The sequence below is a fragment of the Felis catus genome, chromosome C1 (genome assembly GCF_018350175.1).
Source record: "Felis catus isolate Fca126 chromosome C1, F.catus_Fca126_mat1.0, whole genome shotgun sequence".
NCBI classification, from domain to species: Eukaryota; Metazoa; Chordata; class Mammalia; order Carnivora; family Felidae; genus Felis; species Felis catus.
Window position 1 is genome coordinate 66,377,847 of NC_058375.1, and position 72,089 is coordinate 66,449,935.

Consider the following 72,089-nt stretch of genomic DNA (forward strand, 5'->3'; position numbering starts at 1 on the left):
GTTCTCTGTATTTAAGAGTCTTTTATGATAAAGAAGATGTGGTTTATATATACAAGGGAGCACTACTTGGCAATGAGAAAGAATGAAATCATGCCATTTGCAACAACATGTATAGAATTGGAGGGTATTACACTAAGTGAAATAAGTCAGTCAGAGAAAGACAGATGTTTTCACTCATATGTGGATCTTGAGAATCTTAACAGAAGACCATGGGGTAGGGAAGGGGAAAAAATAGTTACAAACAGAGAGGGAGGAGGGCAAATGGTTTCTAAGTCGGTAATCTTCTTGGCCAATGACTCTGCATTAGAGGTAGCTGATTCTATCTGGCCTTTGAAATCTGGGCGTAGTCACATTACTACATATTCCTCCCATTGTTTGTTTACTTTCACCTCTTGTAGATGTGATGGGATGCAGTTGACTACAGGAGCATCGTATCCGAAATTAAAATTTCCACGGACATGAATATTCAGTGGATATATTGTGGTCAAGGCTTAGGAAATGAATAAACTACAGAGTAATTTGTAATTAATATTTATTTAAATTGAAATTTAATGACTAGATATTCTAAAAGGATAAAATAATACGTAAAGATAAAACTGGATTATTGAGGATTTCCTACATCATGAGTTTCTTGAAAGATTGTCTCATTTATCTTCGTTTATCCCTGTAGTAGAACACATTGTCTAGAATTCAGAATACTGAAACCAACAACTTGAGTTTGCAAGCTAGTTCTGTTACTTATTATATGTGTTTGGTTAAGTTACTGAAGTCCTGCCATGTGCACACTGGGAATAATAATAGTGCTTATCTCCTAGGGCCTGTAAGCATTGAATGACATAATAAATGTAACACTTGACATTCTTCTTCACATATTCTAAACTTCAATATTAATTATGCTACTTATCAGTACAGAATGAAAAGGGTTAATATTCAAATCAAGGAGGTTTTTTTAATGTTTATTTAGTTTTGAAAGAGAGAGAGAGAGCAGGACACTCGTGGGGATGGAGCAGAGATAGAGGGAACAGTGGATCCAAAGCGGGCTCTGTGCTGGCCGCAGAGAGCCTGACATGGGGCCTGAACTCACAAACTATGAGATTGTGACCTAAACTGAAGTTGGATGCTCAACCACCTGAGCTGCCCAGGTGCCCCTAAAACAAGATTTTAAGACTGTCAGATATACTCTAATCTGTCTTGGCTCTGGATTTTCCTCAACTGTTCGCTGATTCCATATTCTTTTGCTCACCTTGATCTTTCTGATTGAAATGCCTTTTATAACTACTAGTGTCCCTCATACAGGCAAATTCTTATTATCGAAACATGGAGAATAAAGACTAGAAAAAATAGAAAAAAACACATTGTTCTCACAAGCTTGAACTTGGAAATCAACACAATGCATGATGATAAAGCCTACAGGGTTACCTTAAAGGTAGAGACTAGTTCTTATGTCACCAACAGTTGACTCCAACTTAGTGATTCCCCCCGCCCCCACCCCTTCGAAAAAAAGTAACTTTGCTCCCAAAAGATTATTTGGCAACATCTAGAGCCATTTTTTTTTTTCTCACATCTTGGGAGACAGTTAACTCTACTAGAAGACAGAGATGCCGGTAAACATCCTACAATGCACTTCGCAGCTCCCATAACAAGTAAATATTCAGCTTAAAATGTCAGTAGTGCTGAGATTGAGTAGCCTTCCAACCCAATAATGCATATGTATCTAAATAATGAATATAATTTCCAGAAGAGATATTTATAAACCATGGAAGTTTACAAAAAGAGAATCACAGAGGCAAATGTTTTGAGTGCGTGGGGCGCCTGGGTGGCTAAGTCAGTTAAGCGTCCGACTTCCGCTCAGGTCACGATCTCCCGGTTCTTGGATTTGAGCCCCGCATCGAGCTCTGTGCTGACAGCTCAGAGCCTGGAGCTGCTGAGGATTCTGTGTCTCCCTCTCTCTCTGCCCCTCCCCCACTGGTGCCTGTCTCTCTCTCTCAAAAATAAATAAAATGTAAAAAAATAAAAATTAAAAAAATATTTTGTGTCCAACCAATTATCTTCCTGGGGCTAAGTTAGCCTCTGAGGCTGACATAATGTCTTTATCCTCCTGGTAGCTACTCCAGTCTTGTAGAAAGGCACCATTTGAATTCTAAAATGACTGTTTCTAATTCCTTACTCATCAAGAAATCTACCAATATGGATTTTTTATAGTTTGTATGGAAAAGATGTCTTTGATAACTTGTGTCTTTCAAGATATTGGACCATTTCCTATAAGGTGTCAAAGTTACTGGCATAAATTTGTTCAAAATATTTTCTTATTATCCTCTTAATATCTGTAGAGTCTATAGTAACATCACCTCTCACATTCCTTATATTGTAACTTTTTTTTCCTTCTTTTTTTTTTTTTTGATCAGTCTGGCTAGAGTTTATCAGTTTTATTAATCTCAAAAAGTCAGCTTTTGGTTCCATCGATTTTCCTTATTTTTTCCTTTTCTTTTTTAAACATTTATTTCACTGATTTCACTATTATCTTTCTTTCTCCTACTTACTTTGAAGTTAATGTGCTCTTCTTCCTCCAGTTTAAGGTAAAAGCCAAGATTATTTATTTGATACTGTTCTTTTGTATTATAAGAATTCAGTGATACAAACTTCCCTCGAAGAAACACTTCAGTGGCATCCCACAAATTTTGAAACATTGTGTTTTCATTTTCACTCAGACAAAATAATCTTTAATGTCTCTTTCACGTCTTTGATCCATGAGTATTTACAGTATGCTCTTTAATTTACAAATATTTAGGAATTTATCAGAAATCTTTCTATTTTTGATTTCTAAATATTCCAATTGTAATCACAAAGCATACTTTTAATGGCTTGAATATTTTAAAATGTATTAAGATTTCTTTTATGGTTCAAGATATGATCAATCTTGTCCAGTGTATGCAGTGGAAAAGTATGTATATTCTCTACTGTTGTGTAGGGTGTTCTTTAAATAAATGTCATTGAGTAACATAGTGAATAGTTTTGCTCACTGTTCACTTCATAACAGTTGAATTGTCAAAGTAGATATTAAATTGTAGGCTCCTGTCTAGGAAACCAACCTGCCTAGTCCAGCCAATCTCTTCTTTTTTTCGTATTCACCATTTTAGGAAATTCCAGTCCAGCCTTCCCCATGATTCAACCCAATGTTAACTATTTGAAGAAGCCTTCTTGCTTTCTTCGAATAGCGTAAGAACTAATAGTATTGTTTATATTGATAGAATATTTAATTTTGTATGTATTTATTTTCATGTTCTATTGTACCTTGAAAATAAAGACTAGTTCTTATCTATGTGCATATTCATAGCGGATGGTAAAGAACTTGGAATATGGCATGTGTTAAAACAGTGGAATAGAATTGTTATCTCTTAAAGCTTTGTGTTAATCGTAATTCATTTGCACAAAAATTGATCTTCCTTTGATTAAATAGATTCCTTCTAAAGTATTCCAAACCAGTGACCAACCATCATTACTTTGAACACTTCTAATAATTTGCAACTTGTTATTCCTAGAACTAACTTAATTTATGCTTTGAGAGTTCTATTAACTTTTTTCCCTAGGTTATATTAAAACCTGCCTTGTTGTTATCTGCATCTAGAAAAAAAGATGCACCTTCTTGTTTTGTTTTTTTCTTCCTTGATTCTCTTTGCCATTTTCTTGTCATGCTAAGAATTTACTGTCCATTCATGCATTTCTTCTATATGACATGGCCTAGTGACCATCACCATTGTAGTTATCTTACACCATGTGTAGATGCATACTTCAGGTTGTCAAAGCATATTCTGTGGTACACATAAATGTAACCAGTTTCCTATATCTGGGCCAATCATAACTTCTCTTGTACTGAACCCTATGCTTCTGTATGATAGTCACAGAAAGAGTGAATAGTGGGACAGATGAAGAAATGAAGGGCTGTCTATTTTTCTAACACTTATCTAGAGATATTATGCACGTTTCTGCAGGTTGTTCACTGCACAAGGGTGTCCCCCTAAAGAAAAAAGTGAAGAATAAAGCCAAATTACCACTCTGTTGGTCAAGTCTTTTACTCAGTTGTGGGGTTGTGTCTGTCCAGCGTAAAAAGTGCCTTCTGATGGAGCCACGCTGTGCTCTTAGGGTTTGCATCTATCTGGAGAGAGACACCCTTGGCCAATTATCGCAACAATGCTGTGTTGTATATTTTCATCTCAGCCCTCTTCGCATCCACCCCTCACATCACAGATGATGAAACTGATATCTAAAGTGGCGACCTCAAGCCACACAAGTCATGAATATTTTGCACAAAATGTACTACAGAAATCATATGCTGAATGAATTTTCTTATTTTAGCTTTTGCCTATATTTGTTCCAAATGCTCATTTAAGCAAGACTTTGTGAACTTAGATTATGTTTCCTATAACATGTGTCCGATGCTGTAAAATAATCTCTAATCCTAATAACTTGAACATGAAGTTGTTAGATGGGAAAGTGCAGAACGCAGACATTATCAGCATAAAGGGTACACATGATGGCTTCAGGCAGGTTGATTCACTGTTATGGTTAAAACCATATTTCATCTTAAGACAGCTTCACTATGGTGGGTTAGTGAACACAGATCATATACTATAATAATTTTTACCATAGGGTTCATAGAGACATCAGAATAAAAGTGGACATCACATCATACTCAACCAAGAAGTTACAAAGTAAAATGTATTAAAAATTAATTTTCTGAATTCCATTGTATTTGCCATATTAACTTTATGTATCATTTCATTTTCTTTCTGCTATAAAATTCATTAATTTTAATCCAGGATTAACACAATAAGAAGAGAGAAATTGGTTTTCTGTAGCATCTTCCACACTCAAAGTATCCTAATGTGCTTTATAAATAATGAATGAGATACTGTTAGAGTAGGGAGTTGGTAGGCAAACAGAATAGCCATTGTACAAACTGGTGATAACTCTAAAAAAAAAAAAAAAGATAAAAGATAAATACGAAAATGAAAGCACTTTCATGCCGTCTTTTGTTCCTCTAAGTTTTGGTGAAATTTTTAAGTAAGTTGTTATCTGGGAGTAAATGTCATGTCTAAAGAGAGGGATCAGAGAATGGCTATTAGAAAATTCATTAATCAGGGTTGTATTTGTAAGTCATGATAATCATTTATTAGCCTAAGTAAGACTCCTGAGGTTTTTCACTTCTAAAACTTATCCTTCTATAATGAAAAAAAAAAAATGGGCCCGAGGTTGAAACCTCAACCAAGCAATGCAAGATAGTTTAGAACCCTTAGAGCCCATTTAATTCAAGCATAGTATCTTTTCCTACAGGCAATAATATATATATTAAACTCAAATGAATTTACCCCCAAATATTTTTTTGAGTTGGAAACAGAACTCAAACCCAAACAAACCCTATCTTATTAGGCCTCAGTATGTTTCTCTCTAGTCAACAATTTGAGGAAATATGGCAGGAGCTTGAACACCATGATGAACGAGAGAGCCACAGGTGAACCTGGCGGGGCGGTGAGGGGGGAAGTTCCTTTACTTTCTAGACAAAGCCTCTTGAATCCTTAAATTTACTGTCTTTAAAGGGTCCTTGCAAGTTAAAGAAATTTAATTTGCCATTTCTTCTTTGGAAACGTAACTCAACTGTTGGAAGCCTGTCTACTGTTTCAAAGTAGAAAAATGTCATATGGGGAGGGAAGATTAGACAGGACAATATTTTTCTACATCTGTATGTGTTAATTTAGAAAGCTAATTCATTAGCTGCCAGAGGCCTTATCTGAGGGAAGGGGTGAGTCCAAAAGGAATTCTAGCTGTGTGGGCAGAAGCTGAGTACAAGTCGGACTGGATCAGGCTTAACTGATATTCAAGTGAGTGAAAGTGCTTGTAATCTAAGAGGTGTGCATTGCAGTTGAAGACAGGAGCCACATGGGTTGTAGAGGAATTATCTCAGAGAACATGTCCCTGGAGCAAAAGGGAAGTCAGACAAGAAGATGGGAGAAGAGTTCCAAAGCTGAGATGCTCAAAACCAGATCCTGGGGCAAACTGGGAGTCAGACACAGAAACTATATATAGAGGATGTGGTTGGAGTGATTCAAGTACAGTGGTGATCTAGGGTCAGCAAATTTCTGTAAAGGGCTAATGAGTAAATATTTTATGCTTTGTGAAACACGTGGTCTCTATGGGCTATACTCTGCCACTGCAGGACCATAGATAATGCCTAAGTGAATACCGCATGTGGCTGTGTTCCAGTGACACCTTACGTGCATAGAGAGATGACACTCTGCCTTTGGCCCACAGGCCTTAGATGGTCAACCTTTGACACGAACAACAGTGCTGATTTAACGTAATCCATAGTCAGACAATAATCATGTTATATGGGCAAGGGACACAGGGCACAGGTGGTGCATATAGACTCCTGGCACCTGGACACTCTTTACTGAAGGCAGTGCTGCTGAAAGACTTGCATTGGGACTGGTCTTTGGAAAATGGGAGGCCTGGTATGGTCTTTGGGTACTGGAGACAGGGATTAACATAGATTCAAAACTTGAAGTGAAGAATGCCAAGGAAAAATGTACTCATTTTAAAACCTTATTCCTTACCTTATGGTCATCTATCCAGATAAGCATGGAGAACTCTTCCTGAATCCCAGGGAATGTATGTAGACAAATAATGTCTTTGCCACTTTGGTGGCTTTAGAGATTCTGTTTTGCGCTTTACATTTTAAGTTTTGATAACTGTATGCATCTCGCTGTGGGTTAAGCTGCCTCATAGACAGAGCTACTAGCATGTTCTCCAGGATGTGTATTGCATCGTTGTTAGGAAAGGTATTTGATTAAATTGTGGTATATACTAGTGACTATTTAAAGCAATATGCTGCCTGACTGAAAATAGAATCAATGTGTAAACATATGTGTGTTTATGGGGTATGAGAATATACAACCAAACTTCACCAACTGGGGAAGAAAAAAATCAGTGCTCTGAGAGCAAGGAGAGAACAGGGACATTAGTAAGGTCATCAGTCTCTATCTGAGCTTTAAAACAACAAATGGAGGAATAGTCAAATATATTTTTTGAGGCCTGGAGACAAACAAAGAATTTTTATGTAGGGATTTTTTTAAAATACCAACTTTGAGTTATTGTTAAAATATTTTTTATCTTTAAAGGTCTTTTAGATATTTGTGTGTTTTATTCATAAAACAATGCATATATATTCTCTATTTCATTTTTTGTTGTTTCAGCTGCAATAATTCTGAGTGATATGTAGAGTCATATCATCCACTCTTACAGAATTACGTCAAGGTGTTGGAAAGAACTGTAGGTTTTCTTAAGGTCTTTCTCACAATTATGTTTCTCCCTAGAAAGAAAACTTTCCTTAGTATGCCAACACTTTAGTCCATTCCATTTAAATGGCTTTAATTTGTATAAATCATCATTGCCATTATAATCATCATCATCACTATTTATCATATCAGACATGGGTAAAGTGCCTTGATACATTACATCTCTTAGCATTTACAATGATTCAGGGAAAGAGATGAGAACACGAGATTTAGAGAGATTAAGTACCATGGTCACCATTTGGCATACAGAAGAGCTAGGATTTGAAACCAAATCCAACTGACTCCCATTATCTTTATACATAATAATCCATAAATACACACATATATGTAGTGTAACTAATACCAAAAATTGTAACATGAATACTAATTGCTAACATTTACTGAGCACTTAGCCATTAATTGAGATAGAACTCTGAATCTGATGCTTTTTCTATTACAATGCAATCTTAAATCATCAGCTTATTATGTAGAACTCCATATTTTTGCTTCTGATTTTCAGAGCTGACTTCAGTATCAGTGATGGTTGCATTATTTAGCATGGTACAAAATGTGTCTGGCTTAATAACTAAGTCCTTCTTCCCCTACTTTATTTTGCTTCCCAGGCAGCATATAGGAATTTGTTTTTAGTGAACACAGAGCCATGCCTCCTGCAATAGTTTAGTCTTCATTTGCCATTTACATTCTATAAAGAAAGACTATGTTGTTGATAACGCCCTTCAATGCTAGGAGAGAAAATCAGACAGCTTCTTTCGAATATAAATCTTTTCTCTTTTATGTTCACACATTTATTGGGCTAATATTTCATGAGCATATATAATGTACAAGGTGTTAGGCTAGGGCCAAATTGGGTAGTGAACAAACAGGTTAAGTCCCTACTCTAGCAAGGTTTAAATTTTGGTGCATAAAGAGTGACAATAAATGAATCAATGAATAAATCCATATTATTTCAGGTGGTAACAAGTACTATGAAGAAACAAAAGGAAGAATAAGAAGTAGAAATTGACAAAGCTGGATGGAGATGTGATATTTTGGCTGTCTTGCTCCAATCCCCTAATTTACTTATGTAGGGAATCTTGCATACATGGGGTCTAAATAAATTTGAACTGTCTTGTCTGTGATTCTCTAGGGGCTTCTTAAATATGCATTTCTTTCTCTGTAACCTTTTTCATTTTCCTCTAGGACATCGACTTTGAAATGTTGTGAATAATGCAATTTAAGATGGAACTGCATACAGGAAAGTGGGCCGGAAAATCTGCAATGTCCTATAGCTGTCCAAAGAAACATACTTTTAATGGTTTTTCAATGCTCATAAAAAATGAGCAGCCAGGGCTTCAGACTTCCCCATCTAGGAGTTACATGATTGAAATCCCACATTCCCACCCAAGGAGAAATTGTGGTTAAAAGTTTTCATGTGTGTGCATATGTGTGTGTATGTGCATGTACGTGTTACGTGGCTGTTTGACTCCAGCTGGAATATAGATTTGGTCCTAAGTCAGAAGAGAGCAATAAGATTGTTTTAAGGTTATTGATTTTTAAAGATGGCAGGGGAGAAATTCTGGGCCATTACATTCTTGAGTCCTAAAGTGAGAAACCTGTCACAAGAAAACAGGATTCAATAGTATCTGAGCGGGTTTGGAGATTGATGGAGGAACCTAGAAAATTATAAACAGTAGAGCATGGAGGTACATCATTCCAACTAGCGATGGCATTTGAATGGTGCCATTAATGTGCAATGATCTCTGAGTAAAGGACCTGGAGCCAACATTAACCATAATGATTCACAGAAGTGAAAATACTCGTGTCCAGGTGCAAAATCAACATTCCTTAAGCAATCTGTTGAGTAACTCCAGATGTTTGTATTGAGGTTCCCTTGTAATGAATGTCACTTTTCCAGTTTTTAACAACCTTAGACCTCATATGGACCTATCATAAAGCAACTTGGTTTTTTTTTTTTGTTCTGAAAAGCAACTGAATGCTTATATCTGTGGTAATTCAAATTTAACAAATAAAGGTAGACGTGATATGTTGATACTTTTATTAGCTCAAAACTTTGGAGTTTTTAGTTTAAACTAAAATCATGGAGTGTAAATTAACTTGTATTCTGAAAAAATATTTCATAGGATTTCATAGGAGAACTGGTTCTATGGGGGAAGGATAGAAGGGAATTTATAAAGACACCATATCTCCAAGGATGTTAAATTGCCATAATATGAAAAATTAATAGTTAACAAAAGAACATTATTTTAAAATACTAAGGAAATTAATTTTTAAAAACTCTCCCATTCCTGAGATATTTGGAGAAAAATGTTTAATGCATAAACTAAGCAGGGGTACATTTGTTTCTGTTTTGAATGTTCTCCCATGGAGGTTTGGCCTATCTTTTACACATACAAATATAAGCTGCCAGGAATCCTTAGGCACTAAAGAGGATTCGAGGTACTTCAACATGGAGGTAAAGCTTATAAATACAGGACATTAAAAGTCAGGAAAATATATCACCAGAGCCCAATGTGGATAAAGAATCTAATACCATACAACCTTAAGGTTTTTTATAAAATCCTGAACTGTAAAATATCATTTACAAAGTAAGGAGACATTCACATTTTTTTGGAAAGCCCTAAAAAAGAAAAAAAAATAACTAAAACACATAAACACACAAAATTCTATTATTGTCATGTTCTGAAAAATGTGGGAAATAAAAGCCATCCAGAATGCAACGTTGATATCCTGTTTATTGAAGTATAGCACTAGAAATTTTTTCACCAAGGATTTTGTATTAAGGAAAGTTATATTTGAAGAAATTAAATTAAAAGACATAATATAGGACAATGGAAAAGTTACTCTCAAGTTTCTCTTCAGAAATTTGTTTTAGCCTGCTTGTTGTTGATGGATATGTTAGACATGCAAGTTTTCATTTTTCTAGTTTTTAACTAAATCCTTGTATAAAATAAGGCATTTGTATTTAAAGGATAGCTTTGCTAATTAACCAACCTTATAGGAATAGTGAAATTATAAAGAGTGTATTTCACATTTAGAGTGAAGATATCATATCTAGAGTTTTAAAATGAAAACAAAAGAAGAGTAAAAAAATGTCTACAGGGGTTCCTGGGTGGCTCAGTCGGTTAAGCATCTGACTTTTGGTTTAGGCTCAGGTCATGATTTCACAGTTCGTGAGTTTGAGCCCCACATTGGGCTCACTCAGAGCCGGCTACCCATCCTCTGTCCCCTTCTCTCTCTGTCCCTCCCCCACTCATGTTCTCTCTCTGCCCCTTCCCTGCTCATGTTCTCTCTCTCTCTCTCGAAAATAAACATTAAAAAAAGAATGTCTATGATTTAATGTAAATTACCATTACCAGCATGCATCATCCCCTTTCCTTGATTTAATGACTCATTAAAAATCTGTATATTTCTTTAAAAAATCTATTTCTAAGATTAACGATTTTTAAATTTTTTTTCAACGTTTTTTATTTATTTTTGGGACAGAGAGAGACAGAGCATGAATGGGGGAGGGGCAGAGAGAGAGGGAGACACAGAATCGGAAACAGGCTCCAGGCTCCGAGCCATCAGCCCAGAGCTTGAGGCGGGGCTCGAACTCACGGACCGCGAGATCGTGACCTGGCTGAAGTCGGACGCTTAACCCACTGCGCCACCCAGGCACCCCAGATTAACGATTTTTAAAAAATCCAATTCCAGGATGAGAAAAGGTATGCCTCTGTACCCAGCGGATTTACAAACTTGGATGAAATGGAAGTACTAACAATTTTTATTTTGTTGGTAAATGCTAAAAGATTGATGCTTAGGGAATTACAGAGGCATGAAGTTCGGCATATGATCTTTGCCTTATGGATATCAAGGAAGATTTTATGTGGAGGAGGTGATATTGAGTTGAACTTGAGACACGCCTAGGGAGTTGGCCAAATGAAAGAGGGGCAGACAGGAATTGTAAGCAGAGAGAATAGTGATAAAGCTAGGAGCAGCAGAAATCTTATTTCCTATCTTGCCATGTTACCACATAATCACCTCAGTTCAAACCTTGGGTCAAATAAACTATTCTATTACTGAGGGAATATTTTATTATATTATAATGTTTGCTGAGCATCTAGTATGCACCTAGCACTATGCTGGAGGCTGGGGAGATATAGAGAGTCTGTAAAATCCTGTCCCTATTAACAAGGAAGTTAATTACCGAATGGAAAAAAATAGATCAGTTCAAGAAAAAAGTGCTAAGAATAATAAAAGTGATGCACAATTGAATCAAAGCAACTAAGACTTTGTATCTTATTGTAGCAAAGCTTTACTAAATTACAGGAAGATATTTCTCTTCATGCTTTGATAGGTAGAAGATGTTTGTTTCCCAAGCTTGATGTTTTGTTTTATACCCTGCTGATTTAAAATATGGGAAACATGCTCTGTGTTTAGAAAGCAACTTGTAGTCTGGGGCTGGAGGAGAGTGTTTTCCTATCCCACTTGGCCCCTTAGCTATTTACTTCCTCACTTGCTGCTGCTGAATTTTTCAGAATATTTTTATCAAATGGTCTTGTTCACTTGGTGACTCTGGGAGCAGAGAAGGATAACATGATAGTTCATGATCTTTACACGAGAGTTGTTAAGAAAACAAAGTTAAATCACAGACGTGATACTTGTACTTGAAACAAGTTTGTTGTGCAGTTTGACAATAGAATGTGTGATTTGGTTACTGGATAAATCCAGCTCTCTTTTAAACCAGTTGACTGAGTTTATTTGGGGGGGGACTAATACTACAGATGATTTCTGTATTTAGAAAAAAAATGTGTCAAACGTAGACATCGTCTCAATCTCTTCTCTGGCTAATGGGTCTATCTTACTATCACACCTGCTTTGAGTTAGGTATGGACACAGTGGAATTATGATTTGAATACGATCTAAGACATTACATAATTATGTTACATTACTTAGATACAAGCATCAATCTTCTTTGTCAACCACTGACATTTTTTGAGAGGCCTAGGAAAGTTAAGTTATGGATATAAAAAGACACCATTCATACTTCACATGATTTTATAGTCCTTTGTGTTCTGGTAAGGTTGAATGGGCAGTGGCTCTGGCTGGTGGATATCAATGACCCCACTGGAAATTGTTAGATGATGAACAAATGGGTAAGACTTCTATCGTTTTCTGGATGTGATAATTGAACTGAGGTGAGTCCCTTGAACAAGAAGATTAGATATGTTAGAACCAATAGTGAAGAAAACTCTATTTTCCAGTTTATTCCAACTTAACTCTAGGGACAGAAAACTTCAATTTACTGTCAGAACAAAGGTCATGAGGTGATGTGCAAGCAATGTTACAGTTAGATTTCCAGGTATCTGGAGTGGATATCATTTGGAATCTAAAAGCTTAGAGGTAGAGTAGGATAATTTCAAGTATCAATAGCACATTTGTACCTGTGTTCAAAATTCAGCTTGGAAAAAGCAGTTTCTCCAGTAAGACGTCTGTCAATAAGAGATATACACTGGGGACCAACAAAAACCATAACTGTGATAACTAAAGTGGATGTCTTTTTTGTTCTTACTGAAACTAATTGTTATTTTAGAAAACTTATTTGGAATTAAGCACAATTACTCACATAAACTTATTTACACATTTCTCTCATTTGTTTATCGTTTAGTCATCCATTCTTCCATTAAAAGTACGTTTACTGAGTTTCAATTATGTAAGCCAGAGCTGCAGATATGGGCGTAAAAAGACAAGCTCAGCCCTAGCCCTCCTGAATATCATATTCAAGGAGAGCACATAGACAAAACAATTAATCCCACAAATGGTCATTACATTACAATCGAGATAAGAGGTGCAAAGCATGGTAAAGGGTGCTTAGAAATAACTGGAGGATTTGATATAGTCTGGAGTTAAAACAGTTTCCCCTGAAAAAAGAAATTCCACTGATCCCTAAAGGACGGAGAGACATGAATAAAAGAAGTAGAAATTAATGGACATAGTGCTGTACAGAAAGGAGCACGTGTAACCATCCTGAAGCTCATGGCCTGGGGAAGGCCAGAGTCTTGGGACGTGGGGTTACAAGAGACAATGGAACACCACAGGCAGGTAAAGGGGTTCCCACTCTGCAGTGCAGCATGCAAAGACTATGGTCTTTATGACCAACAAGAAGACTGGAAAGGGTTTTAAATGAAGATTGACATAGCCATACTTTCATTTTAAATAAAGTGCTCTGGAGGCAACATGAAGATGGTTCTGGATTGAAAATGAGAAGAATAAGTAAAAAAAGACTAGCTAGGAAACTATTTATGTAATTCAGCGAGAGTCCAACAGAAGCCTTGACTAGTGCAGTGGAAATATAGTTGGGGAAAATAACCAGAGAGAAGAGACATTTAGGAGGTAAAATTGATAGGATTGGGTGATTAATTGAAAATAGGGCTGGGAAAGGATGATTTGAAGAATGAGCTCCATATTTGGGGTCTGTGTAATTAGGCACAGTGGTGCTATTTATTGGCTAAAAGAAAACACCAAAGAAGGAAAAATTTTGGAAGCAGTCATTGATAAAGTGGAATAAATTAATGATCTATAAAACATATTACATTCTAACAAGTAGATGGAACAAAATACCCATGTTTTGATAGCACGTTTCTGTCACCTGGGCAGTGAGCAACATGTTTAACACAAATGTTTCTCCTTTCATGGATAAAGTCACTGAGTACAGGTCTGGAGAGAAAAAGGATTTTTCTTTTTTAGAAAGAGTTATTCTCCTACTGTACTTCATTCATCATTCATTCCTTTCTCAATAATTCATCAAATACCTATTGGACAACTTACATATTACTGACTTTTACTGGTCATTGGAGACGTGGCAATGAACAAAGAAGATGCAGACCTGGACCATTTTTCCCTTGTGAACTTTCCAGTGCGAAAGGATTTAGAATGTACCAGGCGTGGCGGCACGTCACCTCTTCTGAGGTACTCATGTAGGGGTGATAGAGATGCCATGCTCTTCAGATTCATCTCCTGGAATGGCAGGTTACAGGACTGAGAATTAAAACTTCCAAGCTTCAGATTAGTCTCCATGAAAATAACATTCTCCCCAAGAGGCCTAATGCAGAGATTTCCAACAGTGTGGGGATTAGCCATAGCTGGTGCTAAAACTACCAAGTCCTACTGTTTAGAGGGACGTGGAGGCAGGAAGTGTAGCTGGCACATAAAAGAGTAGGAAATGAAATTGAATCACGGTGAAGGGACCGTTGGCTGGAACTTCGCTAAGAACCAGGCCTAAAGTTAAAAAACAAGAGTGGGCCCGTTTTGTGAGTGAGCAAATCTATAGGTGCAGAGAAAGAAAATCTGGTTGTCAAGGCTCAGAATTAGTAGGCAGCCCCTGGAAACTAACTCACGGTCCAGAAACACCAAGGAGTGATGAATCTAAGTGAGACCACTCAGGGTCGGCCTGTTAGGGATTACCTCCAAGAGAGAAGCTCTTTCAACATCTCAAAGTAAGCAATGTTACATTTTAGTGGTCTGGTCTCTCACTCCATCTCGTAGAAAAGAAACTTTATTCCTCAACAAATATTAACAAATTGTTTACAGGGAGAGGGAGACTAAGACAGAGGACTAAAATTTTTATGAGAGCCTTAAAGGAAGAAATGAAATAAGGGGACTGACTGAGAATACTACTACTACTCATATATTGCATTTATATAGGTCTGGTGCCTTATAAAGCACTTTCACTTACGTTACCCTCCACTTCTGACATTAAGCTATACATGTTAATGTGTTATATATGTATGTATAGGTATATATATATATATATATGTACACAATATGCAAATTATATATTATATATTGTATATTATTTATTACACATAATATATACATTACATACATAACATATATATACCATACACACATTGTGTGTGTGTGTGTGTGTGTGTGTATATATATATATATGTATATATATATGTATATATATGTATGCATATATATGTATATATATATGTATGTGTATATATATACACACACACACACACACACACACACACACACACACATACACACTCCTGCTCAATTGGCACACTGTGCTTATTGTACTTTCTACTTACTGAACATGGCTTATGCAAATGTGAGTTTAATGCCTAAGCATCAGGAGAACTGAGATCGTGACTGTTTTCCTGCTGTATCTTCTTTGATGGTAATTGAGAGGAATCAAGTAAACCTATCAAAGGAGGAATTATTTTATTTTGTAGATGAGTAAGTTGAAACTCAGACATGCAAAATGGTTTGTATAAGGCTTCAAAATGTGAAAACAGTACACCCAGGCCTCTGTACTTCAAATTCCTTGCTGGTATACAAGGATGGACAAGATCAAGGGAAGTACCTAAAAGAGAAGTTTGAGCAACTGGGAGATCTTTGAAAGGAGGTGGATTCAGGTAGGTAGGAGAATATAGAGAAGAAGGCATAAAACACAGAATATGCTGTGGAAAGTTGTTGAATTTCTTTTACCTTCTCAGTATTGCTGTCGGTGGGTGTGTTTATGCCTATTAAATTTTTATTAGGTGATTATGTAGCTACCAAAATAGATGAAGTTAGAGGAAACTAATCGTCACTGAGCAACTACTATGAAGTTATGTATATTACTTCATTGACTCTGTACGCCTATCCTGGAAGAAGTAATTACTAACATTCTTGTTAAAGATGGAGAATCAAGACTAATAAATTTTCTAAGTTCTCGCAGTAAATGGCAGGCCCAGTCTTTATAATCCCCTATCTCTTCATGGAATCAGCAAATACACATCAAGTGCCTACCATGACAACTTAGTCTTCAGTATGGGAGGCAAGTACAATTAGTGAGAAGAGCTGAGACATTTCCAGATGCTAAGGGAACATTTGCAGGAGTAGCCCCTAAGGCCATCCTGGGGGTATCAATAAAAGCTTTCTGGAAGAATTATCTTCAAGTTTAAAACCTGAAGAACGCAGAAAGTCCTGAAGTCTTTTCACTGTATCTAAAACTATTGGATACAGGAAAACAATTTCCTGAAGGAAATTGGATATCTTTAATTCAAGTTAATTCTAGATAATTAACTGCCCATATTGCCTAAATTTTAACTTCCTACTTCATCGCCCACCCATGCGAGTGTGACTTCATAAATGGAAGTGTTACCACATGGCAGAGAACTAAATGTAAATTGATTTTATAATGATATGATTTACCAGTAAATACTACCCAACTTTATTGCATAATCATCTACACGTAGTGATCTATGACACTTTGATCAATACCTTCCACGGTTTCTCTCTTTATTCAATTTATGTGGCTTTTTCTGTTTCCTTCCTAGATGTACTGACTTTCATTTTCTATTCTACTTTTCTGTGTAAGAAGATTCAAGATTACTTTGTCTTTATTATATCCCTGAATCATATAAACACAAGTATATAAATATGCCTCTGTAGTTTCAATTGTCCTAATTTGGTGTCTGTGAGTATCAGTGACTTCCAACTACAGCCCCTCCACCCATGCATTTATTTTGAAGACCGTGTAATAAATGAGGAACACACAATTGCACTAAGCACTTAACTACATGTCTGGTCTTGCTTTGCTATCTTCAGCTAGCTTTTAATCTCCACGAATGTTAAAAGACTTTCAGTTTTTAGAGTGAAGTATTATGGTACAGTGCCAGATACATGACAGTTAAAACACCCACAGACTTTTGGCAGGGAATAAATCAGTGAATGTTCATATGGGTGAACAGTGTCTTAACAAGGGAACCATATGTGTTCCAATGAAAAGTTTTATAGAATTATATATATAATTAAAAGAGTAAATATATATATGTATATATGTATATGTATATATGTATATGTATATATATATATGTATATGTATATATATATTTAAAAGAGAAAAAAATATACCAAACAATTTCTGCCACCTGAAAACTTAGATTTTTAGAAGGTGAATGTTGCAGGGCATGCTTGATAAGGGCAGTTTTCCTTTATCTCTGATGGCTATTTTTGGAGCGGCCTTATGTCCACATAAAAACTTGCACATGTAACTGCCAAAACCTAAAAGTAGCCAAGATGTCCTTCAATAGCAGAATGGATAAACTGTGGTATATTCACATAATGGAATATTATTCAGTGATAATAAAGAAATGAGCTTTCAAGCCATGGAAAGACAGAAAGGTGTGTTCTTAAGTAAAAGAAGCTAGTCTGAAAAAACTTCATAGTGTATGAGCAAAACTACAGAGACAATAAATATATCAGTGATTGCCAGGGGTTTGGTTATGAGGAAGCTGGAATCAGTGAAATAAGGGAGTTATCTAGGGGCAGCAAAACCATTCTGCATGCCACTGTAATCACGGATACATGTCACTGTGCATTTGTCAAAATTCATAGAACTGCAGAACATAAAGAGTGAATCCTAATGCATACAAACTTAAAAAAAATATTTAGGAGGTGATGGCATCTGTGGATGGGATGCAGAATGTGACAAAATCTAACCATATTACAAATGTACGAAACAGCTTCACTAAAAGAGGTGAGAGAAAAAGATACTGACATAAAGAACTCTAGAAACATGTGGTATCTGTGAGGCTAAGGCAAAAAACAAAAAAAAAACAAAAAACAAAAAACAAAAAACAAAAAAACAACAAAAACAACAGCAAAAAAACAACAACAACAGCAAAAAAAACCCCACAGACAAATGAAAAAGAAACTAAACATAAGCACTGTAGTCTAGTCGATACCATTATACATACATACTGGAACCGAAGACCTCGTGGATTTGACAGCGGATGCTGTGAGAATACATATCAGCAAAGAGAAGGGGATAGAATGCTTCATGTGGTAATGGATTGAAATTCGAGACTTTAATAGAAACTTATTTTGACAGTTTAGATACAAATTATTACATATAAAATACTTATAGATATGAGCATATACATGGATTAGTACAGATACACACATTTCTGTGTTTTGTAAGCTGAGAGGGTTCAGAAGCAGAAACACCCAAGTAGCAATGCGCATACCTAGGCCCAAATCTTCATTTCTTACTTTTTAATGTTTATTTATTTTTGAGAAAGAGAGAGACAGAGCATGAGTGGGGGAGGGGCAGAGAGAGAGGGAGACAGAATCAAGAGCAGGCTCCAGGCTCCAAGGTGTCAGCACAGAGCTTGACGCGGGGCTTGAACTCACCAGCCATGAGATCATGACCTGAGCCAAAGTTAAATGCTTAACTGACTGAGCCACTCAGGCACCCCTCCATCTTGATTTCTAATACCATTCTCTAATAAAGGGAACCAAGTAACCTTGGAGAAAGGATTGATTCTAAGAATGGAGTAGGAAATATACAAGATGAGCCTAGTGCATCTTATAATGACAGAAAGTGAGGAAGTAATAAAAGAAAACCCTTAATAATGGGACTATGTGAAAGGGATGCAGAAACTCTGTTAGCAACAAAAGAGTTCCCAATTGTTCCAGCAGGAATTTGAGAAACAAAATAAAGTAGAATTGGATTATAACCCAAAGTATAAACTAAATATCCATTAGTCTGTACTGATATTAGTACATAATTTAATAAAGAAATAATAATTCACATAAATAGGGGATAAGAGACAAATCACCATGCAGAAGAATTCCAAATAATTTATGTAGATAATTTGTCCTCAAAAGGTGGTGTAGGCTACCCATAGTGAATTCCTTTCAGAAAGTACAATTTGGAAGATGGGAAAAAAATTACTTTACCATGGAGAAACCTGATAAACATTTCTTCAGTTAGGTGATCAGATTCAATATCTACAGTGGTCAGTCATGCTGATAGCTATACTCTTGATATGATGTGTTAAAATGGTAATTTTGCCCTGTGATCTTCTCCTCCAAAACCCATTAGCCCAGTCTAATCATGAGAAAAATATAAGCCAAAGCCTAATTGAGGAACACTCTACAAAATATTTGATCAATACTCCTCAAATCTCTCAAGGTCATCAAAATCAACAAAGTGTGAAAAACTGTTGCAAACAGGAGGATCCTAAGGAGACATAACTACTAAATGTAATGAATCCTGGATGAGAACCTGGAACAGAAAAAAGACATTGAGTAAAAACCAAGGTAATCTGAGAAATATGGACATTAGTTAATTTAGCAATACTGGCTCATTAGTTGTAACAAATGCACCTTTCTAATGTAAGATGTTAATAATAGAGGAAAGTCAGTGCTGGGTACATGGGAATTCCATGTATTAGTTTTACAAGTGTTTGGTAAGTCTAAATCTTATCTAAAATAAAAAGTTTACTTATGTTTTTGAATGTTTATTTAATTTTGAGAGAGCACAAGCAGGGAAGGGTAGAGAGAGGGGGAAAGAGGATCTGAAATGGTCTCTGCGCAGACAGGCGTGAGACCTACGTGGGGCTCGAATTCAAACCGTGAGATCATTACCTGAGCTGAAGCAGATGCTCAGCCAGCTGAGCCACCGAGGTGCCCCTAAAATAAAAAGTTTGTTTTAAGAATAACCATTTTTTGTCACCTGACAGCTTGAACTTGGAAGATGACAAGTACAAAGACTGAGAAGTAAAGGAGGGTTTTCTCTCTTCTCTGAAGTCTAAATTGAGAGATCTGAAAGAAGAAGAGTAATGATAATTTCTATATGTTTTATAAATACATATATGTGTGTGTATGTGAGTAAAGGAAAAATTAATCATATGATTAATATATCAAGATAACTTCAGTCTTTAATTCCCAAACACAGTAAACATATTCCCAATTTATTCATTCATTTTTTTTTTCACTCAGAAAACATTTTTTCAAAGCCAACAATATAGTCTGTGCTATTCTAACATCTGTGGGAAAGAACAGAAACAAGATCCCTGCCATCACAGAACTTAAATTATAATGAGGGAAAAGGGACAATCAACAAGTAAATATTACTTTAGGTTTTACATTGGAATGAGGGAATATATAGAATGTCAGAATATTTTGGTAGTCTGGGAAGGCCTTTTTTGAGAAAGCGCTCTTTCAACTGAGACCTGAAAATAGGAGGAGTGAGGCACAAGAAATAACTTGAAGAAGGGTGTTGGATACAGAAGAAACAGCTCAATAAAGAAAAGTCTTGGTAGTCGGAACAAGACTGATGTGTTAAAAGAACAGCTTATCTCGCCTTTGTTCTTTCTTTTTTTTTTTTTAATTTATTTTTTTTATTTTTTTAAAATTTTTTTTTTCAACGTTTATTTATTTTTGGGACAGAGAGAGACAGAGCATGAACGGGGGAGGGGCAGAGAGAGAGGGAGACACAGAATCAGAAACAGGCTCCAGGCTCCGAGCCATCAGCCCAGAGCCCGACACGGGGCTCGAACTCACGGACCATGAGATCGTGACCTGGCTGAAGTCGGACGCTTAACCGACTGCGCCACCCAGGCGCCCCTCGCCTTTGTTCTTTCAATACGTCACATACATATATGTAATATCACTAGCATAAGACACTATATATATATTAGACAGTATATATATATATATATATGTGTGTGTGTGTGTGTGTGTGTGTGTGTAGAGAGAGAGAGAGAGAGAATGAGGGAGACGTAGGAAGCACTGATCATTTAAAGGGTAGAAAGGTTTTTACTACAGAGTATTAAGAATTGTTCGAATGACTAAAGAAAGATTTAAGTTCTAAATTTTTGAAATGATCCTCAGGCTGCACCATGGAGCCCAGCCACCATGGAACTGTGCCTCTTCTAAGATCAGGCAATGTGACCATGGAATTCCATTGCTCCTGGTGTGCTTAAGAAGAATGCAGCAAGATCTGGAATCAAACCTCTTTGACACACTCAACAGAAACAAAATGGACATCTCACTCTTGAGACCCTTGAATGTAATGGCTGGCCTTTGACAACTCTACCAGTGATTCCATGGAAAAAGAAATTCTCTAAAGATTATACCTGCCTGGTGGAACCAGCAAAAACAGAAGTTCTGCCCTCACGTAAGTCTTGCCTCTTAATTGACATGAGACAACACTGATTTGTTCAAAACTATATCCTATGTTTAATCACAGGTTCCAGCAAGTTGGTTAAACATAATTTTAGCTGTACGCACACTCCATTGTGGAAAGCACGTTAGAAGTAGGAAGGGCTATGGTTTCAAGAATAGCAAGTTATTGTGTCAAAAGTTGCCGAGAAAAAATGGGGCTGGAGATATGCCAATTGAATTTAAAAATATAAAGATCACTAGTGCCCTTGACAGATGTAGTTTCTGTTAGAATCATGGAAACAGAAACCTTACACACTAGTTAAGACATGCAAAGGAATGTACATGAATTAAACTCTAAGCCAAAGCATTAGGAGAAATCAAGGATTAGGTCCTAACACCCAACTCATTGCTTCCCAGCAGACATTTATTGTGAGGGCTATGAAAAAAGCACTTCAAAGATCATGAAGTCAAATTGATGGGCTGGATATGTCTTCAAAGTATGAACATCAATGTTTTAGTAAGCTAAACAAATCTAGAAATATGTTAAGAGGGGAGTATGTTTTTATTTCTATGGCTGGCCAGGTTGAAAGTGAGAATGTAGACAAGCATCAAATCCAAGTAACAAAGATAAAGGGGTAAAGTAGATAAACAGTTTATTTAGGACTTTTGGAACCAAATGGAATTATTTCAAGCAAAGGTGTAGAAAAATTTTCCATAAAAGGATCAGGAACTAATGGTTTGTGTTCCAGGGCTTTCTTCCCTACCATGTGAATGGTGCATCATTTAGAAATGAACATAATTGTGGTTAGAGGTACCTCAGTTTTGGAAAAAGTTTGTGAAATGATTAGCTGTGTGGTTGATGTAAAAAAAATCTGACAGAGTGGGATATTAAAAAAAAATCAAGGGACCTTAGTTCAGCTTTGGTATCATAAAGCAGTCATTGACAGGATTCTACTTCCAAAAACTCGTATTTTACCCAACTGAGAAAGAGTATTCCAAGATGCAATGTATCATGCTCTCTTTCTGACTCCAAAGTCAATACAAACATGCATACATTCCATAAACACACATTTTAAATTGATCCTTTCCTTTTACTACCTATCACAAGCTTTCCAGTCACTTCTTTGTCTCTATCCTCCAATAAATGATTTCCCAAGAACAAAAACATTATCGTTTGACTATAAATTTCCTGTTTGGGAGATAGTTAAGGGTAACCCTCATATGAGAACCTTTCTTGGTTTCCTACAATTTCTATTACGAATGGCAAAAGTAGCATCATACTTTCTACTTATTAGACAATGTAAACAACGTTTCTTTAATTTTCTCTCTTCCTTCCTTCCTTCCTTCCTTCCTTCCTTCCTTCCTTCCTTCCTTCCTTCCTTCCTTCCTTCCTTCCCTTCTTTCTTCCTGTCTTTCTGTCTTTCTTTCTTTCTTTCCCCCTATAATTTGGCTAGTTATTTCTTTCTAACTCACGAGCATACCTCACTTTATGAATTTCTTCCCTCTTTCACTCTAAACTATATTAGAACATTCTATGTTCCCTTCTTTCTTCTATTCTCCAGATAGATTCCTTTTCTTTCCTCCTTCCCCACTGCTCTTCAATGTCTAATTTTTCCATCACTTTTCTGCTCAGATGACATTTCCCAGAAGACAGAGAAACTTCTATCCAATGTCCTGAAGGAAAGTGTGCCAAGATCACTTTTCATTTGTGGTCAAATTTTGTTCCCCTCTGTCCTGAAACTATGGTCATAGGATTTGCAAATGATGAAGAGATCATTAATATAAATCTGCACAACAAATTTTACTCCTTTGTCTTTTATCTTTTCCTAAGTTATGTTTCATTCCAAAAACCAAGATTCTAGCTTCTATGTCATAATGAATTGTTTCTGTTTGTTTATCCCTTAAAAATACTAGTATAAGATGCTACAAATCACTACAATAACTGATTTTGCAGCAACAATGAAATAGTTCATTTCAGGGCTTAGCCAGTACTGAGACTAGTAACCTGCATAATCTTGATTTTTCTTATAAGCATTTGAAAAATGTTTTTTCCATAAATAGTTTATATATTTTCCCTAAATGATTAGAATGGTTTTTCTATTTATTATACTATATTAAAATACAGATATACAATCTTTAGAATACTTTTTTTTGCATAGTTTCTCATTCTACGGTGAACTTTTTTTGAAGGAAAATCTGTGATTGGCATACTTAAACATAAGTATATTCTCTGTTTCTTTTCACAAGGTACCAACATCTGCAATGGATTCTTTGAGTGTGACATTCAGAGTACTTCTTTACAAAGTTATGTTAATGTAAAACTGTTTTCTCTCAACATACGTATTCAGTTATAATTATAAATACAAATCCCTGAGTAGCTGTGGTCTGTGGCCCTCAAATTTATATAAGAGATCATAGAACCCACAGATATTAATTGAAAACTCTCCTCTGCAATTTTTCAACAATTTTTCAACATTTTTCCATTTTTTTCAATGGAAAAATGTTACAGTCAACACATCCAGAGCCAAATTATTTGGATACCGTTTTGTAGCTGGTTTTTGAAAGGTTTAATCACATTGTTAAGGTCATCTAAGTAAGCAGTGACATAGCCATTGTTCTTCAAAATATTCACTTTCCTTCTATTTTTCTTTTTTTTTAAGTTTATTGATTGATTGATTGATTGATTGATTGAAAGAGAGCACAAGCAGGGGAGAGGCAGACAGGGAGAGAGGGAGAGAGAGAGAGAGAGAGAGAGAGAGAGAGAGAGAGAGTGAGTGAATCTGACCATGCAGAGCCCGATGCAGTGCTCTAATTCATGAACCATGAGATCATGACCTGAGCTGAAATCAAGAGTTGTATGCTTAACCCACTGAGCCACCGGGTGCCCCTTCCATCACATTTTGATCCTGCATGAACCTGGGTAAGACAATTGACTCTCTCCAGCCTTGGTATTTTTCATTCATTAAAAAAAAAATAGAGGCCCTTTCAATAAAATAATGCAGGTTGAAATCATTTTATAAGATATAAACCTATGATGATGCAACCTTTCTATTTTTTTTTCTTTTAGAGATTAATATTTTTTTATTCTTTTATTTTAAATTTTATTTTTTAAAATTTACATCCAAATTAGCATATAGTGCAACAATGATTTCAGTAGTAGATTCCTTAATGCCCCTTACCCATTTAGCCCATCCCTCCTCCCAAAACCCCTCCAGTAACCTTCAGTTTGTTCTCCATATTTATGAGTCTCTTCTGTTTTGTCCCCCTCCGTGTTTTTATATTATTTTTTTCCCTTCCCTTACGTTCATCTATTTTGTCTCTCAAAGTCTTCATATGAATGAAGTCATATGATATTTGTCTTTCTCTGACTGACTAATTTCACTTAGCATAATACCCTCCAGTTCCATCCACGTAGATGCAAATGGCAAGACTTCATTCTTTTTGATCAGCTAGTAATACTCCATTATATATATATACCACATTTTCTTTATCCATTCATCCATCGATGGACTTTGGGCTCTTTCCATACTTTGGCTATTGTTCATAGTGCTGCTATAAACATGGGGGTGCATGTGTCCCTTCGACACAGCACACCTGTATCCCATGGATAAATGCCTAGTAGTGCAATTGCTGGGTCTAGGGTAGTTCTATTTTTAGTTTTTTGAGAAACCTCCATACTGTTTTCCAGAGTGGCTGTACCAGCTTGCATTCCCACCAACAATGCAAAAAAGATCCTCTTTCTCTGCATCCTCTCCAACATCTGTTGTTGCTTGAGTTGCTAATGTTAGCCATTCTGACAGGTGTAAGGAGGTATCTCATTGTGGTTTGATTTGTATTTCCCTGATGATGAGTGAGGTTGAGGATTTTTTCATGTGTCGCTTGGCCATCTGGATGTCTTCCTTGGAGAAGTGTCTATTCATGTCTTTTGCCCATTTCTTCACTGGATTATTTGTCTTTTGGGTGTTGATATTGATAAATTCTTTATAAATTTTGGATACTAACTAACCCTTTATCTGATATTTCATTTGCAAATATCTACTCCCATTCTGTCAGTTGCCTTTTAGTTATGCTGATTGTTTCCTTCGCTGTGCAGAGGCTTTTTATTTTGATGAGGTCCCAGTAGTTCATTTTTGCTTTTGTTTCCCTTGCCTCCAGAGACATGTTGAGTAACACGTTGCTGCGGCCAAGATCAAAGAAGTTTTTCCTGGTCTTTGTTCGAGGATTTTGATGGCTTCCTGTCTTACATTGAGGTCCTTCATCCATTTTGAGTTCATTTTTGGGTATGGTGTAAGAAAGTGGTCCAGGTTCATTCTTCCACATGTCGCTGTCCAGTTTTCCCAGCACCACTTGCTGAAGAGACTGTCTTTATTCCATTGGATATTCTTTCCTGCTTTGTCAAAGATTAGTTGGCCATACGTTTGTGGGTCCATTTCTGGGTTCTCTATTGTGTTCCATTGACCTGAGTGTCTGTTCTTGTGCCAGTACCATACTGTCTTGATGATTACAGCTTTGTAGTATAGCTTGAAGTCTGGGATTGTGATGCTTCCTGCTTTGGTTTTCTTTTTCAAGATTGCTTTGGCTAGTCAGGGTCTTTTCTGGTTCCATACAAATTTTAGGATTATTTGTTCTAGCTCTGTGAAGAATGCTGGTGTTTCTTTGATAGGGATTGCATTGAATATGTAGATTGCTTTGGGTAGTATTGACATTTTAACAATATTTGTTCTTCTTATCCAGGAATATGGAATCTTTTTCCAATTTTTTGTGTCTTCTTCAATTTCTTTCATAAGCTTTCTATAGTTTTCAGTGTATAGATTTTTCACCTCTTGGTTAGATTTATTCCTAGGTATTTTATGATTTTTTGTGCAACTGTGAATGGGATCAATTCCTTGATTTCTCTTTCTGTCGCTTCATTGTTGGTGTATAGGATTGCAACTGATATCTGTGTGTTGATTTTATATCCTGCAACTTTGCTGATTTCATGAATCAATTCTAGCAGTTTTTTGTGGAATCTTTTGGGTTTTCTGTATACAGTATCATGTCATTTGTGAAGAGTGAAAGTTTGACCTCCTCCTGGCTGATTTGGATGCCTTTTATTTCTTTGTGTTGTCTGAATGCAAAGGCTAAGACTTCCAATACTATGTTAAATAACAGTGGTGAGAGTGGACATCCCTGTCTTGTTCCTGACCTTAGGGGGAAAGCTCTCAGTTTTTCCCCATTGAGGATGATATTAGCGTTGGGTCGTTCATATATGGCTTTTATGATCTCAAGGTATGCTCCTTCTATCCCTACTTTCTTCAGGGTTTTTATCAAGAAAGGATGCTGTATTTTGTCAAATGCTTTCTCTGCATCTATTGAGAGGATCATATGGTTCTTGTCCTTTCTTTTATTGATGTGATGAATGGTGTTATTGTTTTGCAGATATTGAACCAGCCCTGCATCCCAGGTATGAATCCTGCTTGGTCGTGGTGAATAATTTTTTTACTGTATTGTTGGATCCAGTTAGCTAATATCTTGTTGAGGATTTTGCATCCATGTTCATCAGAGAAATGAGTCTATAGTTCTCCTTTTTAGTGGGGTCTCTGGTTTTGGAATCAAGGTAATGCTGGCTTCATAGAAAGAGTTTGGAAGTTTTCCTTCCATTTCTATTTTTTGGAACACTTTCAAAAGAATAGGTGTTAACTCTTCCTTAAATGTTTGGTAGAATTCCCCTGGAAAGCCATCTGGCCCTGTATTCTTGTTTTTTGGCAGATTTTTTATTACTAATTCAATTTCCTTACTGGTTTGGTTCTGTTCAAATTTTCTATTTCTTCCTGTTTCAGTTTTGGTAGTGTATATGTTTCTAGGAATTTGTCCATTTCTTCCAGATTGCCCTTTTATTGGCATATAATTGCTCATAATATTCTCTTATTATTGTTTATATTTCTGCTGTGTTGGTTGTGATCTCTCCTCTTTCATTTTGGATTTCATTTATTTGGGTTCTTTCGTTTTTCTTTTTGATCAAACTGGTTAGTGGTTTATCAATTTTGTTAATTCTTTCCAGGAACCAGCTTCTGGTTTCATTGATCTGTTGTACTGTTTGTTTTTTTGTTTTTTGTTTTTTTTTTTTGGTTTCAATAGCATTAATTTCTGCTCTAATCTTTATTATTTCCTGTCTTCTGCTGGTTTTGGGTTTTATTTGCTGTTCTTTTTCCAGCTCCTTAAGGCATAAGGTTAGGTTGTGTATCTGAGATCTTTCTTCCTTCTTTAGGAAAACCTGGATTACTATATACTTTCCTCTTGTGACCGCCTTTGCTGCATCCCAGAGGTTTTGGGTTGTGGTGTTATCATTTTCATTGACTTCCATATACTTTTTCATTTCCTCTTTAAATTTTTTTTTCAACGTTTATTTATTTTTGAGACAGAGAGAGACAGAACATGAACAGGGGAGGGGCAGAGAGAGAGGGAGACACAGAATCTGAAACAGGCTGCAGGCTCTGAGCGGTCAGCACAGAGCCCAATGTGGGGCTCGAACTCACGGGCCGTGAGATCATGACCTGAGCCGAAGTCCCGAAGTCGGACGCTTAACCGACTGCGCCACCCAGGCGCCCCTTCATTTCCTCTTTAACTGCTTGGTTAGCCTATTCATTCTTTAGTAGGATGTTCTTCAGTCTCCAAATATTTGTTACCTTTCCAAAATTTTTCTTGTGGTTGATTTCAAGTTTCATAGTGTTGTGATCTGAAAATATGCACAGTATGATCTCGATCTTTTTGTACTTACTTAGGGCTGATTTGTGTCCCAGTATATGGTCTATTCTTGAGAACATTCCATGTACACTGGAGAAGAATGTATATTCTGCTGCTTTAGGATGAAATGTTCTGAATATATCTGTTAAGTCCATCTGGTCCAGTGTGTCATTCAAAGCCATTGTTTCCTTGTTGATGTTTTGATTAGATGATCTGTCTATTCCTGTGAATGGGGTGTTGAAGTCTCCTACTATTATGGTATTACTATTGATGAGTTTCTTTATGCTTGTGATTAATTGATTTATACATTTGGGTGCTTGCACATTTGGCGCATAAATGTTTACAATGTTAGGTCTTCTTGGTGGATAGATCCTTTGATTATGATATAATGTCCTTCTACATCTCTTGATACAATCTTTATTTTAAAGTCTAGATTGTCTGATATAAGTATGGCTACTCCGGCTTTCTTTTGTTGGCCATTAGCATGATAGATACTTCTCCATCCCCTTATTTTCAATCTGAAGGTGTCTTTAGGTGTAAAGTGGGTCTTCTTGTAAACAGCATATAGATGGATCTTGTTTTCTTATCCATTGTGTTACACTATGTCTTTTTATTGGAGCATTGGGCCCACTGATGTTTAGAGTGAGTACTGAAAGATAGGAATTTTTTGCCATTATGTTGCTTGTAGAGTTAGAGTTTCTGGTGGTGTTCTCTGGTCCTTTCTAATCTTTGTTACTTTTCGGGTATACACACACACACACACACACACACACACACACACACACACACATATATATATATATATTTTTTTTTTTTTCCCATCTTTTCTCCCCTCAGAGAGTCCCTCTTAAATTTCTTGCAGGGCTGGTTTAATGGTCACAAACTCCTTTAATTTTTGTTTGTCTGGGAAACTTTTTATCTCTCCTTCTATTTTGAATGACAGCCTTGCTGGATAGAGAATTCTTGGCTGCATATTTTTATCATTCAGCACACTGAATATATCCTTCCACTCCTTTCTGGCCTGCCAAGTTTTGTGGATAGGTTTGTGCAAACCTGATCTGTATTCCCTTGTAGGTTAGGGACTTTTCTTCCCTTGCTGCTTTCATGATTCTCTCCTTGCCTGAGTATTTTGTGAATTGGACTATGATATGCCTTATTGATGGCTGGTTTTTGTTGAATCTAATGTGGGTCCTCTGTGCTTCCTGCATTTTGATGTCTGTGTCTTTCCTCAGGTTAGGAAAGTTTTCCACTATGATTTGCTCACATAATCCTTCTACCCCTATTTCTCTCTTCCTCTTCTGGGATCCCTATGATTCTGATGTTGTCCCTTTTTAATGAGTCACTGATTTCTCTAATTCTTAAACCGTGCTCTTTTGCCTTAATCTCCCTCTTTTTTTCTGCTTCGTTATTCTCCATAAGTTTGTCCTCTATATCGCTGATTCTCAGTTCTGCCTCATCCATCCTTTCCACTGCTGCATCCATCCGTGATTGCAGCTCAGTTATAGCATTTTTAATTTCATTCTGGCTATTTTTTACTTCTTTTATCTCTGCAGAAAGGGATTCTAATCTATTTTCAACTCCAGTCAGTATTATTATCGTGATTCTAAATTCTGGTTCAGACATCTTGCTTGTATCTGTGTTGGTTAAATCCTTGGCTGTCGTTTCTTCGTGCTCTTTCTTTTGGTGTAAATTCGTTCGTTTTGTCATTTTGAAGGGAGAAAAGCAATTAATGAGGTAGAAAAACTGAAATTAAAAACATTAAAATTAAAAATATATTAAAATTAAAAATTAAACACACACACACACAAATCAAATAGATGATGCTAGATCCTAGGTGTGTTTTGGTCTGGGTGTTGAAAGTGGTTTGACAGATTAGAGGGAAAAAAAGGTGTGGGGGGAAGAAAAAAAAAGAAAATCATTTGAGAATTTGAAAAAATGAATAATCTACTCAAGTAGACTAAAATGAGATGATGGGGGTAAAATAGAATTGGAAAAAATTTACACAAAAGTAAAGAATATAGTAGAAAAAAATTAGAGAAAAATATTTTTAATAAAAATTAAAAATAAATATGAATTTTATTCTTTTTCTGTATTTAAGAAAAAAGAAAAGAAGTGAAAAAGAGAAAAAAGAAAAAAGAAATCATTTGAAAATTTGAAAAAGTGAATACACTATAGTAGACTAAAATAAAATGATGGAAGTAAAATAGAATTTGAAAAAATTTACATAAAAGCAAAAAATATAGTAATCAAAATTAAAGAAAAATATTTTTATTAGAAAGTGAAAGTAAAAATGAATTTTTTTCTCTTTTTGCATTCAAGAAAAAGAAAAGAAATGAAAAATAGAAAAAAAGAAAACGAAAGAAAAAAAGGAAATTGTTGAAAATTTGAAAAGGTGAATGCACTGAAGTAGACTAAAATAAAATGATGGAAGTAAAGTAGAATTTGAAAAAGTTTACACAAAAGTAAAAAATATAGTAATAAAAATTAAAGAAATATATTTTTAATAAAAATTGAAAATAACAATGAAATTTTTCTCTTTCTGTGTTCAAGAAAAAGAATTGTAGCTCAGGTCACAATCTCGCGGTCCGCGAGTTCGAGTCCCGTGTCGGGCTCTGGGCTGATGGCTCAGAGCCTGGAGCCTGCTTCCGATTCTGTGTTTCCCTCTCTCTCTGCCCCTCCCCCGTTCATGCTGTGTCTCTCTCTGTCTCAAAAATAAATAAATGTTAAAAAAAAAATTAAAAAAAAAGAAAAATAATTGTAAAAGAGAAAAAGAGAAAAGAAAAAAAAGAAAGAAATTTGAATAGCTGAACCTGTGAATAGATTGAAGTAGGACTGAAATTGCTTCATTTTCCCCTAGAAGTCAGTCTATGTAGCACTTTGTAGTCCATAAACTAAGCCGGCGGTGAGACTTGTGTTCTTGAAGAGCAAAGTTGGCCCAGTTGGGTGGGGCTCAGTGTAACAGCTCCACTCTCCCCTAGATGGCGCTGCTAGCCTACTGGGGTGGATGGTTGCAGTCCTCATAGGTGCGTATGCACATGCGCATGCTACCCACTCTGTTCTCCCGGATCAGGTATCGCGCACCTGTCCTCTGTCTTCAGCTCTTGTACACTCCCTGCTTTTTCACTCTTCATGACCAGGCCTCACGCAGTACCTCTCTACTGAGTTTTTTCTCAGGTGTGGCTGTTTCCCCCAGCTCCTTACTTCCAAAGGACTGCGGCTTTGACCCATTCCGCCCCTCTGCGGGAGGGTCTCACCGAGCAGTGGCCGAATGAGCAATGGCCGAATGTTGGCCGCACCCAGGAAAGCCCGCTGGACCCTGCTGCTGCCGGTGCCCCGAGACTGTGGGCAGGTGCCAGCCCACCCCAGAAAAAGTTCGAGAGACAGTGTAGCAGCAGCGTTTCAGGGATTATGGAAAATCACAACACACATCTGGCACCAGGCTTCACCCTTAATGACCTTGTCCCAGCACCAGAGAATGTGGCCGCCTTCCAGGGTCTGCTGGGACCAGGTGGCTTCAACAGTCTCTATCAAATGTCCTTCCAGCAGCGGAGCCGCTTTCCCCGTGTGGCCCGAGAACCTCCCGGATCCCACTCTGTTCCTGGGGATTCGTCCTTCTCACCAGAGCTTCGCCAGGTATCGAGCTGCGGAGTTGCAGCCTTTGCGCTCCCCTTGTTTGCAGTCTTAATGGAATTTAAACCCTCTCCTTTCTCCCTTTTTAGTTTAGTCCCTGTGGCTATTTCCAATTTTCCACTTTCTCTCCAGCTGCTTTTGGAGAGGGGTGCTTTTCCCGTATTCTCCCCCCCCCCCCCAGTCTCCATCCTCTCTCCACCCACAAAAGCAGTTCCCTACCTTTTGCGGCTTCTCGCTCCCCAAATTCACCTCTCCGCGCCAAGTACCTGCTGAATTCTGTGGTTCAGGTTGTGCTGATTGTTGTGTTAGTCCTCCAGTCAGTTTTCTAGGTGTGTAGGATGGTTTAGTGTTGGTCTGGCTGTATTTCATGGACGCGAGACACACAAAAATCTTCCATGCTGTTCTGCCATCTTGGCTCCTCCCTATTATTTTTTAATGTTTTTTGTTGTTGTTTTTTCGAGACAGAAAGCGCCATTGAGTGACTAATGAGTATAACTTCCTCCAACTTCTGTACAGATACTCCTCACTGAAATCAGAGGGAATCCTAGGAAAAGTTGCTTAGTTTTTTTTTTGGCTGATGTTTACTACAGGGAAGCAAGCCGACTGGTGTTTTATTCAAGGGTTGCAACCTGGCAAACATTGGCTTAACATGATCTCTGGATGTGCTTCGTTTTGTTTTCATTAAGTCCACACTACATTGTAGAGGCAATGTGGGTAGGCAGCCTTATGCTGGGTCGTAATACAAGCAGCTTATACCCATATTCCTTGTATTAGACTTAGTGACACTGTCAGGTTGACTGGATACCCCCAGCAGGAGGCGGAATTTATAAACCTCTTCATTCATCAAATATTTATGATCTCTGTGAAGACATTTTGAGGCCCCGGAGAACAGGAGCATGAGACTTGATGTATGTCTTCTCAGATTTGGCTAATGCTCTGATGGGAAAGCAAAATTAAGTAGACAACAAATTGCAGTACACAGCAGTGTTCAATAAATTCCATATGCACTGTTAAGAGAATAGGGCTGTAGGAGCAATCTTATCCAGAGGAAGAACCAGGCAAAAAGGAAAATAACTTCCACTTCAAGGGATGGGAGAAACCGTGGAGGGTGGGGAAGGAAAGGTGGGGAACGACGAAGGGCACCGTGGACAGAGAGCCTGCTACAAGACTTTTGGAGACTCTTAGAGACAAATCTACTCTCTAAATGCCTGGATGCATTTGTATTATGACCAGACAACCTTTCTATTTTTACATTGTAAATCACCCACACACAAAATACCCTGAGGGATCAATTGATGTTAAATGTAATTGTTATAAATATAATAGCGTACTAAAATATTGGGTCTTGTTATTACTATCTATGCTGGTATGGTTAAATGTATATTTAAAAATAACTATGATTTTATTTAAATTAGTTTAATCAGAGTGGCCACCATCACTCACATTACTGGCTGTGGTATGGTGGTAATTTATGGTATTCTCAGCCAATGACCATGACAAGTCTATTAAAAAGTTTTCAATGAAAATTTCGTATCTGTAACATAAAGGATCTGAAAGCATAAGGTATTCTTTTCCCTAGCCAGATCATACCTGAACTGAGCATAACTCCTTGTCTGGTTAAAACTGGTAATAAGGAGGGGTGCCTGGGTAGCTCAGCTGGTTAAGCATCTGACTTCAGCTTAGGTTGTGATCACGCAGTTTGTGGGTTCGAGCCCCGCATCGGGCTCTGTGCTAATAGCTCACAGCCTGGAGCCTGCTTCAGATTCTGTGTCTCCCTCTTTCTCTGCCACTCTCCCACACACATTTTGTCTCTCTCTCCCTCAAAAATAAATAAACAATAAAAACAATTTTAAAAAAACTGATAATAAGGACTAGTAAAGACAGTTCTGAACAAGAAACCAGAAGACCTAGGTTTTGTTCCCAACTCTATCCTTATGTAACTGGGAAGTTTTGATTCAGGATTCTTTGAGAACAACCTTGACACCTTACTGATCAAATGAACAGAAAATAAATATAAGCCTTCATGTGCTGTTCAAAGAAGGGCAGGGTTGGAAATGGAACCAGAAATTTCTGGAAACTTTGTGACCATCTATGAACCAGGAATTCACCAACTTTGCCTACATTGCTTATACTGAAATTTCTTTGTTTTCCAGTGACACACACTTAGCATTGGACTTGTTTACTAACCATGTTGGTCTGGCCTAACGTGAAAGGAAGGCAATAGAAAAAGCACAAAGTACAAGAGACAAACTATGGATATGTTGCAATCATTGGAGCCAATGTTTCTGATTTTCTGGGAATCTGAAGCTGAACATGGTATAAAGAATTGTGGGGAAGAGATCCGTCTATTTGACAAATGTTTGGAGCAGGACTTGCCGCACATGTGAGAGTGGTCCCTTTTCTGTATATGACAGGCACAATCTTGCCACACTGTAATCACATTTGTAAGATAGGGCCACACTGCTCCATGGAATCTTAAATGAAATTGTGTGACAGCCAGGGTTTTTACTGCAGGTAGCAAAGCACATTCCAAATAGTTTAAACAGAAATGAATTTACTAAGGCATAGTTGATAGTTTGTGGAACATCAGGAAAGTCAGAGAACCAGACTGTGTTTCATGGTTAGGAAAATGCTCAACCACACCATGGAATTTTTTTAGGGGAAATTACCATGAAGTTGATACCCACTCTTAGGAATCTATGGCTGGCCTGGATACCCATATTCCACCAGGCTGTCCAGAACATCTGATTTCCCTTTGACCAGTTGCCATGTTATGCAGGTGCGTTGATTGGAAGAAATTGGACACAATCCTACAGCCTAGCTGGAAGGGAGTCAGTGAAATTTGTTGGTACATGTGCTAAGTGAGACAAATATCAGGATCTACTACAAGTAATATCAAATAGTAATAATAATAATATAACAGTAGTTTAAATGTATATAGCACTTATGCCTGCAAAGCCCTGCTCTAAGCCCACTAGCTGGTTATTTTGTTTTTTGTTTATTTTTTTGTTTTGTTTTTGAGAGAGAGAGAGAGAGAGAGAGAGGGAATGAGCAAGCATGGGGGAAAGGGGCAAAGCCAGGGAAAGAGAGAGAGAGAGAGAGAGAGAGAGAGAGAGAGAGAGAGAGAGAGAGAGAATCCCCAAGCAGGCTCCACACTGAGCATGGAGCCTGATGTGGGGTTCGATTCCATTACCCTAGGATCATGACCTGAGCTGAAATCAAGAGTAGGACACTCAAACGACTGAGCCACCCCAGTGCCCCTATACATTCAATTCTTAAAAGCAAATTGCTATGTAAGTAGTCATCAACATTTTACAGAAAATGAGGTTTAAGAGATGTGGTTCGCTGTCCCAGGTCACATAATTACTAACAAGCAGTCAGTCAATGGACCCTGGCAACCTGGCTCAGAGGCCACGGTCTTTAGTGCTATCACACACTAGTTCTCATGCACAGAAGGAGAACACTCTTGACAATGAGGGAAGGAAGGAGTGTGGCAAATGTTAACAGATAAATAATTGAAATCACCCCAATTTTATTGACTTTGTTAAATGGATGGGCTCTGATCTAGAATTTGGCCCTAATCTGGAATTTGACTGTAGGAAAGAGAGCAGAGCTCTCTTCTAGGTTTCTCTTCTAGGACACAGTAAAGATTGTGCAGCTTGGCTGTGCTATGCAGGAGAATGAGAAGCATTCTGGCTCTTTCTATTCCTTCCAGCGCTGCCTTTTGCTTTACTGACATAAGAAACCTTGACTGATGTCATAGAAAAGCAATATGTTTAGGAAAGGTCAGAGGAGATTGTGTACTGCCCCTTGACATCATCAAGAAAATCTTTGGTTTCATGGTAATTACAGATCTTTATCAATGGCCAGGAGAGGGGACGATGAGAATGCAGTTTGGATTCCAAATCCCAGGCTGATTACAGAACATAAAAAATTGAGAAAAATCATCCCTGACTTGTAAACAGAAAATTTGAAATGGAAATCATTGAGAAAAAACAAATATTGACTCAGCATAGCAGTTTTTATAACTACACTTTCAAAATGCATCAGACCGGATTTGCTAGAACAACAATAGCTGCCCTTTCCTAGTTGATGTTTTTATTGTTTGATTTTGATGTGAAATTTTTGTCCTTTGATGTCGAGATCATCAGGACACATATGCCTGTTAATTACTTTATTTAGAAATACCATTGTTCAGATGTTAACATGGATCATGTTTGGACTTCCTGGGGACAATAAGGCTCTCTAGGGGGTACTTGGCCTGATGAAAATGTTGTTTCTGAACGATCATTTCTTCCCTGCACAAGTCTGCTAATAAATACCACTAATGAGCATATTAAGTATGTTTCTTCCTTCATTATGTGGTAGGTCACCCCTGAACACAGATTCATTTTACTTACAAAATGGAGCCATTTATTTACTTTTTAGGCAAAAGGCTTTCTGTTTAAAATCCGGTTTATTATTATTGTTTCCTATGGGAAGACTACAACATTAGAAAGATGTAACTCTGAGTATCAAACATTACAAAGAGGTAAACTCGAAAAGGAGAAGTTGGAGCATTGTGGTAAGGTTACAAATAAGATATTTTTTTTCCTATTTAATAGGTAGGGAAGAAGATTTTTTAAATAGCGTGTTCATGTAACATTTTACCATCACAATGGGTTGATTTCAATAAATACATTTGAGCCAACTTCCACATTTATTCAAAACTAAGTTAATTTCTTGTGGTTTGTCTTCAAATTCCATGGGTTTTCGACATCAATTATGATTCTTTATGTGCACATTATATATAAAGGAGTACCTACAAATTAAAGATCTTTTTGCTCAATAAGAAAAAATACTCATTAATGATTCTCAAACTGTACTCTACAGGATTGTTAAGATAGCACAGTTACAAGCTATGCTTAGCATAGCACAGAATCATTACCACAAATGTTTTTATACTGATAGATGTTAAAAGATAAACTGAGGCTTAACATAATTTTAAGAGTTGATTTGAAAAAAAAAATGATTCCAACCAGATGGTGCCAAACTGGAAGTGGTCAGGAGCAATTTACCAACAGGAGCTAGGGGAAAGACTTTTATAGAGAAAAGGTGGAAGCAAAACAAGGAAATTAATTACTTGGCTATGGCTTTTGCCTTATTCGAAAAAGTCTGTTGGCTATTGGTGATTGGCTTTCCTTAGGTTATGATTTCTTAACCTTGAGTCATTTTCAGGCTTGGGTTTTGATTTGCTTAGGTAGACTGCTGAGGTATTAGAGCCACTTCAGTCTAATGGCCTCCTTGTTTAATTCATTTAACCTAGAGTACTGCATTCCAGAACACTGAAGAAGGGGCGATTATCTTACTTTCAGTAAGTGGGTCATCCTTGTTGCTGATAGACATTCCCTTTGCTCTACACACTCTCGTTTTCTGTGGTTCTTTTACTTTAAAACCAAATGCCACCGATTGTGTGCACCAACTAAAAGAGTTTATAGACTCTTTCTGAGTCAGATTTTTATGGTCTCTGTTGTATTATATCATGTGACATCAGTACAAATACAACTGGTAGTAATCAAGTTGTTTGGTGAAATCTTTTTGCTGCACTTAGGTCTTGTAATACAAAGTGGACCATAATCTCTTCCTGTTTAGGCTCCATATCTCACAAGTGAAGGAGGAGTTCAGAAAGAATACCCCAGTCATTTACTTATTTATACCCTATAGAGTGCACACATCAAAAGGACCTTGGGGGGTTTGGGTAAGGTATGTTACTGGGAGAATTTAAGTCACATAGAAAGTTTAGATGTGTGAATTATAAGAAGAAATGAGAAATACTTTTTTTTCTGTTTTAATAAGTGAGTATCCAGAAAGATTGAGTACTCTTCATTAGAAACTGAGACATCATTTTACTAGCATGGGAAATATCACGAGACAGGGGCAAAGGGTTCTTTGGTGTGTTCCCTCATTCAGCTGACAGCCCCTTGAATGGTAGGCAATAAAAGCAGGCTATCACCATTAGCACCACTCATTACAGGGCTAGAAAATATTGATTACTTGGTTTTCAAGAAAATTACATAATAAATTCAGACTTGATCCACCATTTCCTTTCTCTATATTTGTTCTGATTTGCTGTTGAATCCATTTTTTACACACTCAAAACCGACTGTTTTCCCCATAGAGGAATGTGGGTTACACATAATGAACAGGATTGAATTTGTGTTCAGATTATTAATGGATTGGTAACAACTGTTACTGTGCCATGCTTCTCTCAACAGCTGTTTATATTTTATTTAAAATCTGTAAAAACATTTCCGTGTAGTCCCTTGATCTGTATAATAATTTCCTTTTGTTCCAAGCCGTTGAAGGTGTCTTTGAACCCACGAGGCACTATTCATCTATTCCTTCAAGACAGGTCCACTTTCATCATAAAAAATGAACATCATGAAAAATGAACTCTGAAATCAAAGTGAGAAAACAAAGGTGGGTGAACTCTACAAGGCGATAGAATAAAAGTCGAGGCAGCTGCTGAAAAAGATCACTCACTATTGTTCCAAACTGCCCTTGATTTGCACCAGGAAGCTGCCTTCCTGCACTACACCGAATCTTTTCCAGAGTTATCTTTTGTGTTCATTCTCTGCTTACAACCTCTCTAAAAATTCTGCTCACTGTTTGTCACAGTCAGGAACAAGTCTGTTAAGCTCCCCCTAGTTGATAAGTAGGCGTTGTTACTTATGGATATCCTGTTGTGTTCACCTCCCGTAGTCTTGAATTTTCTTATTGTTCAAGCCAGAGTGATCTCAGAAGAGCATTCTTTGTAAAGTACAATGTCTACTTAAAAATTTGTCAATGTGATTCCAAAAATAACCTGGATATGAGTCCAAATGACCGTTCTCTCCACATGCTTCATTGTGATTAAAGTAAAACCAGAAAAAAAAAATTCTACAAAATGGGGAAGGGAGGCAGAGCACCATCCTGCAAATTGCTATATCACCTGCAAAATGCCATGAAAAAGGGCCTTTCCTTTTTGAAGCAAAGGATGAATAAGAAAATATGAGTCCATCATATGCAAGTGGAGAAAAAAAAAGATAAAAGGACAAAATCTTTTACTGCTGTGTCAATGAAAGGTACGGGATAAGTTGGGTTGGGGTGGGGTGGGGTGGAAGGAAGGAGAAGACTCGATAAATGTCAGATTTCTGAGAGCGCAGGGTGGTTTTGAGTTTGCAAATTTAGCCAATGACTTCCACCCGTAAAATCAGAAGGTGGTCACTTTTAATCACTTTATATAGCTAACCTTGTTTTATAGGAAACTCTAGAATGACAGTGAGGAATTTCTTGAGTCATATTTAATACCACTCCCACATAATGTTTTACAGTGACTATTCCAGATATTTACTAGAAATCAGAGCCTGGGTTCGCATAACTTTTACATCTTAATGCCTTATTTGTACACAAAGTCGTTCTTCTTTGCATTAGGAAAACTGCAGTTCTATCAATGAAGGGGAAGCCAGTAAAGAATGGGTAGTGGAGGAAAGGAGGCCTCAGGCTGCCAAAGGAGATGTATGACTACTATCTAAACCAAACCTAGAAAAAAAAAGCAAAATATTTCAGAAGAGGAATATATTTAATTGCGGCCCCAGAAGAGGCAATTTATGTGCCAACAAGTTATGTGGGTTTTATGTGCCTATTAGTTTGCTATTCAATTAAAAAATGTGTACTTACCATGGCAACACCCATCTCTCCTGATACACAAGCTAATTTTGAGTCATGCAGAGCACCTTCTCAAAGCAACACACAAACAAGCCAGCAGATTCCAATAGATGCAAATTTCTTTAAAGCATATCATTGACACAGATGTGCTGCAAATGCCGGTTTTATTTTAGGAATGCTTTTTGTGTTTCATGGTAATGATAACTCTGAGTTATAAAAGGCCTCTTTAAAAATCAAGCTGCAAAATAGTAAGCACTATAACAAGTGATCTTTGAAATAAGAGAAATATTTCCATTTATTAGAGAGTCAATGTCTTAAATTAATTGTCCTATTGGTTATGAGGTAATTAGATTATCTTCTATTTTCTCATGATACATGCTTCTATTTTCTTTGCATAAGTAGAATCCAAATATATTAATGAGAAGAGATGGCAAAAGAATATTTGCTCCTTTTCATCTGTCTTCATTTGGAATGACCAAAACCTAGTAAATATTCCAGTTATTAAAATAGTTATCATGTTGATACATTGGGCAAGACCGATCTAAGGACTTTCAGATGGTTTCTGCTGAATTAGGTAGATTTTCTATTTTAAATTATTGCATTTGCATACAAATTTTTATATAATGCAAATGCTCCCTATTATCATTTGTATATTAAGAATAAGCTATTGCTGACGCAATTAGGTAGCTTAGTGGCTAAGACCAATGATTCTATTCCAAAGTGTTTGAGTTTGATTAAAAATTCTACAGTTTAAAAGTGGCAGACTTTAAGCAAATTATTTAGTCTTTCTTTGGAACTCTTTTGATGGGCTGTAAAACTGAGATAACTAAGGCGGTTGTAGGGAAGACATGAATTGGAAAACATTTGTCATAGAACATGTTTGTAATAAATGTCTGCTCTTCTTTGCAATAAAGATTAAAGCCACAATCTAATATTTTTATTAGTTTACAGAACACTTAGTTAAATAATTTAAAGCTCAACTTATATACTCCATAGAGCAGTATATATACAAAACTTGTCTACCAAATAGCTTTTGATGACAAAGATGAGTTTATTTTCTACTCTTTCTGTCATAGTTATGTTAGCTAAGTTCTCTGAGCTGTGGTTTTTCCTTTGATAAAATGGAGATAGCATTGCTTAGCCTTAAAGGATTGTTATGAGGAGTCAATAAAATAATATAAATCAAATTTCAATGTAGTGAAAAGCATATGACATTCATTCAATGAATAAATTTTTCCTTAATATGTAGGGCATAGTTTGGCAATATCAGGTTACTTCCAAAATGGAGAGTAAGTCAGTATATCTAAATATTTTTAATGTATGAGGTATTTAAGAGAAAAGATCAAATTGAATTTGAAATAAACAACAACAAAAAAGAAATATAAAATTACAGCAGAATTAATGAAATTGAAAACAGGATATCGGGGCGCCTGGGTGGCGCAGTCGGTTAAGCGTCCGACTTCAGCCAGGTCACGATCTCGCGGTCCGTGAGTTCGAGCCCCGCGTCAGGCTCTGGGCTGATGGCTCAGAGCCTGGAGCCTGTTTCCGATTCTGTGTCTCCCTCTCTCTCTGCCCCTCCCCCGTTCATGCTCTGTCTCTCTCTGTCCCAAAAATAAAATAAAAAACGTTGAAAAAAAATTTTTTTTAAAAAGAAAACAGGATATCAATAGGAAAATAAATGAGGCCAAAAGCTGATTCTTTGAAAAGATGAATAAAATCAATAAGCTTCTAGCTAGACTAATTAAAAGTGACAGAAGACACAAATTAATAATATCAGAAATGAAAGATGGTTATCACTACAGATCTACAAAACATTAAAAACATAATAAAGGAATATTATGAACAGCTCTATGCCCACAAATTTGATAACTTAGATTAAATGAATCCATCCCTTGAAAGACACGATTTGCTAAAACTCATACAAGAAAAATAAAGATAATCTGAATAGGCTCTATATTTTAAAAAAGGAATCAATAATCTTCCAAAATAGAAAGCACCAGGCCCAGGTGGGTTCACTGGTGAATTCTACCAAACATTTAAAGAAGAAATTATATGAACTCTGTACATTGTCTTTCAGAAAATAGAAGCAGAGAGAATACTTTCTTCTCATTCTATGAGGCCAGAATTACCCTAATAACAAAACTTTGAAAAGCTTTTAAATACCATTATTTTGGGGCGCCTGGGTGGCGCAGTCGGTTAAGCGTCCGACTTCAGCCAGGTCACGATCTCACGGTCCGTGAGTTCGAGCCCCGCGTCAGGCTCTGGGCTGATGGCTCAGAGCCTGGAGCCTGTTTCCGATTCTGTGTCTCCCTCTCTCTCTGCCCCTCCCCCGTTCATGCTCTGTCTCTCTCTGTCCCAAAAATAAATAAACGTTAAAAAAGTTTAAAAAAATAAATAAATAAATAAATACCATTATTTCTAATAAACATAGATGCAAAAATGCTCTATAAAATATTAGCAAATCAAACCCAGCAATGTATAAAAGAATGATACACCACAACCAAGTGTGATTTATTACAGGTATATAAGTCTGGTTCAATAGTAAAAAATCAATTAATGTAATCTATTACATCACAGGTTAATCAAGAAAACCACATATTAATAGCAATAGATACAGAGAAAGAATTGGATAAAATCTAACTTCCATTCAAAACTTCCAACAAACCAGGAATAGAAGAAAACATCTTCGACTTGATTAAAAACAAAATCTACATAACCCCTCCCACATCTAACATCATACTTACTGATATGAAACTAGAAACTTTTTTGCTAAGATCAAGAAGAAGGTAAAGATATTCCCTCCTATCACTCCTTTTCAACATTGTACTAGAAGACCTAGTTCATGAAATAAATGACAAAAGGAAATAAAAAAGATTGGGAGGGAAGAGATAAAACTTTGTACACAGGTGACTTTGTAAGCTATGTAAAAAAATCCAAAAAAATTTAAAACAACAATAAAAACCTCTCAGAACTAATAAATGATTACAGCAAAATTGCAGGATACAAGATTAATATATTAAAGTCAATCTTTTGCCTATATCTCAGCAATGAAAAAGTGGAATTTGCAATTAAAAGCACAATACCATTTATATTAGAACCTACCCCCCGCCCCGGATAAAGTACTGAGGTATAAATCTAACAAAATATGTCCAAGAACTATATGTGAAAAACTAAAAATTTCTGATGAAAGAAATCGAAGAAGAACTACATAAATGGAGAGATATTCCATGTTCATGAATAGGAATATTCAAATTGTCAAAATGTCAATTCTTTTAAACTTGTTTTATAGATTTGAATCAATCTCAATAAAAATCCTGGCAAGTTATATTGTAAATATCAACAAATTGATTCTAAAGTTTATATTGAGAAGCAAAAGAAGTTAGAAAAGCCAGCACAATATTAAAGGAGAAGAAAAAGTTGTATGTCCTATGACTGACACTACCCAACATCAAGACCTATAGAAAGCAAGACAGCGTAGAATTTGCAAAAAAATAGTAAATAGTGCAATGGAACAGAATAGAGTCCCATAATAGACTCACATAACTATAGCAAAGTGATCTTTGAAAAAGGATAGAAAGTCTTTCCACAATTAGTGCTAGAACAACTAGCCATCCACATGTAGGAAGAAAAAAAATGAATGTACAATCTTCACACCCTTACCCAAACTAACTCAAAATAGTTCCCAGACTTAAATGTAAAATGCAAATCTATAAAAAAATATTTAGAAGGTAACATAGGAGAAAACCTAGATGGCTTTGGGATTGGTAAAGACTTTTAGATACAACACCAAACGTATGATCTATGAAAGGACTAATTGATAAACAGGACCTCATTACAATTAAAAACTTCTGCAAAAGACATTATCAAGACAATGAAGAGACAAGTTACAGACAGGGAGAAAAGATTTGCAAAAGATAAAGAACTTTTATGCACAATATACAAGAACTTTTAAAACTCAACCATAAGAAAATGAACAACTCTACTACAACATGGGCAAAATAACTTAACACTCACCTCAACTAAAAAGATATACTGATAGCAAGTAAGTATAGGAAAAGATATTCAGCATCATATGATATTAGGGATTTTCAAATTAAAACAGCAATGGGAACCACTACATGCCTATTAAAATGGCCCAAATCCAAAACACTAACAACACCAAATCCTGGCAAGAATGTGAACTAACAGCAACGCTCATCCACTACTGGTGAAAATGCAAATTAATACAGCCACTTTTGAAGATAGTTTGGCAGATTCTCACAAAACTAAACATAGTCTTACCATATGATTCAGCAATTACACTCATTGGTATTTATCCAAATGAGTTGAAAACTTATATACACACATAAAATCTCTACACATTTATTTATTACAGCTTTTTAAAATAATTCTCAAAAGCTGGAAGCAACCAAGATGTCCTTCAGTTGGTGAATAGATAAATAAACTGTAGTACATCCATTTCAATGGAGTATTTTTTTAGCACGTAAGAGAAATAAATTATCAGCTATGAGAAGTATAGAGCAAAACTTAAATGCATATTACTAAGTAAAAGACGCCAGTATGAAAAGGTTGCATACTTTATGGTTCCAACTGTATGACAGTCTGGAAAGGGAAACTATGGGAATAGTAAAAAGATCAATGATGCCAGGGGTTGGGGATGAGGAGCAGGGATGAATAAGTGGTTCACTAGAATTTTTAGAACAGTGAAACAATTCTATATGATATCATTTGTTAATGGTGGATACAGGCCATTATAGATCAAAACCTGTAGAATGTACAATACCACAAGTGAAACCTATGGTAAACTATAGCTTTGCGAGATAATGATGAGCCATTGTAGGTTCATCAAATGTAACAAATGTAGCACTCTGGTGGGGGATATTCACAGTGGGGAAGCTGTGCCTGTGCATGGACAGGGGACATATGGGAACTCTATATGTGAATCTAAAACTGCTCTAAAACAATAAAGTTTATTAAAAAAATGGAAACATTCTGGAGGCCTGGGTTTATGATCATGTCAATTCTAATCTAAATTATTGAAGCATTCAGGGCGTTTGGGTGGCTCAGTCGGTTAAGTGTCCTACTTCGGCTCAGGTCATTATCTCATGGTTTGTGAGTTCCAGCCCCGCATCTGGCTCTGTGCTTACAGCTCAAAGCCTGGAGCCTACTTTGGATTCTGTGTCTCCCTTTCTCTCTGCTCCTCCCCTGCTCACGCTCTGTCTCTCTCTCCTTCAAAAATAATAAACATTCAAAAAGAAATTAAAAAAAATTATTGAAGCATTATCAGTGATGCCAGCCTATTCAATTTATTATGTCCTCCTTGCTTGTGAAAGGAATATAGGAAATCAATAAAGCAGACATATAAATACTATGACAGAAGTATAAGTTTGTACCTTAATTGGAAATTTTCTAACCAATAGATTCTCAGCATTACAAAAATCCTTGAGAATAATCTATGCATATTTGAATTTTAATATAAATTTAATCCATGCATATTTGAATTGAGTGTGGAACCTGCATAAGATTCTCTCTCTCTCTCTCTCTCTCTCTCTCTCTATCTCTATCTCTCCCTCTGCTCCTCTCCCCATTGGTGCTTTCTCTCTCTCTCTCTAAAGTAAAACTATATATATATTAATAAATTGTGATATTGTGCCTATAGAAATGTAATTTTCACATTAAATAAGCATATTGCAATCATTTGAAAAAGGAAGAGAGTTCCTAGACATGAAGATAGAAACAAGGATAAGAACAAGTTTGTGCTGGGTCTTTTCAGACATTTTGTTTTCTTGTTTGTTTTTACTAACTGCAATTGAAAATTATTGAGAAATTTGATTTTACTTTGTTTTATTTAAGTTATTTATTTTGAGACAGAGACAGCATGAATGCAGAGAGCAAGGGAGAGAGAGAATCCCAAGCAGGCTCTGCACTGCCAGCACAGAGCCTGATATAGGGCCCCAGATCAGGAAACTGTGAGATCATGACCTGAGCTGAAACCAAGAGTCAGACACTTAACCAACTGAGCAACCTAGGCACCCCTATTGATAAATTTTAATCAAGGGAATCATGTGATCAGATCTGTGACTTAAAAAGATTACCCAGGGTATTGCCTGGAGAATGTTGTCAATACAATGCATGAAGATATGGTGTTGGACACTGGAGAAAAAGGAGAGTTTAGGCTGTGTTGAGATTTAAACAAATCTCAAACTTTAAGAAACAAAAATTAGAGATGCAGAGAAAAGGACAAAAAAAACAAAATGCATGAGCATAATGAAATAAGCATCAGGAACATTAAAAAAAAATAAAAGAATTGCCACTAGAGACAATTAGTGACATGGTTAACAAACATGAACCATTCCCTGATGATGCAGAGAGAATGTCTAAAAGTGAATGTGACAAAGGAAAAGATGAAAGCTATGGGTGATACCAAAATGAAATTTCAGTTGAATAAATCTGTCTTAGAAAGAAACAAGCTAATTGGAAGCGAAGCAATAAATGATACAAGCCATAGGAGAGGGGGAAGATGAATGCACGAAGTAAAGGGTTGAGCTGCGAATAAATCAACAGAGTTCCACACATAGATAAAAGCTCATAAAATATTTTACTTTCCACAATAAAGGAAAAAATCACATCATATACATGCCTAAGACAATAATACATACCCTGCAAAGTCTAAAACCTCCAACTCTAACAAATGCTAGAAGACTATCCATACAAGTATGAAATAAAAAAGCAGTATAACCCAAATATTTTGTATACAGCTAAATACATGGTATAATAGAAAAGAATTTCAATATACAAAAAAGATTAGAAAATAAGCTACATACCTCCATTTTTATGATAATAGTTACGAACTTCTCATGCTCACTAAGAGATGCTAAGTAAATGCATCTATTTATACAGGAAAACAAAGTAACAGGATACAACAGAAAATTAGAACTGGACATTTTTTCTTTACATGCTTTAGATTACAAATTAAAGAGTTTAAAATCTATTAGCTTGACTTTTTTTTAATGTTTATTTATTTTTGAGAAAGAGTATGAACAGAGGAGGGGCAGAGAAGAGGGAAGAGACAGAGCATCTGAAGCCGGCTGTACGCTGACAGCAGAGAGCCCAATGTGGGGCTTGAACTCGGGAACTGCAGGCTCTTGATCTGAGCTGAAGTTGGCTGTTTAACTGACTGAGCCACCCAGGTGCTCCATCATCTTTAGCTAGACTTAATAACCTGCCAGTAAATGATTGTCCTTTCCTCAGCAATTCTTTCTCATGTATTTCCCTAGTTCTAAGACATTTGTTTACAAATTCCCAGCTTGGTCTCCCAGTTCAGATAGACATGGGGAATTTGATATCCATCTAGACAATAATAATGTTCTAACCCAGTAGTCGTTTCAGTGGGCTGAATTATTTAACTGGTTGAACCACTGTGGGGGAAGAATGATCCAAAAGCACTTTCTTTTCCCACTTGCTCAAATCCTAAAAATTAAACTAGATTTGAGAGCCATATTGTCATTTTCATCATCAAGGAACACGAACAATGACATTTTACATCATTAAAACTCATAAAAATTGATTGAGTCATTGAATTTTTTAAACTGTAAAAGGTCTATATAAACTACTCAGTTGAAGATATTTGCTATCATGAGTTCCACTTTATATCTTTTTATTATGATATGTGAAATTTTGGTTCAGGAAGTTTAAACATCATTATGTCATAATCTTATGAGATATTTCAAGAGGCATTTAAAATCTATAAATGAATATGGCAAAAATTTAACAGTGATAAGAAATGGATATTTAAAAATATTTCTAATACTCTTTATTTCCCAATTTTCATAATAAAATTATTGGGTTGATTGTATACTTATAAATTTGATGTTTGAAAAGCCAGGCAGTACAATTTCAATATATCACTTGATCTCAGTACCAAAATTAAGTGAAACAATAGAATAGTCTCAAATGATAAAATTTGGTAAATCTCGGGCGTGTATCATGAATAATAGTTTTTCATTTTTTATTTTTGTATATTTTTTCTATTTCATAAGGATGTGATAAAATAAAATTATCTTTACTAAAAATATAAAAATATGGATATGCAAAGGGTATAGTTTTACTTAGATATTATTTAAAAAAAAACTTAATGATTATTTATTTTTGAAAGAGACAGAGAGACAGAGCATGAACAGGGGGAGGGGCAGAGAGAGAGGGACACCCAGAATCCGAAGCAGGCTTCAGGCTCTGAGATGTCAACGCAGAGCCCAACACGGGGCTCAAACTCATGAGCTGTGAGATCATGACCTGAGCTGAAGTTGGATGCCCAACCTACTGAGCCACATAGGCACGCCTAGATATTCTTAAAGAAGAACCAATCTGGAGTACTTATAGTACAGACATCAATGATTATTATGAAACTGTAATGATTATAACAAACTGGTATTAGCATAAACATAAACAAACTGACCTCTTAGACAGAAATTCTGTGCTTACATAACCATTCAATTTATAATAAAGGCAATACTGAAATGAAGTGTAAACAGAGTAATATTATCAGTGGTATTGGGTCAATTCCATATCTATCTGTGATTTAAAAAAATCTTGGTCCTTATGCTACACTAAATATTTAATTCTAGTTGAATAGTTAAAATAAATGTAATAATATATATAAGACAAAATGCAGCAGAGAATTTTTGTAACCTTGGAGTAGGCAAAGTTTGTCTTAGACATAAAAGGTACAAATCATTAAAAAAAAAAAACTAGTAAATGGGAATGCAAGCTGGTGCAGCCACTCTGGAAAACAGTATGGAGGTTCCTCAAAAAACTAAAAATAGAACTACCCTACAACCTAGAAATTGCATTACTAGGTATTTATCCAAGGGATACAGGTGTGCTGTTTCGAAGGGGCACATGCACCCCAATGTTTATAGCAGCACCATCAACAATATCCAAAGAATGGAAAGAGCCCAAATATCCATCGATGGATGAATGGATAAAGAAGATGTGGTGTATATATATATACAATGGAGTATTACTTGGCAATCAAAAAGAATGAAATCTTGCCGTTTGCAACTATGTGGATGGAACTGGAGAGTATTATGCTAAGTGAAATTAGTCAGTCAGAGAAAGACAAATATCATATGACTTCACTCATATGAGGACTTTGAGACACAAAACAGATGAACATAAGGGAAGGGAAACAAAAATAATATAAAAACAGGGAGGGGGACAAAGCATAAGAGACTCCTAAATATGGAGAAAAACAGAGGGTTACTGGAGGGGGTGTGGGGGGGGATGGGCTAAATGGGTAAGAGGCATTAATAAATCTACTCCCGAAATCATTGTTGCACTATATGCTAATCTGGATGTAAATTAAAAACAGTTATATTAAAAAAAACTAGTAAATTAAACTTTAATAAAATCAAGAAATGCTGTTTATCATAAGATGCTAGTGAGACATCCATAATGCTTATTGTATTGAGACTGGGGCCAATTATAAGCCATGTTCAGTTTGAGAAAATTTTTGATGCCATACTTTTAGGTACTTATTATATATATGTTTTACTTCAATAAAACATTAAAACATGTAAAAGCTTCTGGGGTTCCTGGGTGGCTCAGTTTGTTAAGCGTCTGACTTCATTCAGCTCAGGTCATGATCTCACTGTTCATGGGTTCAAGCCCCATGTTGGGCTCTGTACTGACAGCTCAGAGCCTGGAGTCTGCTAAGGATTCTGTGTCTCCCTTTCTCTCTGCCCGTCTTTTACTCATTCTCTGTCTCTCTCTCAAAAATAAATAAACATTAAAAAAAATTAAAAAAAGAAAAAACATGTAAAAGCTTGTTTTCTCTCTCCATAATGTAATTGTCAGAAAACTATAGATCCTCAGATTTGGAAAGGACTCTGTGATCACACTTTTACACATTCATTAGTACACTTCAGAATTTTTTTAAATGTTTAATTATTTTGAGGGAGAGAGATACAGAGTGCAAGCTGAGGAGGGGCAGAGAGACAGGGAGACAGACTCTGAAGCAGGCTCCAGGTTCTGAGTTGTCAGCACAGAGCCTGACACGGGGCTCGAACTCACAAACTGTGAGATCATGACCTGAGCTGAAGTCAGATGTTTAACTGAATGAGCCACCCAGGTGCCCCATACACTTCAGAATTTTTAATTAGGCAATGCAATTTGAAGTTGATGCATGTTCCCTTTAAAAAAGTTTATTGAGGTGAAACTCACCTAACATAAAACCAACCATTTTAATGTAAATTCCATGGCATTTAATACACTCACGATTTTGCGCTATTTCCAAATATTTACCTCTGTCTATTCCCAAAACATTTCCATCATTCCAACATACAACCCGCAGCTGTTAAGCAATTTTTCCCCATTCTCACATACCTCCAGCCCTTGGCAACTACCATTGTGTCTCTGTCTCTACGGATTTACCTACTCTGGATATTTCATATAGATGGGATCATACAATATGGGATCTTTTGTGTCTGAATTCTTTCACTTGGCATAATATTTTTAAGGTTTATCCATGTGTAGCATGTACCAGTACTTCATTTTTTATGGTTGAACAATACTCCATTGTATGCATGTATCACAATTTGTTTATGCATTTATCTGTTGATGGGCATCTGGGCTGTGTTCTGGCAATTGTAAATAGCACTCTTAGGAACGTGAATGTAAATGTACTTGTTTAAATACCTTTTTTAAAGTTTATTTATTTATTCTGAGAGAGAGAGAAAGAAAGAGCAGAGGAGGGGCAGAGAAACAGGAAGAGAGAGAATCCCAAGCAAGCTCTGAGCTGAGAGAGCTGACAGTGTGGAGCCTGACATGGGGCTCTATCTCATAAAATGAACTGTGAGATCATGACCTGAGTTGCAGAAATCAAGACTAGGATGCTTAACCCACTGAGCCACCCAGGCGCCCCTGAATGCTTGTTTTTAATTGTTTTCATATGTTCCTAGAAGTTGAAATGCTGAGTCATATGGTAATTCTATGTTTCGCTTTCTGAGGAAACTTTGAACTGTTTTCCACATCAGCTGAACCATTTTTACATTCCTTCCAACAATGTAAAGGATTCCAATGTATATTAAGTTTGGTTATTTTATATGTTTTATATTGAGACAAAATTACATTTAGGTAAAATTTATGGCAGTGAAACAAAAGGATATTAAGAGAACATTTTAGTGAGTTTTGACAAATGTATAAAACCATGTAACCAGCATTCTGATCAATATAAAGAATATTTCTATCGCCCTAGAAAATTCCTTTATTTTTCTTTTTATATCAGCATCGTTCTCATTTCTATAGTCCAAGTCCTTTCATTTTTTTTATTTAAAAAAATTTTTTTAACATTTATTTATTTTTGAGACAGAGAGAGAGAGAGCGCGCGCAAGTGGGGGAGGGGCAGAGAGAGAGGGAGACACAGAATCCGAAGCAGGCTCCAGGCTCTGAGCTGTCAGCACAGAGCCCGATGCGGGGCTCGAACTCACAGACTGAAAGATCATGACCTGAGCCGAAGTCGGATGCCCAACTGACTGAGCCACCCAGGTGCCCCAAATCCTTTCATTTTTATTGGTGCTAAATTGCTCTTTGTATGAGTATATAATTTGCTTATGCATTTTCCTGTTTATGAACATTTGGGCTTTTTAGTTTGGGAATATGAATACAACCAAAATAAAAAAAAAAAACTTTTTTTGTATGTAGATGTTTTCCCTTTTATTTTGGGGGCAGGGTAAATACCAAAGTATAGAATTGATGGGTCATAGGGTTGGTGTATGATTGACTTTATAAGACATTGTCAGTTTCTAAGGTGATTTAAACATTTTATACAACCCCACTAACATACCAGAGTTCCAATTATTCTTCTCGCTTGACAGTATTTGCTGTTGACAGTCTAAATTTTAGCTATTCTAGTGCATGTAAGGTAGTATGTCACTGTAGTTGTGATTTGCTTTGCTTTTATGATGAATGATGTTGAGCAATTTCTCATATACTTGTTAGACATTGGCTTATTAGGCTTTTTTGCATACTACCTGTTCAAGTCTTTGCTTAGGTCTTTATTGGTTTGTCATTTTATTATTGACATGTAGGAGTTTTTAATTTTATCCTAGATAAAAGTTCTTTGTCAGGCTTACATGCATTATGAATATTTTCTTCCAAATCTGTGGCTTATCCTTTAATTTTTTTAGTCATGTTACCTGGGGAGAAGTCAATTTAATGGAGCACAATTTAAAAATTATCTTTCCATCTTACATTCCATTTATTACCTAAGAAACATTTTCCTAAAACCAGGGGATCATCTTCTATCTTTTCTCCTATAAATTTTATAATTTCCTCCCTTATATTTAGACATCATTCTCAAACTAATATTTCCATGTGGTTTGAGAGAAACATTGTGCTTCATTTTTTTTTCCCCATATGTTTATCTACTTGTATCAACACCATTTGGGGAAGACTTTCTATTTCCCATTGAATTACTTAGACCTTTGTCAAAAAAAAATCAATTAACCATGTAAAGTGGTTCTATATTTGGACTCTTTTTCCCTCTTCAGTGATCTCTTAATCTATCTAGGTAAGAAACATAGAAGGTATTTTCACTAATGTCAGGAAGAAAACAAGGATGTCACTATCATTGCTACTATGAAATACGTATTGGAGATGGGGCATAAAATAACAGCTATTCACTAAATCATGCTGCTTAACTGGAAAATACTTGCCCTTTCACAGAAAACAGAGGCAATGACTATCCTTACACGTTTTCACCATGGAGTAATTTGGTCTACTCTGTAATTTCATATAAATGGAATAATACAATACATACTCTTTTACTCATTACGTGGTAATGAGACTTCAACATATTTAAAAGTAAATGAGGGGCGCCTGGGTGGCTTGGTTGGCTAAGCGTCAGACTTCGGCTCAGGTCACCATCTCACAGTTTGTGGGTTTGAGCCCCGCACTGGGCTCTGTGCTAACACCTCAGAGCCTGGAGCCTGCTTCGATTCTGTGTCTCCCTCTCTTTCTCTCTGCCCCTCCCCCACTCACACTCTCTCTGTCTCAAAAATCAATAAACATTAAAAAAATTTTTTAAAGTAAATGAGATGATCCAGTAAAATCAAAAACTTGAGTATATACACTCATCATCAATATATATACTCATCTTCTCATTATTTTTTAAGTTTATTTATTTATTTTGAGAGGGAGGGAGGGAGAGAGAGGCAGAGAAACAGGGAGAGAGAGAATCCCAAGCAGGCTCTGTGCTGCCAGCGCAGAGACTGATGCGGGCCCTATCCCACAAACTGGGAGATAATGACCTGAACTGAAACCAAGAGTCAGAGGCTTAATTGACTGAGCCACCCAGGCAGCCCTCATCTACTCATTCTTTAAGACCATAAATGTCATCCATAAAGTTTTTACCATTCCAAACTGTAGAATTGGTCTCTCCCTGTGTCCCTATTGCTTTAAGTATAAGCATAACAGCTTCTTACCCACTATTGACATAATGTCTATTTCTTTTTTAAGTTTTCGAAGGCAACAGCTGTGTCTTCTGTGTCTAGCATATAACATATGTTCGGTAAATACGCGGGGCTACCAGATTTTCATGTATGCATAAGTAAAGTCTAAACATGAAATTCAGTCATGCAGTGATTCATTCATTTCTTCATCTACCTAGAATGGCTATATACAGTGAATAAGGCTCTGAAGTCATTGCTAGTACTGAAATCCCAGGCTTTGCAACCTGTTCCCTGAGTGACCTTGAGCAATTTGTTTAATCTCCCAGTGTCTCAGTTTCCTCATCTGAAAATGAGATAATAATAGTACCTAATTCAGAGAATCATATTGAGGAGTAAATGAGTAATGCATACCAGTTTCCTGACTGACGCATACTTCTTAACACATAGAAAACACCCAAGAAAGTTAGCTAAATTAATTTTTATTCAGAAAACCTGTTGTGGGTTTTCACTATGTGCCAAACACTGAGCTATCCTGCAGTGTATTTCAAGGGACTCGTGATCTAATGTGGGAGACAGATAAACATAATAAATAATAAATAGTATGAATGGAATCCTATGGGAACGTGGAGAACAGTCAATACCCTGGGCAATTAGGAAAGGCATTATATGAGCAGACATTTGACAGATACACGGGTGTATGCCAAGCTGAGAATTAGGGGACAAGGCAGTGCAAACAGATGGAGCATAATATGCAAAACTATGGCAGCATGAGAAGATTTGGGATACTAGGGAAAGTTGAGAAATGGAGAGGCAGAAACTGGAGACAAATTTAAGAAGCCACCAGACAAATTTGTCACATGCAATCTGGGTAGAAAGAGCTACTGACTTGAAGGTAAGCCATGTGCAAGTGGCAGTTGTGTATAACTGAATATAACACTCAAAAGCACAGACCCCCCTCATTAAACTCACATAATGCTTCCTAGAGCATGGCCAAGCATGGACTGGTGTAAGGTGCCACGGGATCAAATAAACTCTTTTTGACATAGCTGAATAAAGAAAGGGCAAAAATTGGATACGTTACATCAAAAAATAAATGACACTTCTATTAGAGCTGCTAATTTTCTGCCCTACTCAAAAGATTCAGTTTAAAACTAATAAAGTAGCAGCAAAATAGGCTGATTTAAATTTCACCTTCTCTTACTTTATATCCAACCCCTATTAGAAGTGCTAATATCCACAGGACCATAAAATGGCCTAAAGACCTCTTGTTGAAGGGATAAAGTGAGGATAATGAGGGCAAATTGAATAAATTGCATTTGGAAAATCAGGAGTTATTTGAGAACTCAATAGAACTTTGCAGGTTTCCTATATTTGAACCACCCTTTATATTTAAACTATCATTTTAGTCTAAGTTTTCTATATAAAATAAATGAACTAGAAATTATTCCAAGTTGGGATGAAGTACAAATGGTGAAGCAGATAGATTTAGCCACAATGTGAAATCCATTTTCAGACATAGCTAAATTCCAGCACCCATGTTTCCACATAGTTATTATTTTATAGGAAGGAAATATAAATAAGATTTTCTATCCACAGATTTTTATAATGCCATCATAGTGTAGGTGGGATTCTTACATTCTTTCATATTTTTCTCTTTTGCTGGTTTAGTCAGATTATAACTGAGCAAGTGCTATATTTTTCATTCTAAAGAACAAGATTGATGCGATAAAATTTAACTTTTAAGAGTAGTCAATATCCTTCTTTCTGTTGCTAAAAGCTACTAACCCTCCAAGATGCCTTTTCACTAGACAATGCCACATTCCCTGTCCCCTACAGGAAGTAGCTTTGGATCACAGAAATCCAAAACACCACATGGATCATCTATTAAGAACATGAACTTGGGAATCTTTCCCCACTTTGCCACTTACTGGCTGAGCATACAGTCTTAGGAAATTTAGTTAACTTCTCTGCACTCATTTTTCTTGTCTGCAAGATGAAGATAATCACAGTACCTACCTCATGAGGTTGTCACAAACATTTGAGGTAATAGGTATAAGGCACATAGAACAGTGCTCGGCTAAAGTTTGTGCTCAATACATACTTCCTTTTAGCTACATTTATGTGCACACCTCTTGAGACAGCAGGCATACTAGTCATCAAATGCAGCATCTATAATACCTCTTCTGCTGTGTTCACGGGTGTCATCTAACCTCAGCTGTCCAGATGTACTCCACATCCTATAGGTATGTGAAGGCCCATGTTTGGTTTAGGGCAATCTCTTTAGGGGAGAACTCCCTGGATTTCTTTCAACATCTCCTCTACCCAGTATATTTTATCTCCTGATTCCTTTCTTTGTATTTTAATAATAGTTACCTATCTTAGCCCTTGATTCTGGGTCATGTATAGATTTTTTTTCTCTCTCAGCCACTCTATCGAATCTTCATATACATGGACTTCTGATATAATAGTCAGCATTTATTGAGTCATTGATATCTATCACTGTATGGTATAAATATTTGATGTATATAACCTTGTTTCCCCCCTCAAAACCATTGATATAGGTGCTACTACAATTTCCACGTTATGGACAAATAAATTAAGGTACAAACTTTAAATAAGTTACCCAACCTACATTGTTTACAAGGCATAGAAGTGTGAGATATGTTTATATTTGCTCTCAGACTCAGATATCAGGAGCCTAAGATATACTGCCTTTGTTTCTGCTGGTAATTTGAGCCATACGAAATGGAAAATATTCAACTGTTTTGGAACTAGAAAAGCTATACATTTCATATGTTATAACTAGCATTATTCTGCTATTCCTAAAGTGGTTGTTTAACAAAAGCTTGGTATACTTTTAATAATTTGTACTCAAAACTTCAAATTTTCTCTAAATAGCTCCCCATCTCTGCTGTTTATTGATATATTCCCCATCTTATTTTTTCTCTGTTGTGACTTTTGAGCCAATCTTTTGGGATATAAACCCATTTAATCGAAAATAATTAAGACCAATTGAACTTTCATTTTTTTTTCTAACAACCAGTATTCTTTTTTTAGCTAACAGAAATTTCTCATTTTCTATTTGCATAAATTCATATAATCAGCAGTGGAACTAGCTAATATGAACAAAAATTAATAAAAAGTGAATGCCTTTCCAAGCCTCATTTTGTTAAGACATATATATATATACATATATATATATACATATATATATGTATATATATATATTTTTTTTTTCTTATGAGTCTTTCCTGGTAACAGAGCCATTCACTGGTTTCCTTTGCCATTCTCCAGTTGCTGAGAAGTTACAGCAAAATATAATTTGACCCTTCATTGTCTTTTAGTATACATGTTAAGAGACAATAAGAAGGCAAATGTGCCAATTACATCCTCAAAGAATTAGATATATTGGCAAAGAGTTGCTTTAGGCACTTATGAACAGTCTATGTAGAAGTGGAGAGAGAAGAAAAGGGTTCCAATCCAAATTCTATCATTAACTAGATATAGGATTTGGGGCATGAAGTTTGTTCTCTTTGAACTTGAGCTTATTTATGTGTAAAATGGGAGCCATTGTACCTGGCTCAAAGAAAGATTGTGCAGGATTGGATGACGAATTGCCTTATAAACTGCCAAACTCTATGCAATGTAATATTTTCCTCCAAATTCTCAATTTATGTCCATCTACCTTACTTTTCTGACTTGTGCCAAACTTGCTGTTGATCTAACATTATGAAGCAGAAATTATCACCACGAAGTTGTGAGGAGTCCCTAAACTGGATATGACATGTATTTGCATCACTGCAGTCCCCAAGTTTATCATTTGAGTCTACCCTTGACTTGTTATGGTGGACCTACAGATTTGAGCAATTTAATGAAACTTCACCTTCAATTGATTTTCAAGCATACTTTCATGTTTCTGAAGAAGTTAGTTCATCTTTAAGCTAGTTAGTGTAAATAAAATCTTCAGAATATTTTTTGGAGCTTTGATTAAATTTATTGCAATTAGAGATTAATATGTATACCTCATGCACTCTTTCACCTTTTTATTGTCTTCTAAGTGAAGGAAAACCTCTTCTTTGTAAGAAGTAAGAAATAGTTTATAAATACCAAAAAAGTGTGCTTCTTAATAAACTATATTTTGTGTCAGTTTTGAAACTGCTAGAATATACTAGAGTTAAGACTCCTTCCTGCGCCATGCAGACAGAGGAAGCGGAGGTTTGAATCCCTTTGTCACATGATGGATGTGAGTGATTTTCCTGAGCAAGCACTACTCTTCTTTCTAGAAAAAGAACATAGTTAAGCATATCAACTTTGATACACCTCCTTTAACAATTTCAAATTGGGCACTGCCACTTTAATAACCCACACCTGGTTAAGATTCCTGTTCCATTGAGTTCACACTGCAGTAATGAGCCCTGAACATCAGGCAGAGAACGTAATGAGAACAATGCAATTAATCACCAAATCGTGCTCAATTTCAATAACATGAAAATTTCTCTTACATTTTTGCTCCCTAGAAATAATACTTTATGCAGTGGAAAAGGTAGGCAAGGTTTCAGTGATGAACAAAAAAGTGTCCTCAGATAAAAACAAAAAGCTAATAGTCAGCAGGCTACATGAAGGTGAGTGCATAAATCAAATACCTATACCATCTGTTATGGAAAATTAACAGGAATTAAGTGGCACACATTTCTAAAAATACATTTCTTCACAGCATGTAGAACCACATCTTCTGAATTAAATTTCTGAGGAAGAATATAAAAATTTATTATCAATTAGGAAATCTTATCTTATTAAAACATAGGAAATCCTTTTCTTATTAAAGAAAAAGAAATTCACAGCCAAACTTCTTGCAAGGTGAATCTATTGCTATAATAGAAACAAAACAAGACAACACGAGACAAAACAAAACAAAACAAAACAAAACAAAATGAAACAGAACAAAAAACTGGCCTGGATGTCTAGAGATTCAAGTGCACATGAGTCACTAATTATTTGTGTGATGTAGAATCACTCAATTTTCTAAGTCTGTCTCCTCACCTGCAAAAAATAAAGCACTGGGACAGTAAGTGTAGGAGAATTTAATAGAGTTAGAGTCTTGTGGATTCTAGGTATCTAAAGGATAGTAATTGAGATGGATATTAATTTATCCCATTCACTTTTTTTTTTGCAGAATTCTTAGAGCAAAGGGAAAAAAGATGCATTTGTGAAGATTAAAAAAAAACAACAGGCTATATTTCCTTGCTGTCATTAAACTCTGGCAGACTACTTACATTATACTAGAGACATGTGAAGAAGGCCTAAGTCATACTTTAATATTTGAATAAGACATGGCCAGTTGTCTTGATATTGACACAAAGCCTACATATTTATTATAGCACATATTTCTGAAGAAGACAGTTCATTAAGGACTATCACTTGAAAAAGGGGCAATGAGCCCACCTGCAATATTAGTTTATATGCACATTCCTGGCAATAATAAAAACAAACTGGGCATTTAGTCACCAGCGATGCGTTTTGTTTGTTTGTTTGTTTGTTTGTTTTGTAGAGACACTCCTCTTCAATAATGGCAAAAAAATAAATTTCGAGAATATTTATTAGAGCTTGGATTAATTTGTTGTAATTAGAGACTAGTATATACCTCATGCGCTCTTTTAGCTTATACTTTTTGTTTTCTTGTAACTGAAGGAAAATATCCTCCTTGTAAGAGGTGCTGCTCCCTCCCTAATGAGAGTATAATTTAGCATCTACATGTGCTATAAAGCTGGTACCTTGTTCTTTCCATTCGCTTTGGAAACAATTGAGTATGAAAGGTCACTATCCTTTATAGAGGAGCAAACACATTTTCGAGATAAAAATGACAATGTGTTTTACAAATTTGCAGACCAGGTTAAATGATTGCATTTCTGATTTTAACTTAACAGTGGCACAAACGCTTTTTCAATTTCAACTAAAGTAACCAGGCAAGAAATCCAAATGAGTATATGTAGTGATTGCTACAGAAGATGGCTGCTGACAGATTAAAAATACACCTTAGAGCTTAAGTTTGATGTTGTAAACTAATTTCCGGCTATCTTGAATAGAATGTTTTGATTGAGCTCAAGCAAGCAATATGTGCCAGCATTTTTTGTAAGGGTGGAAAAAAAAACACTAGAATTTGGTTGGGCGCTAGATATGATGTGCTACGTACTTTGCTACGTGGTGATACCACAATTCCTATAAAACGGGGATAATACAATTGTTTAGGTAGACATCATGGATGATTACATACAATAAGCATCACGTCATGCCTGTGAGAAAGATTGCGTTGCCACCATTTCACAAATGAACAAATTGAAGATCGGGGAGGTGAGGTCATTTGCCTAAGGATACACAGCATTGCATAGTCAGCATCGGAATTCAAACCTGGGCCAGTGGTTGAGGTAATCACTTTTCCATCAACCAGAGTATTAGAGGACCCTCAAATGTTTCGAAAATTTATATATTACTTAAGGATTGTTTCAGCATTTTTTAAACCCTATTTGTAGACTTTCTCCTTTATGAATATATTAGGGATTTGAGTAACGAGATACTCTCATATTATTTCTAGGTCTTTCGATGCTTAGTACTTGGAGTGGGTAAGCACTCTATAGATAAGCATCAAACCTTCCTCCAATTGAGTGACAGACTCACGTGCTATAAAGATGTTGGAGTAATGGATCACAGAAGAATTGAATATTAGTTTTGGAGGTGTGATAGGTTAAAATCATGTCTTTGTTCATTATTAATGTGTATCACTTTGTATCAATCTCCAGTACATTTGAAGAAGAAATGAATTGGAAGAAATGGAAGATTTTTCACAGGCATAAAAATGGTGTCACAGGAAGACAGCTCTGGTGATTCAGTTGTGAAACTAAGCATGTCTCCTGGAATAATGATTCTAATCCTATCCACTTTGGTTTTATTTCAAAAGAAATAAATAATAATATATCTTAGCACTAACAAAACATCGATACTGTTCATTTCTTTTTCTCCAGAAATGATTCTAACATTACCGTGATGATATCCAGAACTTTGAAGAAATCCAGAAAATGTCCTTTCTTTTTTTCTTTTTTTTTTTTAAAGAAGTTTACCAGTATTAGCCATGATTTTTTTCATAATGCCTTTGACATGGTCCCATTTCTTTATTTTTGTGCTTGGCCTCATGAGACAAGCCACAGGCAGATTATGATGTAATACAGTGTAGCAAATGTTATTAAAAGTGGTAAAATAAAATGCTGAGTGTGAACCATAGTCATGGGTGCTTTATGTGTTTTCACAGGTGTAAGTCTTTTTCAGGAATTTTCTTAAGATTAGTTAATGTTTTTTTATGAATTCTTAATAAATGTTTCAATATTCATTAAAATAGTAACAAGGGCTATTTTAAAAGTCACTTTTGTCCCTTCCTGTCCCAAGGAGAGCAAGCACTGGGAATATCAGGTAACTGGGTCTCTCAGCCCAGATAATGGGGTCAACCTTATAAATAGATATTAAAGCACTAGAATAATTCTTATAATATCTGGTTTCTGTCCATCATTGCATTTCCAAGAAACTTATAAAGTTTATGGAAATGACCTCATTAACCAATTTACCATCTTTCAGAAGTAGGTACAGGATAAAGTATTTCAACTACTGCTCGAGACTAACTTGTGGGTGTTTTCCTTCTGAACTCCAACTTTGAGCCCTGGCTTATTTAAAGAACACGCTATTGAGTTCCAGGTGGTGAAGAGTAGTTGCCCAGCCTTGGATGAGATGTGAAGTAAATGAATTTACTTTGAAAGTGGTTCATTAGAGCTTATGAAGACTCTTGTGAATCGAAGGGTTTTGGAGAGGCCATTAAACACATTCCTCCATTACTTTGCAACTTTATTCCTGAACTGTCCTAGAAATATAACCAGTCCTTTTTTTTTTTAAGCTTATTTATTTCGAGAGAGAGAGAGAGCATGGGAAGGGCAGAGAGAGAAAGAGAAAATCCCAAGCATTCTCCGCACAACCAGCATGGAGCCCGGTATGAGGCTCGAACCCACAAACCGCGAGATCGTGACCTTAGCTGAAATGGAGTCAGACAGGTAACTGGTTGAGCCACCCAAGCGCCCCAGAAATATAACCAGTCTTTAAAAAAATCTGTTAAGACAAAGTTTACAATATAGATTAGATTGCAAAACCTATGAGAGGAGACAGTGTTAATCTAGTTTACCATTGAATACCATAGTAAGCACTCTGTTAATGTTCATTGAACATGTGAATTAATGAATAAATAAAGACAAGACATATTGACCACTGTGTTCCAAGCACTATTCTATGAAAATTGTGCACATACATTCATTGGATTATCAGGAGCTTATCAATCATTAATAATAATAATGTATGGAAGACAAAAAATTAAATCCATTTTCTTATAATCAAATTGTTAACAATTTTGTTAGGAAATGTTTTCTTCTGCCTCAGCTAAACCCTTTGTGTTCTTTCTATCCTCTTGCTCTTTCAAGAGTGGAAGCTGAAAAATATTGGGGTAAAAATACTTTAAATACTCATGAATATAAGAAAAAAGTTAGGCACTGTGGGACCTTAATATAAACATTATTTCTATAAGAAAACATGAAGAACAGTAAAAGAACAAATAGTACAAAATTTATCTGTTATAATTACTTAAAAATGCCTTGTATGCATTATTATCACAGACAATAATGTAAATTTTAAATTAACTCTCTTTAAACACTTCCATGTATAACAGATGGACAGTTTTGGGGCAGGTTGGGGATATGATAAGATTATTGGGGAAAATAGAATTTATATGAATAATAAAAATTCAAATTCTAAAATTATGAGAATACTTATCATCTAAAAAATTAGGTAGAATAGTTATAAATATCCTCATATTCTACAGCTTATATTATACAAACATCCAAAATCTTTTTTTCTATTTAAATACATTGTTCTCAAAATCACAAAAATATGTTGCATAAAACAGTTCAACCACATATTAGCAGTGTGACATACGTATTTTTCTCTTTAATGTGTAGTGCATTTAGTGGCTTGCAAATTGTTGATTATGGAACTCTTTTTTAAAAGGAGTGCTTCAAAGCATGTTATCCCCTCTGTTCATAACTGCTTGTTGGGGTAGCTAATAAACAGTCCATTTTGAAAGTGTATGTGTCGGGGTGAGCAGCGAACAATTTTTAACTGGACAAATAGCGAATGTTCTTTTGGAAATCACTGTTTTTTTATAACCTACTCTTTGTTCCCACTCATCCACTATTGACAACATCGTGGGACAACCTGATTCTATCCCCTGACCCTCCCCCCCCCATCTTTCTTTCACTTCTATCTGTTAGGGATAATTTAACGGTGACCTGAATTACAAGTGGCAGCATACTTCCCATGTTTCCTCTCACTGTGGATAGGTTTAAAGAGTGATTTGGGTAATTATTCAGATTGTCATAGTCTTTTTGAGTTCAGTCATCTGCCTTTTAGTGTGGAACTGGTCTGACCAAAGTCATGGTTTTCTTAGAGGAAGAATGGTCTTAGCTCTGGAAAGAACTCTGATTGCCATGGTAATGGATGTAGGTAGGAATCCTAAAGTTCTAATCCTTTAATTTTAAAGTTGAACAGAACATACACATACAAGTGGCAAACAAACCAACACTTACAGACTTATATGGTGTTTATCATTAGAAAGTGAAAACTGATACATTTATCAAAAAAAAAAAAAAAAAAAAGACTGTGCACTTGTCCCTGAATTGGTTGTCAATGTAGCATAATGTAAACCTTGTTTACACTGTTGTCATCTGCACTTATTTTCCAAAGACCTTCATCGTTAGTTGGATTGTCTTTTTTCATCTTGCAGCACAGGAACAAGATTTTGCAAAACATTGCAATGAGATCTTTAAAAAGACAAAGACGTGGGGCGCCTGGGTGGCGCAGTCGGTTAAGCGTCCGACTTCAGCCAGGTCACGATCTCACGGTCCGGGAGTTCGAGCCCCACGTCAGGCTCTGGGCTGATGGCTCAGAGCCTGTAGCCTGTTTCCGATTCTGTGTCTCCCTCTCTCTCTGCCCCTCCCCCGTTCATGCTCTGTCTCTCTCTGTCCCAAAAATAAATAAAAAACGTTGAAAAAAAATTTTTAAAAAGACAAAGACGTCTGATATCAAGGGTTCCAAACAAATTGAGTAACAAAGCTCATGTCACAATGTAGGTGCCTTCCCTTTCTAATAAAACCGAAGACACTCAATACACTGTCTCCCCATCCCCTCAGATGTGCCGTTTGAAAATTAAGAGGATAGAAAGAGTAACTGTCTTAGCCTTTTCTTGTTTGTAGTAAGTCATCTACTATAAGACAGGGTTGTCATCACCATCCAGGGCAAAATGGGTGCTGTAGCTCTCAAGTATAATGCTCCTTTGGAAATACTACTTTGAGAATAAGTTCTACGTTTGTAGCTGCACTCTGTCCATTCAGGAGTGTTGATAAAACAGTTTAATATTTAGTCACTGTGGTGGCATTAATTTTAAAACAGACATGCCTCAAAGCATATCAATCTCTCTCTCCTGTGAGTTTGAAAATTTGTTGTTACTATGTTACAAAGGGAGGGACGCTCTTGAGAATATGTGGTATCCATCTATCAGAAGCCTTGTGAATATTTGCAATACTGTCTGATTCTATTTCAAGAAGTTGGTGTTTTAGGCCTAATGTATTGAGGTCATGCTGAGCAATTTACAAAATGTGTACCCTCCCTGCTGTAAAAGTTCAATATCTGTTCAAAACTTTCATTTCTATTCAGTGTTGAAGTAGACACATTTTATATGAAGTTTTAAAATAATCTAAATGCTCTTTCTTTCCATTACACTATGGAAAAACCATCTATCATCTATAATTCAGTTGATAAAATAATCATTGAGATATTCATGAAATATATATATTAACATGCTGAATTTCTAAACGTATAGATTAGGTTTTCACCTGAGATCATGTTTTGCAGTGGTGATCTATGCTATTGTTGATGTAGTGATTGTTTTCTGGAGTGTTATTACTAGCTCTTTCCAAGAGAGAGCAGTAGTGAATTGCATTATTTGTGCTGGCTATATAGTTTTGCTCAAAAGTACTGATTTTCATTTTCAACTTTATAACCTTTCAACCTATTGACCATGAGAAACGCTCTGACACAACGTGACACATATAAATGTTTAAAGTCCAAAGGGTAATTATCTATATTCATAGTTAAAACTGTGCCTTGATTTCACAATAGAAACCATATGTTCACTCAAAACACTTTCAATAGGTTAAATAACACCCAGATTAACCCTGAGTTAGTTTACTGGTTAAAATAATAGCAGCATCCTCTTCTAATTCAGTAGTTCATTTATCATCTCTGATCAAGGCACTGGACATGAACTTTCAAGATTTAAAAGCTTAAATTTAAATAGAAAAAAAAAGCAAGAAAAAAAAAAGCCTACAGATGTTTAAATATCCTCCTTCTTGACCTTATCATCGTCCTATCTGTTCAGGTACTTAATACCAGCTTTCAAAGTTGTTATTGAAAAGTACATTCAAGTTTGTCTTACATTTAATAAAACCATTCTGTCTTCAAGTCATGAAGGCAAAGACCAGTTGATTTTTCCTTAGCACCTTAACCATATGGGGAACAATTGGGATCAATTATTGAATTAAGTGTAAATTGCCCTAGGCCTGGATCAAACCAGCAAGGTGGCCCAGTGTGAGTGAGAAAGGTGGAACACTGTCAAGGCCAGGCCAAAGCATCCTGCTTTTTTTCCAGTCAGCCAGACTTTTGTGAGACTGAATTATATGAGTTAAAGCTTCCCATTGCTTGCAAATAAGCCAGCTCAAATATATACATATACATATATACATGTGTATATATATACATGTATATATGTATATGTATATATGTATATATATATATACATATATATATATACACACTAACACATATATACACATATAGATATATATGGATATATATACATATATATACACATATATACATACATTATATATATATGCATATATATATAATCATCCTTGAAATACTTGATGATCCTGAATCTTTGAAATCACTGCAGCAGAAAATTACAAGCAGAAAGCAAAATTGTATATTATGGAAGTAATGGCAAACCAAGGGAAAAAGACACTGCAGGGGAAAACAAAAAACAAAAAACAAAAAAAACAAAACAAAGCAAAAGGACAAACAGGGAAATGACTTCTCAGCATGTGCCAGGTCTGCACATGTAATGCTGGTTCCAAGCCATCCCTTGTCCTGCTTTGTAATGTCACAATTCCTTGTCAAGCTGCAGAGATCACCTCCAGTGAACAGATGATCTATAGGGGGTTTCATCAGAAAGAGCCTTTCTGTCTTGAAGAAGTGAAGTGTTTTCCTGAATATCCTATTCAAGCCCCATTGGAAACAGCATAAAAGCATAGCACAGGAAGAACTAGGAGGCCTCTAGAGGCTTGGTTGATATACTTTTTCTGATCACAAAATTATTATTTTTATGACTCTTTCTAAAATTACTTGGAATCGCCATCCCTCTTCACAAAAACAATACAAAGGCTGTGGGGATTGGGGAACAGAGTATCCCCTTCGGACTCCAATGAGTTCAATCTTCATAGGCAAAACCGTGAAGCCCGGGGCGGGGAGCTTTGACGGAGCACTCCTTCCTCGAAATAGAAAAAGGATATCCTTTGGCACATAAAAAACAGAAGCTGGGTAGAAAGCCAGCCTTTCTTTGCCTTGAAACAAATCCCATTCTAAAATGTTGCGGTTTTGTATCCATCACCAGCGAATATACTCTAAACAAGTGAGCAGAACCATTCACCCTTAAAAAAGCTGGCTCTTGCCCAATTTTGGCTCTCTATGTGAGTTTTCATATGTTCTCCTTATGCACCTTTACCATCTTTTATGCATCACTTACCATAAAGGTAGGACTTACTAATAAATCTGTTCTGCGAAACGCTGAAAAGAAATCCTAAGAGGTCTTTTGTATTTAATATCTCAACGATTCTGCAGCCTTCTTTTTGTCCTAGTGTAGATTACGTGGCTAAGGCTTGCTTGAGCCCTAGTGTTATTTATCAACAAGACTCTGAGTGCGTGAATATAAGGAGAATTTCTTAGCATTTGCATTGGAGGAATATGCGAGGCTCTTGTCTCAGTTCCAGTTATTGAAAGTTAACACCAAGGCAGCACCAGCTTCTAAAGCTACTTATACTCTCAGGAAGTTCCCAGCAGCGGCTGCTAAAGCCCGCGGATCCAGAGGTGGTAAAAAAACGTTTATGTTGCATTATCGGCTCAAAGTGACAAAAGGCAGGTAGCAGTGCCAGGGTGAGTGTTTCATTAAATTTTCCAGCCAGTGTGTTAGCACTTGGAAAAAAAAAATGAAAGAAAAGAAACGATACATGGTTAATGTGAATACGAGAAAGCTTCTGCTCTGCAGATCGAATAGATCCCAAATGTAAGCAGGGCCCCGGTGGTGGGAAGAAAGGTTGGAAAGTCTGTGTCAGAGAAATTGTGTCTATTCGGATGTAAGTTAAAAGGAATTGAAAGTAAATGGAATGTGGCCCAGAGTTGTTTTCTGGGGTTTACTGCTTAGTTTGCTTTGTGGAATAAAAAATAATTAGAACAATGAAGAAAATGAAAACTTAAATGATAGTGTACCAAAAAGAAAAAAAAATGTTCGAGTATTTATTATACTTGAGCAGGTTTGGTGTTCATCAGGGGCCCCTTGGTCAAGAATTCAGCTAAGCAACAGTTCAACTAAGCACTCAGACCCAATGCAGACCCCATTGTCGAAAGGGTCCTAGTCACTTAGTCTGCTCTTTCTGGGCAATCAGAGGCTCCATTATGAGGTTTCTGTAATGTCCTTTCTGTCCTGTTCTTATAATCCAGGGGCCAATAGCTCTGGACGTAACACAACCTCTAAAGAGGCTTTTAAAGAGAACAGTACATTTGAATGCCTATATTATTTAAACATAAGTATATGTAATCATTTCAAAATATTCGCTGTGGAGCTCTGATGTTGACTTTTATTTTCTCCTCACGGAGCATCTTGTGGCCACGGCTAATCAGTGTAGCTGAAGCCTCTGATGGCCTCCTCTTGAGTTGCTCTGCTGATTGTTTTCTCGGCTTTCCCCTGACCTCATTCCTATGTACCATTTGGTTTGAGCTTCTTGGTCTTTGCAATGCAAATGCTCAAAGTGAACTTCAAATTCAGTCGTTAAGGAAGTCTTGCTCCTTTCCAAAATGCTCAAAAAGAAGCTGGCTGCCTGCCTTCACTTGTTAACAGAGAAGCCGATTTTTGTCTCTAAGTTGGTCCTGCAACTCTCTCCAGCCTGCTCTGTGTCTGTGTTCTTTCTCCTACACAGAGTTGAAAGAAAGAAGTGAGCTGATCTCCAGGGTGGAAGAAGGGCTTCCCTGTTGGAGACAACTCAAAACAGATCTCCCCTTGAGGGGCGCCATGTCATTTCCTATGTACCATTAACATGCTTCTGAAGAAAGAGCATGATGTTACTGCTTAACCACCTCATACCCCAAATCTCCTGGGACACAAAGTCACTGTCTGGGGCACAGAGAGGAGGGAAAAGTGATCAAGTAAAAAGAAACTCAGAAACTACTTCCTTTTTTTTGTTGTTTGTTTAGTTAATTTGCTCAATATTTACTGAGCAACGAGTTTACATATGTAATATGATAAGCACATCAGGGAATTAAAGATGAAGTAGATATAAAACCTGTCTTTAGGCTTTAAACAAAGGGGAAAAAAAACAAAATAGAGAAAAGAATCAGATGTATTAATAACTTTGGCACTAAACAGAAAGACTCAGACAGGGTCACTGGTGAGGGAAGCCATTGGTGTCAGTGAGGAGGGCAGAGAGGACATAAGAGAAGGCTTCCTGGAAGAGGTAGTATTTGATTTGGTCTCTAAAGGTAAGAACTCGAGTGTGCAGAGGGAGGAGTATGAGGTTCAAAGGAATTTGAGTTTTAGTGCTAAAACGGTCCTGCATATACAATAAGGTGTGGTTCTGTTTGTTCTGTGTATTTCATATGAAAAAGGAGAAAGTTTGGGAGAGATTGCATAAGGGAAAGGAGCTTAAACTTTATTTTCGAGGGCAGTCTTTCTACACTTGTCAGCCTCTCCTGGAACACTTCTGGAACAATCATATTTAGACCCCTACACTGCATCTTAATTACTAAACCAGTACCTCCGAGTTGGTATTCTGGATTCTCAGTTTTTGACATAGAAAAGTTATTATTATGTCTTCCAAGGATTGAGAACCACTGATCTAGGGAATATGGTACCACTGAACACTTGCTTTCATTCAACACTGAATATCTACCATATGCCAACTATGTACTGGGGATGCAGTGTGGAACAAGGCAAAAACCCTCTCATGAAAGAATAAAGACCTTTTGGCTGCTAGCAATGATAAACCCTAAGGAATTATTGCAGTTCACTCGAACTAGTTGTAATAATCTGTTCAGGTTTGCATGTTTCATTTATTGTGCTTATACTAGAGACTATTATGAAAAAACTTATGACCTTGGTTAAGCAGGATATTACAAGTTGCAGAGAATAAATGCTATAGAACTTCAAAGAAGGGAGAACTTAGTGACATTAGGGTAGTAGACAAAGAATTTACATTGAGCCTTTAAATGTGGGTAGGATTTGTCCAGTCACAGAGACACTGAGGCATTGCAGGTAGGGTTAATGATGTGAGTGATGGTAGGAAGCACGATGAGATGACCAAGAGAAGCGTTCACTTTGGTGACTTCTGAACGTTAGGCTGAGGTCGGATAAATATTGGGGGTGGGGGTGTATTGACTACAACGCAAAATGATCAGAAAAAGTGTCAGAAAAGCTAAAAGCGTGGGATATTTCTCAGCAGCAGCATGCTGAAAGAGGCATGCATATGCTGTCTGTGTAAAGACAGAATGGACAGTGCACTGAGGGAAAGGCTGGCATGATGATGTTGGAGGAGAATGGAGAGTGAGTTCAGGCAGTGAAGAGGCTCTAGAAGTCACTTTTATCAGGAAACTAGAAGCAGAGTAACTCCATTTTAACACTTTACCGCTCAGAGTTCTAGCAAGAAGGATAATATTGTTCCTGTTCTTTCTCAGTGGAAGCACACATAATCATTTGTTGAGCCTCTTTCTTTCTTAGCATTAAACTCATGGAGGGATTTATCATGTGAATTGTCATTAAAGTGACAATATAATACATATATAATATATAATATAATGTCTATATCGTATGTAGATATATATTAAGTAAGCAATATGATAGACAATATTATCAGCAATTATTTTGCCAAAGGTCAGTAATTATTTTTCATGTGGTTATTCTTTATGTTAACTTTGGATAAAAATTAGGATAAAATGTGAAATCACAGCAGAAGAAAGGCATCATTAAAGGATTTCAAGCTAAGAGAGTTCAGAGGTGTTGGCCTCTAGTAACCTTTGCTTTGCAGAACCTCAGACTGAATTCCATGCTCAGTAATTAAATTTTAGATATTTGTATTATTGTTTGCAGAAAGATCCATCCTTATGAGAAATTTAAACATCAGAAAGCAACACCAGGCTTCCCTTGTGCCCTTTAGATGTCTTATGTGCACCCTCATGAAAAGGAGGGTCAATCTACAAATCCGCTGTGCTTTCCTTAAGAAAGAGCTTGGGGCGCCTGTGTGGCTCAGTCGGTTAAGTGTTTGACACTTGATTTCAGTTCAGGCCATGATCTCACAGTTAGTGAGTTCAAAGCTCTCGTGTTGGGCTCTGTGCTGACAGTGTGGAGCCTGCTTGAGATTCTCTCTCTCCCTCACTCTCTGCCCCTCCCCTGCTTGTGCACATGTGTGTTCTGTCTCAAAAATAAATAAATAAACATTAAAAAAAAAGAAAGAGGTTTTAACATACTAACTTGGATGACGATTTAATTACCACAGAGTTCTGTGCATAAAATAATTTATTTGTACCGAAAACATTTTGAAACTGTACATGTCTTCTCCATAAAAGGAATCCAGTGTTAGATCAAAATTGCTCCTAATTTTAAGTGGTGTTACAAGCTGATTGGCCCATCAGGAGGAGTTGGCTATGAAGCATTCTCTTAAATAATGGGATGAGTTGACTTGCAGGATAGAGTTATTTACTTGTGTCCATTTTAACACCTGAGAACTGTTGCCAAAGATAACAATTTAGATTCAGCAGAGTAGATGTTAAGCAGTTCTGTCTGACAGTAATTAGCCAAAATATTTTATTGCTTCCTGAGGTTGTTCTTAGCTCATGATATAAAACCATGTCATCACTATAGAAGAGGATACTTTTCTTCCTTCTTGTTATCACAGGTGGGCTTGTATCCAGCTCAGCTAAAAACAGAATCAAGCTATTTAAATGCAAGTTAAAGAGAAGAGGGGCTTCTAGAATTAGAATTTAATTAGTCCAGAGACCCTTTCTTACCATCCTTCTTCTGACATAATATTATTATATGTGGATATTATAATAATATAATATTATAATTATATAAATAAACATGGATACTCAAGGTTCTATGCTGAGATCAGTAGTTCCTTAAGATACTTCCTTCTTGCTTCCTGCACAAGAAGCTGATAGTCGGAAGATGACAACATTGCAGATATTGATATCATTCCAAGAATCCGTGATTATAATCTAAGAACAATTATCCATGATTTTGACAAGCATGTATGGAGTCAAATGCTATTGAGAGACCATTGAAAGCTCTGAAGGGTGGGTTCTTGCATTGTTAGCCTATTGAGATAAAAGAGTATAGAATGTATCAGTAGCGTGAAATTTTTTCTTATGATGTGGTGATGGTGAGAGACATGGCCCTGTTGAGGTAGCATTTTAAGAAGATATTTGGAAAATTAATGAGTCTGTATTTGAGGATAGACCAATATTCCCACACATTCAACCCCATGTTGAATGTGAGGTAAGCTACACTTTGAGTTTTTCCTGAGGGAAGTAGACCTGGAGAATTAGAGTAAATAGTGTGGGATGGATTAGGGGTGCCTTAGTGGCTCAGTTGGTTGAGCATTTGACTTTGGCTCAGGTCAGGATCTTGTAGTTCACGGGTTCGAGCCCCACGTCGGGCTCTGTGCTGACAGCTCAGAGCCTGGAGCCTGCTTCAGATTCTGTGTTTCCCTGTCTCTCTCTGCCCACCCCCCACTGTGCTCTGTCTCTCTCTCTCTCAAAAATAAATGAACATAAAAAAATTGTGTGGGATGGATTGGAACTATCTGTTCAAAAATATTTCTAATGCATTTGGCCATTTTATACTCTTCTCATGATGGTTATTTAGCTTAAACAGACTGACCAAATCGTTTATAGCAGGTAAAGTTTCTATGCCCAAGAAAAAAATACATCTGAATTCTATAAGAGAATGGTAAACATTGGATAGGAAAAAAGAACAATTTTCTTACCTGGTTTTCATAATAATTGAGATTTTCTAATTTCTGTCATAGAATCATGTCATTAATGGCCATGTCCAGATATACAATTGTTGTTAGCCCTGAGAGTCTTAAAATATTCCGCAATATATCAACACATTTTTAAAAAGTTTATTTATTTATTTTGAAAGAGAGAGAGCACAAGTGAGGGAGGGGCAGAGAGAGAAGGAGAGAGAGAATCCCAAGCAGGCTCTGTGAGTGCTGAGCCCAATGCGTGGGGCTTGATCTCATGAACCATGACACCATGACCCAAACTGAAAATCAAGAGTCAGATGCTTAACTGACTGAGCCACCCAGGAGTACCTGACACTTTTAAAAAGTAATTTTATTAGGCAGTGTGAATTTAAGGAACATCTATGTGACTTCCTCTGCATTGTTATTGAAGTTTTATTTTATTGCCTTTACAATATCTTTTAACTTCTGGGCAAAAATTTTTGGACTGAAGGGTAGGCTGGTCAATCAACCCAGTGTTCACAGGTATAGGACTATTGTCTCTCTTTGTTGCTGTGTGGTGAATAGAGAAAAACTCTCCAGCCAAAGGATAGTGATTTTTTTTTAACCTTGTATTGTTATTTGTGGTATCCTAAAGCCCCTTACTTCATTTTTGTTCTCAAATGGAGATATCAATATTAAGGGGCTTAAAGAACTTAATGTGGAAATGGTCACTTTTTATACTGCCTAAATTGGAGATAAGAAGGCAGTGATTATTAGTCATTAAAACAGGTTCCTTAATAAGACAGCTATAGAAATGCTTATTCCTTAGTCCCTAGTGTTCCAGTTGCTAAATGACTGCCGTTTAATACAACAAATTTGTAATTGTAAGTGGATTTAACTACTTTTTCTTC